Consider the following 65,705-nt stretch of genomic DNA (forward strand, 5'->3'; position numbering starts at 1 on the left):
ATTTTTATACATTATAACATATGTATAACATATAGTTATGCACTAAAATAAGTATTAATTTCCTATATGGAAGAAAATATTTAAAAATAATCCTTGTAGGAGTGAATTCATGTGAAATGTAGGCAGAAGTGATAGTTTAGAATATGCTTTAAAACAGATTTCATTTACTTTATATTCAATCTGATATTACTGGTTCTGTAACTGGAAAAACAGAAATTCTATAAATAACTATTTAAAGTTTCCATATTTCTACATTGATTTCTGATTTCTAAATTGTAATTTCATTTGTGAAAAGTTCACAGTAGTAATTGAATGTTACATTTTAATAGCCACATATTAATATGTCTTATGAGAAGATCTAATATATACAACCTTAAAACCATGGATAAGCTGTGAAGAAAAAAAGTCAACCAAACTTGAGGAGGAAAATAATTTATGAATAAAAAATGCCATGCGAATTTTCTTTTTCAGAATTGGTATAAAAATTCTGAAAGAGAAGCTGCTACTCAACTAGGATAGCATCCACATTTTCTTGTGTAAGCTCTGACTCTAAGGCACAAGGCAAGTCTAAGTGTTCTTGTGACAAGCGAGAACTTTTCAGGGAGACATCAGACCAGTTGTCACAGTATGGCTGAAATCTCTGGGCCAATGCATTACCAAACCTTTGGAATCGGTTATATCTGTAAGATTTACCTTTGTGTGTATACATGTGTTCCAACAATTGGCTCTTTCGAGGGAATTTATGACCACAGATGGTACAGCTCATTTTTCTTTTCCTTGAAAAAGAAAAATTACAGTTTAATTCTACTGGCTCTGCGTCTTTGGAGATCAAAGATACTTGACTGATCTGCAAAGGCTCTGTGGTATCCCGGTTGGTGTGGTCTGGCTGCTGTTCATTCTCCTTAACAATGAAGGAGCTGAGCCTGTGGCATTCAAGGGCCTTGCTGTTTTCATTAAGGGGATGCACTTCACCAAGGTCATTGCTTTCCAGAATGGAAGCAGGGACACCGAATGGCAGGGATCCAGACACATGTGTATGGAGATGTTGCCTTAGGTTACCACGGGAATCAAAACGTTCCCCACAGTAATGGCATAAGTGTATTTTGATACTGTTTTCAGTAGAAGTGGGGCCTGTCACCTCTGATGATGGTGAGGGGTGGCTCTGGGAGATCACAGATTCTGGGTCACATCTCTCCTGCTTGATGGAAACTGGGGGCTTCTGGTGCTCCTCCAGCGCCTGGGTGACAGGATGGGCCCTCTGCTGGTCTGCAGTGCCATCATCCAGACCAATAGCAAGAGACAGCTGTAACTGGGGGTGATCACCCTGGACAGCAGCTCTGTTTCCACTGTTACTAGAAGGAGCTTCTTTGACCTCCAGTCCTTGTTTCACAACTGTTTTTTGGGTTGTTGAGATCTGAATGCCATATAAATTTGAGGACTGCACAGTCTCCGGTGAGAACACTTGATTCATTTCAGTTGCAATGTGAGAAAGGTAGTCGGCGTGAAGAAATCGAATCCCTTCCTCCAAACGACTATGATCCACAATCTGCTTTGGCCCTTTCCCCGTGTACATAATATGCAACAAATAGCTGAATATGTCAGGTTGGATGTCAGTTGGCTGTATTTTTATGCATTCACTGTTAAAAACAAAAACAGACCCACAAGAAATGAAACACAACCTAGTTGGCCTTTCAGCTAACAGCATAGTCTGAGACTAAAGCAATTTCTTCCTAAGAAGTTCAAACTTAGCAATCTGCCTTATAAAACATGGCAACACAGGCTTAAACTTTCATTTTATACCAACTTTATGGCCCACCAAAAAGTCTTCCTGTATTCAATCTACTGCCTAAAGTTAGGAAACACAGACACATTCTGATTAGTTCAACGTTAATCGAATGACTCCTAAGTGATATGCACTATACTAGATGCCAGGGGTAGAAAATTGATGAATAAAATAGGTACCCTGCTCTTAAGGAATTTAACAGTCTGTCGAGTAAACAATCAAAAGAACTAAAAACAGGGACTCAAAACAGATACCTGTATGCCAATGTTCACTGCAACATTACTACAGTAGCCAAAAGGTAGAAAGAAGCTGAGTGTCCACCAAAAGATGAGTGGATAAACACAAGATGGCTTACACATACAATGGAATATTATTCAACCATAAAAGAAGGAAGTTCTGATACCTGCTACAACGTAGAGAACCCCGAAAATATCATGCTAAGTAAAATAAGACAGACACAAAAGGATGAGTATTGTATAAAATATCTAGAATAGGCAAAGTCATAGAGATAGAAAGTAAATTAGCAGTTTCCAGGGGTTGAGAGTGTGAGATGGGGCATTATTGCTTAACGGGTACAAAGTTTCTGTTTGGGGTGATAAAAAAGTTTTGGAAATAGATAGTAATAATGGTTGTACAACATTGTGAATGTGATTATCACCACTGCATTGTATAATTAAAAATAGTTAAAATGGCAAATTTTACATGTTTATAGCCACAACAAAAATATCTTAAAACTGTTGAAAGAATCTATTGAAATCGGCCAGGTGCGGTGGCTCACGCCTGTAATTCCAGCACTTTGGGAGGCCAAGGCAGGTGGATCATCTGAGTTCAAGACAAGCCTGACCAACATGGTGAAACCCCGTCTCTACTAAAATTACAAAAAACTAGCCGGGTATGGTGGCACACGCCTGTGGTCCTAGCTACTAGGGAGGCTGAAGCAGGAAAATTGCTTGAACCTGGGAGGCAGAGGTTGCAGTGAGCTGAGATCACACCACCGCACTTCAGCCTGGGCAACAGAACGAGACTCTGTCTCAAAAAAAAAAAAAAAAAAAAAGAATCCATTGAAATTGATAATATTTAAAATCTAAATGCTAATCCTATTTTGGCTTCCCAAATATATTCATATATGTGTTCTTTAAACCACAAATGAGAGGCCAGGCATGGTGGTTTATGCCTGTAATCCCAGCACTTTGGGAGGCTGAGGCAGGTGGATCACTTGAGCTCAGGAGTTCAAGATCAACCTGGGCAACACAGCAAAATCCTGTCTCTACAAAAATACAAAACAAACAAACAAAAAATTAGCCAGTCGTGGTGGCATGCACCTATAGTCCAAGCTACTCGGGAGGCTGACATGGAAGGAACACTTGAGTCCAGGAAGCAGAGGTTGCAGTGACCTAGGATCGTGCCACTGCACTCCAGCCTGGGCAACAGAGCCAGACTCTGTCTCAAATAATTAAAAATAAAAATAAATAAATAAATCACAATGAATACAGGTATAATTTTGAAAAGCTTAAAAATAATCCCAAATTTCAATTTTTACGTATGAATCTAGAATTCAAGTAATAGATGGAAATAAGTATGTAAGAAATCAGACATATCCCTGCAAAATTAGAATAGAGACAACCTGAAGGAAATGTTGCTATCAAGGAACAATGAAATCAGTGAATGGACTTACCTTCCCTGAAGCAGAAGTTTATGTCAGTGCATCAGATTGCTCTGGGTGGCAGTATGCTGGCAATCCATTGCTTTAGTCTTGATACCTTAGGACTTCCCTCTTCCTCTACTGGGTTCCACTCTTAGCTCTAACCCACCCACTAACATGGTTTGTGGCAGGGCTTTTAAAAATATCAGTTCAGGGTTCTAATAACATGATTTTTAGTTGCTCAATACAGAGATACCACATAGCAGGCCTACCTTTGTATCACCTGGGTTCAGTTTAGCAAGCACATAACAGGTGCACTGAGAGCTGAACCAACTCACAGCTCTCAAGAGACTGCTCTGAAGGTGGCGTTTCCAATATAGTGAGAGTAATCTACACTGACACTTAGGTCAGATAAGAAACTCCTTCATTTGCCAGAAAAAGTTGCCCATTACTTGTCCCCACTCCAATCTCCTCTCCACTTTGTGCCGTATGTTTCAACCATTCCAATCTATTCTGTGGTCGGAATGAGCTGGCCTGGTTCATATATCTGTATATGTTTTCATGCCATTTTTTCCCTCTGCCTATGATGCACATTCTTGAGTCCTTCTACAACATCTGAAAAACTCCTTCTGATTCTTCAAGATCCAGGATCTCTGTAAAGCCCATTCCAACCTTCTCAAAATAGGGCCACTGAAACCTTACTCTATCTTGTATACACTTCTGTGACAGACTTAAGGCATTATTATTAATAGTAACAGTAGCTAACAGTGCAAAACTTTATTCTAAGCATTTCAATACTATTAATCCATTTAATCTTCTCAGTACCCATGGGGTGAGTATACTATTCAAACATTTTATAGATAAGGAAATGGAGGCACAGAAGGGTCAATTACAGCACAACTATTTGCTTTATACACATTACTTATCAGACTATGAATTGCTCAAAGACAGAGATTATAACTTACCTGTTATTGGGTGATATGGTTTGACCCATATCACCCAACTCTCATCTTCAATCGTAATTCCCATAATTCCCGTAATTCCCATGTGTGGTGGGAGGGACCTGATAGGAGGTAACTGAATCATGGGGGTGGTTCCTCCATGCTATTCTCATGATAGTAAGTTCTCACGAGATCTGATGGTTTTATAAGGGGCTTCCCCCTTCACCTGGCTCTCATTCTTCCTCTTCCTGACACCATGTGAAGAAGGAAGTGTTTGCTTCCTCTCCTGCCATGATTGTAAGTTTCCTGAGGCCTATCAAGCCCTGAGGAATTGTGAGTCAATTAAATCACTTTCCTTTTTAAACTACCTAGTCTCGGGCCAGGTGCAATGGCTCATGCCTGTAATCCCAGCACTTTGGGAGGCTGAAGCAGGTGGATCACCTGAGGTCAGTAGTTCAAGACCAGCCTGGGCAATGTGATGAAACCCTGTCTCTACAAAAAATACAAAAATTAGTTGGGTGTGGTGGTACACACCTGTAATCCCAGCTATTCGGAGGCTCACAAGAATCACCTGAACCTAGGAGTTGGAGCTTGTAGTGAGCCGAAATCATACCATTACACTCCAGCCTGGGGGACAGAGTGAGACTCTGTATCAAAAAAAAAATGAAAAAAAACCCCCCAGTTTGAGGTACGTCCTTACAGCAGCATGAGAACGGATTAATACACTGAGGTATAGCACAGAGCCTTACATATTGAATACTTATTCAATAAATATTTGAATGAATTAACAATTAAGGCCGGGCATGGTGACTCACGTCTATAATCCCAGCACTTTGGGAGGCCGAGGCGGGTGGATCATCTGAGGTCGGGAGTTCTAGACCAGCCTGACCAACATGGAGAAACCCCGTCTCTACTAAAACCACAAAATTATCAGGGCGTGGTGGCGCATGCCTGTAATCCCAGTTAACTCAGGAGGCTGAGGCAGGAGAATCACTTGAACCCAGGAGGCGGAGGTTACAGTGAGCCGAGATTGCACCATTGTACTCCAGCCTGGGCAACAAGAGCGAAACTCTGTCTTCAAAAAAAACAAAAACAAAAACAATTACAATGTATAATTGAGGCTGAACTCCTATTTCAAGTAAGGTTATTTAAAAAAACATAGAGTGTTCCGTCACTTTCAATCTAGGATGGAATAAAACTACTCTACCAAAAGGTTAGAATCTGAATACCACTTTCCTTCCCCCTCCCTACATACCTAATATGTTGGATTAACCCAAATTTGAAAAAGCAAAGTAATTTTGAAAAAATATTTGAAACAAGTGACCCTTAAACTATAATACAGACCATATGGCAGGTAGAATTAGGATACTGAAACTTTGCTATGAAAGTGTTATATGAGCCCGGGTGCAGTGGCTCACGCCTGTAATCCCAGCAATTTGGAAGGCCAATGCGGGCAGATCACCTGATGTTAAGAGTTCGAGTTCAGCCTGGCCAACATAGTGAAACCCCATCTTTACTAAAAAATACAAAAATTAGTCAGGCGTGGCGGCACACACCTATAGTCCCAGCTACTTGGAAGGCTAAGGCAAGAGAACTGCTTGAACCTGGGTGGTGGAGGTTGCAGTGTGCCGAGATCGCACCACTGCACTCCAGCCTGGGCAACAGAGCTAGACTCCATCTCAAAAAAATTAAAAAATAATAAAACAAAAGTGTTACATGAAATAAAAATTAACAGCTTAGTGACTAGAAGCATAGACATAGCTTCAGACATACCTGTATCAAACTTAATGGCTATATAATCCTGCATGGGCAAGTTACTTAACTCAGTCTCAGTTTTCCTTTCCCTAAAATAGGGAGAGCAGTAGAATTTACACTACAGGGCAAATACTTAGTGCTTTGGTATGGGATAAGCCTTCAGTAAATTTTAGCTATTTTTTTTTTTTTTTTTGAGACAGAGTCTTGCTCCGTCACCCAGGCTGGAATGCAGTGGCACGATCTCGGCTCACTGCAACCTCCACCTCCCAGGTACAAGCGATTCTCCTGCCTTAGCCTCCCGAGTAGCTGGGACTACAGCTGTCCACCATGCCTGGCTAATTTTTGTTTTTTAGTAGAGACGGGGGTTTCACCATATTGGCCAGGCTGGTCTCAAACTCCTGACCTTGTGATCCGCCTACCTTGGCCTCCCAAAGTGCTGGGATTACAGATGTGAGCCACGGCAACCGGCCAATTTTAGCTATTCTTAGTTTCATTCTTATTTTCCACTATGGAGCCTACCCACTGAGTTTAATTACTGATGTATAAAAAATTATTATAATTTAGCCAGGCACAGTGGCTCACGCCTGCAATCCCAACACTTTGGGAGGCTGAGGCAGGCAAATCACCTGAGGTCAGGAGTTCGAGATCAGCCTGACCAACATGGTGAAACCCTACCTCTACTAAAAATACAAAAATTAGCCAGGCGTGGTGGCACGCGCCCGTAATCCCAGGTACTCAGAAGGCTGAGGCATGAAAATCGCTTGAACCTGGGCAGTGGAAGTTACAGTGAGCCGACATTGCGCCATTGCACTTCGGCCTGGGTGACAGAGCAAGACTCCATCTCCAAAAAAAAAAAAGAAAAAATTATAACTTTACTTCTTAGGGTGACTCTGTAACAAAGAATTTCCAAAATGATATTATAATAAGGCTTATATAAATCACAATATTAAAAATTCTTATTTACAAAAACACATCCTTACCTTGTTTGGTGAATAAATATCATCTTGAAATAGTTAGAAAAAGCAGCAAGCACCGCTCTGTGGGCTTTGAAGTAAACATCTCCAATTGCAACTGTGCAATCACACAGAAAACCAAATTCTCGCTGCATGTTCAGTTGTTGGAGAAGAACAAGGCTATGGCTGGCAGTGTCCATTGTGGTTCTGAAAAAACGACAAGATAAATATATATAGGTGTGTATTTATATACGCATTACTTTTTATTAACATAAAATTGTCTACAGTTCACACAAACCTACAAAGTAACAAGGAAACCTAAATTTAAATGAAATTATTCAAGTTTTCCATCCTATTACTTTCACTGCAAACACGGCTAACACTAAATTCCTCCATTATGCCAACTGATATAAACTCTGCTGAACCATAAAATATGACCCTTTTTCCTCTGATAAGAAGATAGCTTGGTATGGTGACACACGAAGACAGACCTGTCCTTTTCCATCTATGTGAACACAATGTTTCTAATCTTGTTTCCTCATTAGAAAAATGAAAAGGAGATACTGATTCCTGCCTCAGAGTTAAATGAGATAACTTATGTGAAAATCATGTTGTAATGGAAACTGCTACTTGATGTTAGCTATGTTAATAACATAACAGGGTATCCTGGCTGAGCTAGAGATGTCACTCCTCCTCACGGATCCTCTGGTACTCAGGGGATACTGGCCTCCCACCTCTCATCAAATGTTTGGGGGACTTATCAGTCACAGTAGCTCAGGAACCCTTAAAATAGATGTCAAGCCACATCCCCAATTTAATTGTGGCCCAAGAGCCTCATGAGAAAGAACTTAAGCCGGTGCAGTGGCTCATGCCTGTAATCCCAGCACCTTGGGAAGATGAGGCTTGAGCCCAGGTATTCGAGACCAGCCTGAGCAATATAGTGAAACCTCATCTCCACAAAAAATAAAACAATTAGCTGGGTATGGTGGCATGCACCTGTACTCCCAGCTACTTGGGGGGCTGAGGCAGGAGGATCACTTAAGCCTGGGAGGTCAAGGCTGCAGTGAGCTGTGATCACACCACTGCACTCCAGCCTGGGCAACAGTGAAACTGTCTCAACAAAACAAAACAAAACAAAAAACCAAAAAAAAAAAAAACAAACAAACAAAAAAGAAAGAACTTAAACCCTGATCTCATCTGGATTCAGATGCACATTAGAATGTAGGTTCCCAAAGGAAGTAGAAGGCAAGGTGGAACAACTGTCGGGGGAGCCTATATGAGGAAGAATATGCAGAATTCTGGCCAAGAAGCCGAGTATAAGCAGCAAAGACATTCAGAAGTGCCCTGGTTTCAGGCAGGTGCGAGACTATCTCATCTTCTCTACCCTACTGTGGAGAGAGCCCTGGTAGCTGTAGTATAAAGGGCATCACTGGGTGGCCAGGAGAACATCCTTTGAAAGAGCAGACACTGAAAAAAAGAATGAGGTTTCCACACCAGCCAGTTAGACCAAGGTCTAAGGAGGTCAGTGATGGAATGCGGGGTTAGCCGTCTGGAGACAGGCAGTGGCTTGGGCAGCAGACAGCTAAGTGATCAGTAATATAATAAATATAGCTAACATTTTATAGTGCTTCCTATGTGACAAAAATTAGCCAGGCATGGTGGTGCATGCCTTAGTCCCAGCTACTTGGGTGGCTGAGTCAGGAGGACATCTTGAGCCAGGAAGATTGAGGCTACAGCGAGCCATGATCATGCCACTGCACTTCAGCCTGGGTGGCAGAGCAAGACCCTGTCTCAAAAAAAAAAAAAAAAGCCGGGTACGGTGGCTCAGGCCTGTAATCCCAGCACTTTGGGAGGCCGAGGCGGGCGGATCACGAGGTCAGGAGATCGAGATCATCCTGGCTAACACAGTGAAACCCCATCTCTACTAAAAATGCAAAAAATTAGCTGGGCATGGTGGCGGGTGCCTGTAGTCCCGGCTACTTGGGAGGCTGAGGCAGGAGAATGGCATGAACCCGGGAGGCAGAGCTTGCAGTGAGCCAAGATCGCGCCACTGTACTCTAGCCTGGATGATAGAACATGACTCCGTCTCAAAAAAAAAAAAAAGGTAGAATCTATTAAAACTACATATTTAATGTACTGATGTGGAATAATCCCCAAATTTTATTATTATTATTCTTATTAGAGACGAAGTTTTGATCTTGTTGACCAGGCTGGAGTGCAATGGCTCCATCTCAGCTCACTGCAACCTCCGCCTCCCAGGTTTAAGTGAGTCTCCTGGCCTCCCAAGTAGCCTCCCAAGTAGCTGGCATTACAGGTGCCCGCCACCATGCCCAGCTAATTTTTGTATTTTTAGTAGAGATGTGATTTCACCATGTTGGCCACGCTGGTCTCGAACTCCTGACCTCAGGTGATCTGCCCACCTCGGCCTCCTAAAGTGCTAGCATTACAGGCATGAGCCACTGTGCCGAGCCTAACAAAATAAAAATCTATATTGACAATTTCAGCATGTGAAAAACGTGTCTTAGAATCAATGAAATGATTATTTTTTGAATAATAATCAATTTTTTGAAAAAACTGAAGTATCTTAAATTAGCCTGATAAATTGTCTCAAAAAACAAAAACAAAAACAAAAAAACACCAAACCCTCAGATCATAAACATTTTCACCAGTTCTTCCCATTATGTAGTATAATGAACTACTGAACCACAGGGAAATGAGACATAGCACACTAATAAGCCACCCATACGGGAATCTTATGGTTAATGGTCTATGGGTAATAGTTAAATTCTTCACTTATTCAACAGATTTTTTGAAGAGCAATTTAATAAAGAAAAAATATGTAAAAGTGTGCATTGTACAAGGCATGGAGACAGAAAAAAATGACAGATGTTACACTCAAGATTACAGGCTCACAGGAAAGATAAAACATCAAACCATAATTATAATATGAAATAAATGCATTTAGTAGCATAGAGCAGTTAGAGAACATGCTATCAGAGGGAGACAAACACAGGCAACTCAATGGGAAAGAAGGCCAGGTAGAAAAAAAAATAAAATGAATAAAATTACTGGGAAGAATATGAATATTTAGATAACAGAAGGATTCAGTCTGGCATAGAAAAAAAAACCAAAGTAACAGAAATAATGAGATGTGGTCAGCTCACAAAGGATACTGAATATAAGACTAAAAAGTAGTATAGTGTTTGAAATCAACTATCTAAGACGTGTGAGTAAGAACAGCATGATCAGTTACCTTACTCTGTGGGAGGGAGAACAGAGTGTGGTAGTTAAAGCTTGAACTAAAATCAGACAGCTTAAAATTTTAGCTCTGCCATTTACCAGCTGCATGGTCTTGGCAAGATACTTAACTCTCTGGGCCTCCATTTCACTTATAAAATATGGATAATGACAGTATCTAACTTAAAGGTTATTTGAATTTAATGATATAATGCACTTAGAAATAGTGGGCCCATAGTAAGTGCTTAATAAATACGAGGCATTATCATCATCACCATCATTAGGCATGAATCAAGACTGCTCTAATAGCAACATATAAAAAATATTAGCAAGGGAAAAGGCATGGAGAAAGAAAAGACTGGCTAGAAGCCTACTATGATATCAAAGTAATCGTGGTGGGAATGGAGGAAGGAATACAAAAGATACATTAGACACAAAACTGACATGACTTGGCAACAGATTGGATGTGGTCACCACAGAGATCAAATCAAAGGTGAGTCTCAGAATTCCAGCTTGGGTAAATAGAAGAATTCATCCATTCCTTCAGATCACATTTTCAGAGTAACTGCCACGTGCTAGGTGTTGATATAAAGGCAGAGTCCCAGAACATTAGAGAAGTAGTACAGAAACTGGCTTGATAAGAGGCTCCCACCTCAAAAAAAAAAAAAAAAAAAAAAAAAAGGCCAGGTGCGGTGGCTCACACCTGTAATCCCAGCACTTTGGGAGGCCAAGGCGGGCGGATCACCTGAGGTCAGGAGTTCGAGACCACCCATGGTCAACATGGTGAAACCCCATCTCTACTAAAAATACAAAAAATTAGCCAGACGTGATGGCGGGTGCCTGTAATCCCAGCTACTCGGGAGGCTGAGTCAGGAGAACCGCTTGAGCCCGAGAAGCAGAGGTTGCAGTGAGCCAAGATCATGCCATTGCACTCCAGCCTGGGCAACAAGAGCGAGTTCCGCCTCAAAAAAAAAAAAAAAAAGAAGAAGAAGAAGAATAGAGGTTTCACCTCAGACACCCTGAGCTCCAAATGTCTACCAGATATCTAAGTAGAAATGTTTAGTGATCAGCAGAGACAAGAAGCAGGACTGGGCTCTAGAGAGAGCAGAGCCAGAGAGGGAGAAGAGGCCTCTAAAATGACAAGGCTGAAGTAACCAAGTATGAAAATAATAAAGTAGACTAAAAAGTAGAATGAAATAAGAGGGAAAAAAGCTAACAATGAATCTTTGGAAAACAGAAAAGACACAATAAGACAGAGAAGGAGAAATAAGAAAACATCGTCATTGAGGAAAAGCAATGACCTTGCAGAAAGGAGGTGGCAATGGTGCAAAATAACTGAAGAGAAACATGGGGGTGAGGCCCATTACAAACATGTCGAGTGTAATGACCAAAAGATTCCTGGTGACCTCTGACAATAGCACAGGAAAGCAGCAAGGGCCAAATATTTGACTGCAGGGGATATTAGAAACCAGAGGCTAGGCCAAGCGCAGTGGCCCACGCCTGTAATCCCAGCACTTTAGGAGGACAAGGTGAGTGGACCACTTGAGGCCAGGAGTTTGAGACCAGCCTGGACAACATGGTGAGACCCCGCTTCTACTCAAAATACAAAAATTAGCCGGGTGTGGGGGCACATGCCTGTAATCCCAGCTACTTGGGACGTTGAGGCCGAAGAATCACTTGAACCCAGGAGGCAGAGGTTGCAGTGAGCTGAGATCCATTGCACTCCAGCCTAGGCAACACAGCGAGATTCTGTCTCAAAAAAATAAAAATAAAAATAAAGAAACCAGAGGGCATAAAGCCTAGACACAGACATGACAGGACAAGACATTAAGGGAGCTTCAGATCAGAAGAAGACCCAAATGCACCTCTTCCCTTTACATATGAAAGAAACCTGGAGTAATAAACTCTGAAACTTACATAGAGCACTGAAGTTTACACAGAACTTTCATATACAATAATTTATCTACTTCAGATTAGATAATTTCTATTAATCTATCCTCAAATTAAATGACTTATCTCTTCTATCTGCTCTGTTAAATCTATTCAAGATTTTTGTTTCAAATACTGTATTTTCAGATATAAAATTTTCATTTCGTTCTTTTTTAAAGTTTCTAGTTCTCTGCTGAGATTTCCTATTTGTTCACATATACAACATTATTTTGCTTTACATCCTTGAGCATAGTTATAATAGCTGCTTTAAATCTTCTCTGCTAAATCCAACCTTTGGCTCATTGTGGGGTCAGTCTCCACTGATTAGGGTGATGGTTTCTGGATTATAGCCTAGATATTGTGATTAATACAAATGACTCTAGATTCTGTAATATTCTTCCAAAGAGTGTTTATGTTTTTGTTTTTGTAGACAATTACCTCAGCTAGACTTAAACTCCAAGTTCTGCCTCCCCTGTGGTGGACAGCAGCTAAAATCTCTGCTCCTCTAGCCTTAAGTGTGCTGTTTGGAGGCTGCTCCACACATGTACAGTTCAGGGCTTTGCAAGAAATTCAAGCAGAGTTTATAAACAGTGTTTGGGGTTCTGCCACTCCAACATTCTTTCTAGGATTTTCTCCTGCACTTTCCAGCTGCGTGATCACTGTGAGCTCTGTCCCCATTTCTTCTAGAGAGATTACAGGTTGTTATTACAGTTGTAGCCACCTCTTCATATCACCAGCTGGGACCTATGCCAGTCTAAAAGCCATAAAAACAGAAGCTTATTCACTGCTGTTCTCCTCTTCCAATTGCAGACCTCAATCTAGTTTCTGTAATTCTCAAATGTCATCTAGTCATTTTTAAAACTTTCATCAGCTGGGCGCAGTGGCTCACGCCTGTAATCCCAGCACTTTGGGAGGCAGAGGTGGGCAGATCACCTGAGGTCGGGAGTTCGAGACCAGCCTGATCAACATGGAGAAACCCCATCTCTACTAAAAATACAAAATTAGCCGGGTGTGGTGGCACATGCCTGTAATACCAGCTACTCCAGAGGCTGAGGCAGCTGAGCTGCTTGAACCCGGGAGGCAGAGGTTGCGGTAAGCCGAGATCGTGCCACTGCACTCCAGCCTGGGCAACAAGAGCAAAACTCCATCTCAAAAGGGAAAAAAAAAAATTTATCAAGTTTATATTTATCTGCAGGAAATTGTCCTGATAGGAACTATTCAACCATTGCCGCCTCCTCCAACATTTTGTGTTTTTTTTTAAATGAAAGCAATTTATTAGAAAATAAATAAAAGAATGGCTACTCCATAGGCAGAGCAGCCCTACTCAACCATTACTGTTTATCAGCAGTTCTAAAAACCTGTGGTCTCATGATCCACTTACACTTTTTAAAAAAAGTATTACAGGCTGGGCGCGGTGGCTCACACCTGTAATCCCAGCACTTTGGGAGGCCAAGGTGGGCGGATCACAAGGTCAGGAGTTCAAGACCTGCCTGGCAACTTGGTGAAACCCCATCTCTACTAAAAATAAAAATAAAAATAAAAATAAAAAAATAGCTGGGCATGGTGGCATGTGCCTGTAATCCCAGCTACTTGGGAGGCTGAGGCAGGAAAACTGCTTGAACCGGGACCTGGGAGGAGGAAGATGTAGTGAGCCGAGATCACACCACTGCATTCCAGCCTGGGCTACAGAGCGAGACTCTGTCTCAAAAAAAAAGTATTACAGATTATGAAGAGCTGCTGTTTATATAGATTTATCAATATTTACGATATTCAAAATTAAAAGACTTTAAAATATTTATTTAAAATAGCAATAAACCCATTACATACTAACATATTTTTTCCTTAAAAAACTTTCAAAAACAAGTGAGAGGAGTGGTATTAATTTACATTTTGCAATCCTCTTTAATACCTGGCTTTAACAGATGCAGCTGGACTCTCTTATCTGATTCTGCATTCAATCTGTTGTCATATGTTGTTTTGGTTCGAGTATATTGAGAATCTGTTCTTACATAAGGGAGATCCTTATTGACCCATGAAACCTTCAGTGGCTCCTTGGACCACACTTTGAGAACCACTGCCCTACACTATCTTTTTTTCTTGTTTTTTTTTTTTTCTTTTAAATCTTGTGAGGTAGTAGAGCAGGTACTATCAGTTCTATTTTATGGCTGGGAACCACAGGCTCAGAGAAGGCAGGAAACATACCTGAAGTCAAACAACTAGCAATTAAATGGCGCTGGTAATACCTCAAGACTGACTTTAAACCCGGGGCCCTTTCTTTAAAACCCCATCTAGAACTTTCAGCATTTATACTGTTGTCAGATTTTGCAAATATGTTGAATCAAATAAGGGAGTAAACTTTTCAAGTGTATAAAATGAAACAAAATCTATTAAAAAAAAAAACACCAAGTACACATGAGATGCGTTCAAACTTGTTTTGCATAATAGACCTTTGATGTTGTAATATATCAGATTACTTCAAATCAATAGCCCCATTCCAGTGCAAAGTTATTAGAACATTTTCTAATACAACCTACTTTGCAAACTATTAGCTAGACTTTTTGTATAGCCTTTGCTCATCATTCTTTGACTGTCTATTTTATTTTCTCTAGTATGTGAAAAAGCTAAAGTTTCCCATGAATACAGAAAGAGCTTAGAAGTTACATTTGAGACTTTCTGATGAGAATTTTAAGATGTGAGAGAAATTATGGAAAAATAATGTATCATTTTATTATACTTATAAATACTAGAATCAAAATGTAAGAGTGCTACATTTTTAGAAGTTTTATCTGTTATCAAAGTGATACATTATCATAATATGTTTAGCATTGATTTTTTTTTTTTTTTTTTTTTGAGACGGAGTCTCACGCTGTTGCCCAGGCTGGAGTGCAGTGGCGCGATCTCGGCTCACTGCAAGCTCCGCCTCCCGGGTTCCCGCCATTCTCCTGCCTCAGCCTCCTGAGTAGCTGGGACTACAGGCGCCCGCCACCGCGCCCGGCTAATTTTTTGTATTTTTAGTAGAGACGGGGTTTCACTGTGGTCTCGATCTCCTGACCTTGTGATCCGCCCGCCTCGGCCTCCCAAAGTGCTGGGATTACAGGCTTGAGCCACCGCGCCCGGCCAGCATTGATATTTAAGAGATTACAAAAACCTTCTTTACCTTTTAGATTGTAGTAACTCTGGATTACTTCAAATTAAGATGGAACAACTTTATACTAGTATCTATGTTTGTTTAAAGCTGGCTTGATATTCAATATATATCTTTGATTCTTATGTATTTAGAAAAATCTACTGTACTAGACTGGACTCTCAGATCTATGGTAGCCAGACTGATATCCTGGACTACACAGCTCTTCATTCTCTCAGGCTGTAAGAATCTTTAATAAAAAAGGAACAAAAAGAGCAAGATGACTGTTTCTGTAGGAAAACAGTCTTAGATATTTTCTCTGTCAATGCTTACCACTGATACTTTATGATGAATTATCATTCAGACAAGGAGACAGGAAAGTTGGCAGAGGAGTATGTACAGCTTTTTTGAGCTACTTACTCACGGCTATAAATACAAAGGCAAAAGCAAAATATTTCAAGTGCCATATGATAAAAGACTTTATATAGCGACTAACTTTTTTAATGGAACTTTCACATGACTGTAGAGGTGTGACATTTTATTACCTAGAGAATGAAAAAATGTTTGTAGAAATCATTTTATCCTGAAACAGAGGTTCTTATTGCTGACTATACTGTAAAACCTTCTATGAAGAGCTGTATTGATGTCTGAGTCCCAACCCAGGCTTAGCCCAAACAGAACTGAATTCCTAGGGGTGAGGCACAGATTGTTTTTTTTTCTTTTTTAAGACAGAGTGTCGCTCTGTCACCCAGGCTGCAGTGCAGTGGCGTGACCTCAGCTCAATGTAACTTCCGCCTCCTGGATTCAAGTGCTTCTCTCTGCCTCAGCCTCTGGAGTAGCTGGGACTACAGGCGCCCACCACCACATCTGGCTAATTTTTATATTTTTGTGGAGACGGGGTTTTGCCACGTTGGCCAGGCTGGTCTCGAACTCCTTACCTCAGGTGATCCACCTGCCTTGGTCTCCCAAAGTGCTGGGATTACAGGCGTGGGCCACTGTTCTCGGCCAGATTCTTTTTTTAAAAAGCTTCCCAGGTGATTCTAACGTGACACCTCAGTTAAGAACCACTGCCGGCCGGGCGCGGTGGCTCACGCTTGTAATCCCAGCACTTTGGGAGGCCGAGGTGGGCGGATCACGAGGTCAGGAGATCGAGACCACAGTGAAACCCTGTCTCTACTAAAAATACAAAAAATTAGCCGGGCGTGGTGGTGGGCGCCTGTAGTCCCAGCTACTCAGGAGGCTGAGGCAAGAGAATGGCATGAACCCGGGAGGCGGAGCTTGCAGTGAGCCGAGGTCCAGATCCCGCCACTGCACTCCAGCCTGGGCTACAGAGCAAGACTCTGTCTCAAAAAAAAAAAAAAAAAAAAAAAAAAAAAAAAAAAAAAGAACCACTGCCTCAAAGGAACAGGGGACCAAGGAAACCCAAGAAATTATTTCACACTCTACAATTACAGTGATATTTAAGAGACTATAAAAAAAAAACCTTCTTTACTTTCTAGATTGTAGTAACTCTGGATTAGTTCCAACTAAGTAAGATAGAGCAACTTTATACTAGTCTCTATAAATAAACAATTCCTTAAGAGCATTCAAAGTGTGGAAATTATGTTGACTACATTAAATGAACAAATAACAACTGTAATTCTAATTGTAACCTTAAAATATTGGCCAGATTGGCCGGGCGCGGTGGCTCATGTCTGTAATCCCAGCACTTTGGGAGGCCGAGGCGGGCAGATAACGAGGTCAGGACCATCCTGGCTAACGCAGTGAAATCCCAATTCTACTAAAAATATTTTAAAAAGTAGCCGGGCATGGTGGCGGGCACCTGTAGTCCCAGCTACTTGGGAGGCTGAGGCAGGAGAATGGCATGAACCCAGGAGGCGGAGCTTGCAGTGAGCCGAGATCACACCACTGCACTCCAGCCTGGGCGACAGAGCGAGACTCTGCCTCAAAAAAAAAAAAAAAAAAACTGGCCAGATTAAGAAACAAAAGTGCTCCATGGCCGGGCACAGTGGCTCACTCCCAGCACTTTGGTAGGCTGAGGCAGGTGGATTATCTGAGGTCGGGAGTTCAAGACCAGCCTGACCAACATGAAGAAACCCCGTCTCTACTAAAAATACAAAATTAGTCAGGCGTGGTGGCACATGCCTGTTATCCCACTGCTCGGGAGGCTGAGGCGGGAGAATCGCTTGAACCCAGGAGGCGGAGGTTGCGGTGAGCCGAGATCACACCACTGCACTCCACTCTGGGCAACAAAAGTGAAACTGTCTCAAAAAAAAAAAAAAGAAAGAAAAAAAAGAAACAAAAGTGCTCCTAAACTGGCAACCGGGCATGGGTGGGGAGGCAGAGGAACACACTATTTTCAGCCTTCTTTTCAAATAGTACTTAGGAAAAAGAAATATTTACTCTCTTACTCCATTACACCTAGATTGGATTTCATAACATCTAAAAGTGATATAGAAATTCCAAATCTGAAAATACTGTTTGAGGTAAAATCTGCTATAATTCCAGACATCTGCTTATTAAGATATACTGAGAATGTTAGCAAAGAGGGTATGAAGTGGAGGTGGTAGATGATACAGGAAGAGTAGTTATGCTCTAGAAACCTTTAATGGAACTGGGAAACATTAGTTTGGGGCCTCCTGCCTGTTGGCAGACATAGGCAACCTCCAAGCACTTCTAACTCCCATCTAACCAACATGACATTGTAGGATGCCTGATAAAGCCAAGCACACAAGAAAACTAACAACAGTGAGCACAAATTGTTAACAGACCTTTAAAAAAAAATCAGAACCCGGAGAAAGAAAGGAAAAGATTCTTCTTAGTCCATTAAAGACAGACCAAATTTCTAAAAGAAAAAATAAGGTACTCGAAGGACAGGAGAAAGCTGGAAAATTACAATGCTAGTACAGACCTAGACAGTACAGACAAGAGTAACTAAAACTTCTGGATACAGGTAAACCAATATTTCTTTCGCAATGGAACGGTACTCCCATGAACCCATTACTCAAGTGGGCTAATAAAACCCTTTGCTTAAAGTGCCTGGAGATTTCAGGAAAAACAAAACATCCATGCATGACTGATTTGTAAACAGAGAAGAAATGAATTAGAAAAATATCAAAAATAACTGAAAACTCTTAAGTACTTTTTCTCCCAATAAAGTACACACACACACACAAAAGAGAAAAAATTCCTGTTAGCAAAGGGAAAGTAGAAGTGTAAATAAAAGCCTGTAATCCCAGCACTTTAGGAGGCCGAGGAGGGCAGATCACCTGAGGTCAGAGTTCAAGACCAGCCTGACCAATATGGTGAAACCCTGTCTCTACTAAACATACAAAAATTAGTTGGGCGTGGCGGCAGACACCTGTAATCCCAGCTACTTGGGAGGCTGAGGCAGAAGAGCTGCCAATAAGGGGGAAAAACTCAAATGTCCATGGATAATCAAATGGATAAAGAAAATATGGGCCAGGCACAGTGGCTCACACCTGTAATCCCAGCACTTTGGAAGGCCAAGGTGGGCGGATCACTTGAGGTCAGGAGTTCAAGACCAGCCTGGCCAACATGGCTAAACCCCGTCTCTACTAAAAATACAAAAATTAGCCAGGTGTGGTGGCAGGCGCCTGTAATCCCAGCTACTTGGGAGGCTGAGGCCAGAGAATCGCTTGAACGCAGGAAGCGGAGGCAGCAGTGAGCCGAAATTACGCTGCTGCACTCCAGCCTGGGTGACAGAGGTAGACTCTGTCTAAAATAAATAAATAAATAAACTAGAAGTATAAATAAATTTAATAAATAATCCTGAAACTGGTGTTTGCTTCAAACACTTTCTTCTTCCTCCTCTATCCCTAAGCAGGTTCAAATAGCAGTATCTTTCCTTTCTTAAGGAGAATACTGCTATTCTGGTTATTTTCAAAACCTATTATTATAATAAATACTATATGCAAGGCCTTGTGCTAAGTGCTGTATATACATTATCTCTTAAAATCCTCACTGTGATGACTAATGTATTATTTTCATTTCCATTTTACAAATGAGGAAAAATCCTATGCTTAGGACACACAATCAACAAATGGTATACAGCGGAGATAAAAAGCCAGGTCTGTCTCCATAGCCTGTGCTAATAAACTGGAGCAGTATTTTCTCAGCTTTCTCTCCTTAAAAGACTGAAGTTCACATGCTATTTGGAATAAATATGCAGAAAAGGGGCACAGGAAGTGGTGTAGAAAGAAGCACTTTATAACTTATCAAGATAAGAGCACCTGCACTGCTTGTTTAAAACAAGGAAAAACCCTGCAATAACATAAAACCCCCAACTCTTTTCTGGCCCTGTTATTGCTAAAACGGACAAGTTGGTCAGGCACCACCTACGGACCATAGTAAATAAATCACTTTGGTTCAGTGGTGGGGAGGGCATTATGCAACACTTCCCAGCACAGCCCTGGCCAGGATATTTTACGGCCAAGGCACTTGGGCCCCTCCTCCCCAGCTAGACAGCCTGGCTCCTTCACATTCCCCTCAGGAGATAGGGTGGAAGCTCACAGCTCCATTTTGTAAGGCATAGAGGGCAGCTGAAAGTCCTGCTTGGCCTCTCTGGGCAACCACAGGCGCCAATAAATCAGCCACAGGCGATTCTCTCATTCCCTTCCTGGCTGAAGCAGGAGCAAGACATAATGCAAAAGAGCACTGATTGGACTTGAGAGATAAGCGATCTAGGCTTAAATTCTACTGCAAATGACTATATCACTACAGCCCAGGTAATGGCCTGTTTCCTCAGGCTTGTAACATGAAGACAGTACCATCTCCTCTTTGGTAAAGATACAAAGTTCATTTATGAAAGCAGCTAGTATGATACTTCGCCCACTGCAAGTATTCAGTAAACAGCGGCCAACTTGAGCAGAATCCATCTCTAATACATGCAAATAAGACATTCAAGGTAGGACTGGACAAAAAAGGTGTAGCAGGTTATGTGGGTTCCTCTCTGCTTTCTTCCTGACCATACCTTGATATTTCATTGATTGCCAGCTCTCAGAACTAATCTATTCCATGTCCTATCCCATCAGTGTTCTGTTCCCTGTTAAGGAGCTGATGTCCGATAACGGATTCATGATTTGCCCTTAACTAAAATATATGAAGATTGTTAAAGAAGACTTTGATGCCTTAACATAAGGAAGCAACCAATGCTGCAAATAATGGTTATTCTTGAAGAGAACAGCAATGAAATTTTCAGGGGTGGCTGAGGGGTGAAGGCTTTTAGTTCCAAAAATACACCATAGCTGGCCTACCTCACTAGAAATACTATCAAACCCACACAGTGGCCATGCCTGATTTCTCCATAATCTGAATCAAGCCAAGTATAATGACCTCCGCCGGATACATTCTCTACAGGTGAGTGGGGTAAACTGGCACTGCGGTCCTGGCATAGTGGAGAGTGCAATCACCAAGGTGTCTGGAGCCTTGGAGTCTTAGCTATCAAGAGGTGTAGCTAGCTCCAGTTACATCACGCTCTTTAGGCCTGGTGTCTTCTCTGTGATGATCAACAGATTTTCTGTAAGGCACCGCTCAGCTCTAAAACGTGAGATTCCAAAGTGTACTCTACACACTTGATAGTCTTGTGAGAGGATCAATAGCTCTGCCAGACGAACTTGAGTTTCAAGAGAAAGAATGCCAAATTTAATCCCTTGGGGGAGACCCGGGCGCTGACTGTTGAAAACATGCTAGGTGCTGTCAAGTTCCAGGTACTACGCTGTGCTATGCGCTGCCTCCGCAACTGATAACACCTGATTACTCCAAATAATGAGTGCCAGAGAAGGCGGTGATGGGTCAAGCTTCAAAAAGAAAAACTGGATTTGCTTAGAACAAGATAAACATTTGAAGACAGAAAATAAATTATGAGGGCGCGGGGGAAGTCTTCTTGCCCTAGAAACTAGGTAATCACAAGCTGGGAGTGGAAACACTAGCCGCAGCGTCCTCGCAGCATATGGAAAGTCGCCCGCTCCTAAGAGCGGTGGGCGCCAAGCGGGGGAGGCCGCAGGCCTATTGGGGTTTCCTGCTAAGGGTCGCACCCGGACCCGCAGCACGGACGGCTCCGCACCTTCAAGGCACCCCGTGTGCCACCCTGAATCAGGCCCCGGCGGCCGCTCCTAGCAGCAGCAAAGGGTGGTTCTGGGTATTGTTGGCCCAGCGCTCACTCGCGGATGTATTTTCCTCCTGTGCCCTGCCTGACATCTCAATGGGACCAAAAACACCCCTCTCCCCAGCTACTTGCATCTGTCCCGCGACCGGTGCAGCTGCAGGCCGCCGCCCTGGGCGGCTCGCGGCGGGAGGGACTGAGACCGGGGCAGCCCACAAGGGCTGGGCCGCGTCGCTTACCCAGATGCCGCCGCGGCGGCAAGCCGACTCCTCCGTGCAGGAGGGGCGGGCTCCCAAGCCGCGCACAGCAAGCGGTGGAGCCGGCTCACGCACCCCGCGGCTGGCTCTCGCGCGGCTTCCCGCGCCGGCAGCCCGCGATGGCCCCACGTGACCGCGTGTCTGGTAGCAGGGGAACGAGGGGCGCCAAGGCCAGGGTGTGCGTGCGTGCGTGCGTGCGTACGTGCGCGCCCTCCCGCCCGCAGCCGGGCGGGGGTCGGCCCGCGCTCTGAGCGCTGCCGCTACAGTTCGCAGTCGTGACTCTGTAGGCGGAAGCACAGGGACGAGCCTGAGCGTCACAGGCTCCCCACAAACAACCGCGTGACCCGGGGACTTTCCCCAGGGTGTGCAAAAGCACAGGCACCCCCTCAGTTCTGGGGTGAAGGTGGGGGTGGGGAAGGATGCGCCCGCGTGTTCGCTGGGGAAGGGATGAGGGCGCGGGGCCAGGGAGGCCGAGCCGCGGGAGCCTGGGTGGAGAGGCGGACTGGGCGAGGTGGGGCATGGCGAGGGAAGTGACTCAGGGCCAGAGGCGGACAGGCCCACGGAAGGTGGGGTGGGGGGAGCGCGGGGACTAGGCGACCCTGAACCGACCGGACAGAGCGAGGTTTCCGAAGCACTCGAGGCGGACCGCGAGGGACGGCCCAGCTGCTGGGCCCAACGGGGCAGGGGTCTGACATCTGGACAGAGTGGGAAAACAGCCGCGCATACTGCCCTGGGGAGTCGGGAGGAGCCCAGTCACATCCAGCTGTGCAAACAGGAGGAGGAGGAGGTCCCAAGCCTACCCTTGAGAGAGGGGCGAGAGGGGTGGTCAAGCCGCCGCTGCCGCGACAGCCCCCGCGGTGCGGGTTGCGCCAGCCTCCTCGGAGCCCGACGCAGAAACTTGTTGCAACAAACAGGCGACCGCGGGTGCCCCTAGCAGCCAGCGGCAGAGTGGGTGGGCGGGCGAGAGGGAGGGGAAGGCTGGCGGACGCCGCAGCGAACTGGTGGGCAGACCCGGAGTCGCCGCGTAAGCGGGGCCGGCTCAGTGCGGTGCGGCAGGCGCGGCTGTGCGGCAGCGGAAGTCCTTTGTTGCAGCACAGTCCCTGGCAGAGCCAGAGCCTCTCCGCGCAGCCCAACCCGAGCGCCGAGCGCCGCCGCCACTGCAGCTCGCGGCCCCTTCGCCTCCGCCCGCCTTTGCCGTGGCTGATTTGCCTTAAACTCCCTAAAATCTCCGCAGCTCTGGTTCCTGCTGCGGCCGGTAAGTATTTGCCAGTTGTGGGGCTATTTGCGCAACTTTCGCCCGGGCCGGAGGGCGACGGGCCGCGGGCCTGGCGGAGTGCGGGGCCGGAGCGGCGCCGACCCGTGCGGGGAGCCGGAGCGCGGCGGACGCGTTGCAAGGACCCGGTGACGGGCGGCTGCCAGGCCGCCTGCTTGTTGCCGGCGCGTCAGGTCCCGGGCGTGCGGCCTCCCTGAGTCGGAGGCAAAGCCCTTACGGAGACTAGTTCCCAAATTAGTTACCTTCTTTTCTTTCTTTCTCTGCCTTTATTTTTTTCGAGGGGGGGAGGGGAGGTGTAGACGGGAGGCGGGAGAACCCGGTTGATTGACGTGCCTGGAGCCCGCTTCTCTCAACTTACAGCTGCGGCTCCGCGGCGGGTGGGAGGGGAAGTGTCCCGGAGCCCGAGGCTGCAGACTTGGGCGCGCTCCGAGGGAGGAGGCGTAAGAGCCGCAAATTCTTGCTACGCTGTTTCCCACCCCCTCTCGCCGGCACACACGCTTTTTGTTCAGTAAAAAGTGGAAGGTCTGAGTTTGGGAATTTTAAGTGGAAAAGATCTGTTTCCTGGGAAGGAAGTGCTTTCGCTTGCAGCGGTGGGCGCTTACTTAGAAGTTCGGTAAATATGTTGGATGCAGATCGGGAGTCGTTTACTACTAAAGTATGTAGGCAAGGTCTGAGCTCAGCCACCCCACCCAGTCTCCCTTTCTACCTAAGCAACGCGTGTACATGATCTGAAGGGTTGACATGACATTTTCTAAATTGGGCGCATCAGGAAGAGGTTGATGAAAATCCTTGACGTTTTCCGGGGATAGGACATTTGTATGTGTGTGATAATGTTCTTAAATCGAGTTTCAGTGTGGCGGTGCACGCAGATTCTTCATTGGTGTTAGTGTTTCCATACGGTATGTATCACTACAAGAACAGTGTTCCCTTTGACACTCGAACCCAAGGAATGGTCCGAGGCTTTTTGAGGCAACCTAGGATCAATGTCTTGAGTTGAAGTTGGAGGCACTCTGAAGCAGATTTGGTGAAGGATGCAGTTCTTGTAATTTACAGAGCAATCACAGTCTTCTTTGAAACGGAGAAATTAGATTCCATGAAATTTTATCAGTGCAGATAGATATGATGTGGAGAAACGGGGAAAATTGAGTACAAAAAGATGAGGCTTGAATGATGGCTGGCCATCATTTGCTCAGAACCTCAAAACTTTGCTTTTGAATCACTTGCTGGATATCTAATAAAGTCTCAATAATAACTGGATGACTTTGGGAGCTAGAAAGCGGCTTACTCCTCTTAAAGAAACAGGAAACTGGGCCGGACGCAGTGGCGCACGCCTGTAATCCCAAATGCCGAGGCGGGTGGATCACCCGAGGTCAGGAGTTCAAGACCAGCCTGGCCAACATGGCGAAACCCCATTTCTCCTAAAAGTACAAAAATTAGCCTGGCGTGGTGGCGGGCACCTGTAATCCCAGCTACTGAGAAGGCGGACGCAGGAGAATCGCTTGAACCCGGGAGGCGGAGGTTGCAGTGAGCCGAGATCGCGCCACTGCACTCCAATCTGGGCAACAAGAGTGAGACTCCGTCTCCAAAAAACAAACAACAACAACAAAAACCAGGAAACTGAAGCCTGGTGGAGGTGAAATGCTTTTACAAAGGTTAGTAGACACAACGTCTACAGTAGAGCCTTCAGTTAACCTCTTACATTCATTTTATGAGCAGTCTTTCTCCATTAATACCACATTTTCATGGTATTGAATAACTCGGGTAGAGCAGTCTTTCCTGAAGCCTTTCTATTCTTCCCACTCCTAATATGATGGCCTACTTTTTCGAGTTTTTTGTGGGGAAGGGACTGGTGTATCATTGTCAGAGAAAAGAGAAACCATATTTAACCAGGGCCTTAGCAGGGCATGAGCGCAGTCACAGCCACTTGCTCTTGACCTTGTGCTTTGATCTCACTTTAACACTTCTAAATTTTTGTACTGCTTCCTCATTCTCCTCTTTTGCCAGGCTCTGGGGAAGATATAGTTCATGGACCTTTTTAAGAGTATCTCGTTTTATTTGTAGCATCATTTCCCTTTCTAATGTGCAGGAGAAAAGAAGTACCTGCTTTCAGACTTGCCCTCTAGCCAGGAAAAGCACTAAGCCTTTGCTCTTCACCTTCTGGTGCAAAGGAGAGGAAACTGTTGATACAGAAATACAGAAAAATTCCCGTAGATTTTTGTTAATAAGCTGCAATCTGTTGTCTTCCCAAAAAATTGAGATATATTTGAGAAACATCTTCTTGAGAGGTCACTTTGGTCTCTACAGAATGTTTTCTCCTGACATTTTCTTCCGTGCTAGTATCTCATGCTAAAACGGAAATTGTTTTTTCTCATATTCTTATATGAACCAAATTAAGGGTTATTCATGTCTTTTTTCTCAAAATGTAAGTAATTTTTTATTATAAAATCCATGCTCTTTGTAAAAATTCAGCCTGTACTGAAGTATATAAAATACAAAAATGAAAGTCATTTTGACTCCCACTCCCCAGAGAGAATCACTGTGTACAGTCAATTCCTTGTTTAAAACCTGGTTACAGCTGTGCTGCTGTGTGTGCCTCACTCTGCCTGGGGATGGCCTGTGGTGATTCATGGACTCATGTTCTCTATTCACGTTACTCAGGTTGGTAAGAATTGCCAAGTAAAGGAAAGGGGAGTGTTTTGCACTGGGCTGATTTAAAATTATTTGATTAAGTAACTGGGCTGCTATTTTAGGTTTGTCCTTATTAAATACTTACCGTATCATGGTGGACTATTTTTCATACTTTGTTTATGTTAATGTTGTTGCCCAGCCTCTGATGGATTGATTTACAGCAGGCAAACACATCAAAACAAAAGCAAACCCTCAGCTTTATAGTTTCATAATTTATAATTAGGAAGGAGTGGGTATACTTGCCATGAAGACCACCGCCAGTATATCCCTATGCTGATATACGATGGGGTTCCTCTTGATCAGCACCAAAGATTGCATGCTGAACATATGGAAAGGAAATTAGAAGAAAGGGGTCAATGACTGCTGTTTTCAGATGTGGCATGGAAGAGACTGATATTGGGGAGGAAGCGGCGGGGACTCACTCCTTAGATGTGTATTTAAGAATGAACTGTGAAGAAGTTGATGATGATCTAAAAACAGAGCCCCAAAATAGTACATAGAAAGTTAATTACAACATTGGTTATTTGAGGCTGTTGGGGACATGGGTGGTTTTTATACTATTCTGTCTTTGAATTTAAAATTGTTTTCAAAATAAAATTTGAAGATTAAAGAATTATTAACCAGATTTTCTTTTGTCTATATGAGATGCATGCAGTCCTTTTTAGAGATAACTGAAGAGCTCCATCCCCACTTTGAAGTATTAGAAGAGGCATGCTCTGGTGGACAGTGGGGAGTTAGCAGATGGAAGGGGATTTAGGGAAGGGACAGGACCTTCCTGCAAGATGGGGCAGTGAGAGAATGATGAGAGCTTTTAGATTCGTGAAAAAGGTGACTCAGGGAGGCTTAGAATGTTCCAAAGGGGCACTTCAGCTAATAGTCATATTTAGAAGAGTGTTGTCTGGTTTACACAAACTGAAACTTAGGGCTTTGAATCAAGAGTCTCAGCTTCTACTTAGAAGATAAGCAGTTTCGGGGAAGTCAACCACTGAACCTGTTTCATTTACAAAATGAAGATAATAAAAATACCTATCTCAGGATGGTTATGAGATCAGTTGTATTAATATATGGGAAAATGCTTTGTAAATTTTCAACTACTATGTAAAAGTTGCCATGATTGAAATAAACAAAAAATTGATAAGCAAAATAAAACTTCCGTGTTTAAACATGTATTCATTCAAAAACTCATCAAATATCAACTAAATGTCAGACATTTAGTAATGAATGAGATACTGCCCTGGTGTCAAGGAGCTTACAGTAAAGCAGGGGAGCCAAATAATTGCAATACCTGCCTTAAGTGTGTAATAGAGCATCACAGTTTGGATGATGCATTATTGGTACCATATAGTTGTATGTATAGGCTGTTTTGGCAGCACGGAAGAGAGGCATCTGCCTCACCCTAAGATCAGAAAAAACTTCCCAAAGAGGCCAGGCATAATGACTCTCCCCTGTAATCCCAGCACCTTGGGAGGCCTAGGCAGGCGGATTGTTTGATCTCAGGAGTTGGAGACCAGCGTGGCCAACATGGCGAAACACTGTCTCTACAAACAATACAAAAGTTAGCTGGGCGTGGTGCCGCATGCCTGTAGTCCCAGCTATTCGAGAGACTGAGGTGGGAGGAACGCTTGAGCCTGGGAGGCGGAGTTTGCAGTGAGCCGAAATTGCCCCATTGCACTCCAGCCTGGATGACAGAGCCAGACCCTGTCTCAAAAAAAAAGAAAAGAAAAAATACTTCCCAAACAGGGTGAGCTAGACATTGAAAAGGTTTGAAGCAAAGGAACAGCATGTGTGAAATGGCAAGACTTTTGAGGTGTTAGGTTATTTGGGATGAGGGGGAATCTTAAGGCTTAAAAATGGAGTTAAGTTTCTTAGAATGAACATACATTTTATGATACTTTTTATTGGTTTCATTTTGTTGAAGTTTAATTATATGATTGTGATGTTTTCAGGATTTTGGTTTGAATTAAAACTGGTGCCACAAAATTGGAAACAATACAATTTTTTTAAAAATGTGTAGGATCTGGCTGGGTGTGGTGGCTCACGCCTGTAATCCCAGCACTTTGGGAGGCTGAGACAGGCAGATCACAAGGTCAGGAGATGGAGACCAACCTGGCCAGCATGGTGAAACCCCCGTCTCTACTAAAAATACAGAAAAAAATTAGCCAGGTGTGGTCATAGTGGTGGGTGCCTGTAGTCCCAGCTGCTCGGGAGGCTGAGGCAGGAGAATGGTGTGAACCCGGGAGGCGGAGCTTGCAGTGAACTGAGATTGCACCACTGCACTCCAGCCTAGGTGACAGAGTGAGACTTTGTCTCAAGAAAAAAAAATGTATAGAATCTGCTCAAAGAAGGAAACTGGGTAATCCCTCCCATCATCATAGAGCTGCCTCACCAGTTATTCGTTTAGTAACATTTACTGAATGCTTAATATTCCAGAGAAATGAAAAAGCCAAAGTCCTTGTCTCAGAGTTGTTCACAATCTCATGGGGGAGACCAACACATAATTATAACCAATTCTTATTTAGCATTTTACTCCCTGAGAGATACTACTTAACAATAACTCCTAAGAGGTAGAAAGGATTACCATCCCTTCATAGATGACAGAAGTGAAGCACAAATTGACTAAGCAGCCTACTCAAGGTCACACAATAAGTGGCAGAGCCAGAATTTGAACCCAGGCAGTCTGGTTAGTTTGTGCTTTAATGCCTACTTTATGTAGCTGTTCTGATTATTAAAATACAGTGTAAAAAGTGCAAAATAGAGAAATAATACACAATGAGATCAAAACCTAAAATAGTGGGAGAGGAAGGTGTTACAAAGGCTTTCTGCAGGAGGTGATAAACTGATTTTTAAATGATACGTGGGAGGTTCAGACCTAAAGAACCTATTGGTATGAGTAAAACTGGAGGGGAGGTAAGAAATTCATGAAGTATGCTGGGTGTGTGTGGAGGAGGGTGAAGGTGGTGACAAGCAGTTTTATGTTGCTTGAACATGAAGTTTGGAAGCAGGCACTAGCTAAACATGTAAGACTAGATGGGTGGGCATGGGGGGCTTTGTATGCCTCAATAATGATTTTATACTTTAGCCTGAGGATATGTGAGGGGAACCATGGTAGAATAGTGTGATATGATTTTTCTTCTTCATGAATCATCTTCAAAACGGCATTGCTCTTGGAAGGAAAAAAATTACCTGAGAGTGAAGGATTTGAGGGACTGGTTGAGGAGCCTATTTTAATAACTCAGGAGTGATAATAGAGGCCTTACGAGAACAGGAAAGGTAGGGATGGAGTAGATGGGCAGATTTGTGAAATATTTAATGGGAAAATTGGCAACACTTAATGGTTGATTATGAGGGAGAGGTTCTAGGCAGCTCCCAGGGAGTCTAGGTGATTGGTACATAGTGGTGGCAGCTGAGACAGAATATGGGGGAGGGGCATTTTTAAGTGGGTTCCAGACAAAATCAGATTCCACAGAATTAGTACTTTCAAATAGAAGTCCTACAAAACGGACCCTAAGAATACTAATGCTATGGGCAATAAGAGATTTCCTGGTGAAGCACATTTGGCTGAAAGAGCCTACTGTTTACACAGTGCCCTCTGGTGGTCAGAAGATGCTGTGCTGCCTCTTTAGCATGAATGGATTAAAATGTACTTTTCCTCCTCTACTTCTGGAGGGAGAGGGGAATATTCCAGAAGCCACTGTGTTCCTTCTGCTTTCTGTGTGGATAAGTTCATTTCTTAGAACTATAATGCAACTGAACTACAGGAACATCTCACTTATTTGTAAGTTATATGGTTGGCAACCTCAGCTATCCAGTGCTTTGGCCTGATGCAAAAGAGGAAGGAAATTTGATCACCTGTCAACAAAATTCAGGAATTAAAACTTTACATCTTATGAGCATTTCCTTAGGTCTTCAGAAGATGCTGTGCTCCCTCTTGAGGATGAATGGATATGTAGATTCAATTTTCAATGAGTTTTTGTCTAATTTCACAGCCAAGAAGAGATTGAAATGGTGGGCCACAGAAGATCAGCACACCTTTAGGAAGTGACAGTTGTTGGCTTGCAAGTAAAGAGACAGAAAAATACTAACCAGCCAACAAAGCACAATCTCCAAAAGCATAATAGTCTGATCTGAGGCCATTTTGTGTAGATGCAAACAACCCTTGCAAATTTGAACAACTACTGTATTTCAGCAAAACATAATTGTTTCAAAGGAGAAAACAGCCAGCCAGGTGATGCTATATGTGTAGGCTGCAGTTAGAGTAGTATGAAGAGCCCTAGACCAGGATTGAGGAGACCAAGGTCTTATCCTGACAGCCACTAAAACTAAATGTGACTTTGAACATACCACTTAATCTCTTAGGCCCTCAGTTTGCTTTTTGATCTGTAAAGCAGTGGGTTGAACTTGATCATTTCATAAAATTCTATAAACTATAATTATGACATTAATTTTTAAAAAATTGTACTGTGCTTGGATTGAAAAGGCAAAGGAACATTTGTCATCTCTAATTTATGTAAGAGTCCTGTGAGAAGTATGATTATCCCAATTTTATAGATGAGAAAATGGGCTTAAAGAAGTAAAGAAGTTCCCGCATAGCTAAACCTAGTGGTAGAGTTTGTATTCAAACAAACAGTATATGCCCTCTGGGTTCTTTTTTATTTCCTTCACTTGACAAGCACGTATTAAGTGTCAACTATGTGGGAAGAGTGTGCTAGGCACAAGGAACACAAAGGCCATTAAGCCTTGTCCCTGTCTTTGAGGCTTCAGTACAGTAGGCATTGCTATGTCACACTGCTCCTTGGATCTCTTGTCAGTGCTAATGATACAAGTAATACTACTGCACTGTTAGGCTTAATATACAGCTCCATTATGTCTTTAAGATGTGGGTATAAAACTAAGCCACCATTTATATTATTGTTTCTATGGGAATATGTGTTTCAAGTTCCAAATAAATTAAAAATAAAGTTTTAGGATATAACCCAGTTATTATTGCAGAACTTCCCGTACTAAATACTGAATTTGGAGTCTAATGCACAGCCACTAGTGCAGATAGTGAATAAAATTTTCTAAACTTGATCATATTTGTCACTTAAGTGCATTGAAATAAAATCTCTTATTTTTGGGAGCCTCTACAACTGGTTATTCTTGGAAGTTTCAAGGAGAAACCAAGAGAATGTAATAGAGATTGGACCCTATGCCCTGCAAGATGGTATTCTAGGAAAGAATTTTACCAATGTGACGTTATTTTTATAGATGGCAAAATCTTTAAGGTCATGATCTTGGGCTCTAGAGTCATTGCCTGTGTTCTAATCCCACGAAGTCCTCTCTTTGTGATATTACAAAGGTTATATAACACTGTATGCCTCTGTTGTTTAATCTTGAAAATGTGTCTTATAGCAGCATCTACTTTGTGGGGTTTGTTAGGAAGATTAAATGCTAAAATGATTCTTACATATGCATACATATACAAAATGATACCTATATATGCATATATACACATATATGCACATATACACACATACATGTATATATATCCATACGTGTGTATATGCAATATATGTGTGTGAGATATGCACACATATATATTGCATATATCCATATGTATATATGTAATATATGTGTGAGAGATATATACATCTCCTTATACATCTGCCTGGAATAGAGCCTGGCATATAGTAAGAAATAACAAATGTTAGCTATTCACATTATTATTGTATTACAGTTGTCATTTACTGTACTTTGATAACCTTCATCTACCAGTCCAGTAAAGCAAATATACCTTCCCTCCCATTACATTTCCAGCCAAGCTACTGTGTACCCTTGTCAACTATTTACATACACATCTATATAAATACTTGAAATGCCTCACCCTTGCTTTCTGTTTATCCTACTCATTCATCAAGGCTTTACTCAAATCCTGCATCCTTCCTAAAGCCTACTATTTTGGTATAATTAATGCTTTTCTTCTAAACCCTTGCTGAACTTTATTCAGTATAGTTATTTTTATTTTTATATTTGAGATGGAGTCTTGCTCTGTTGCCCAGGCTGGAGTGCAGTGGCTCAATCTCAGCTCACTGCAACCTCTGCCTCCCAGGTTCAAGTGATTCTCCTGCCTCGCACCCCCCAAGTAGCTGAGATTCCAGGCATCCGCTATCATGCCCAGCTGATTTTTGTATTTTTGTAAAGACGGGGTTTCACCATGTTGGCCAGGCTGGTCTTGAACTCCTGACCTCAGGTGGTCCACCCACCTCAGCCTCCCAAAGTGCTGGGATTACAGGTACGAGCCACCTCACCTGGCCTCAATATAGTTTATTAAACTCCTCAAATTGTTTCTTGGTTTCAAATTTAATTCCTCATATACAGTTATCTCTATTGTACACCATCCTTCTCCACCCTCCATTTCAATGTTTTATCCAGTGTTAGGAACATTATGAGTATTCAATACATTCTGATATTCTGATGTTAAAATGTAAGAATCCTTTCATTACATTTTAGACTTTTAAAATACTCTGTAATCCTCAAATCCATATGCGTACATACATTCGACCTATAAGACATAGAAATAGGTAAAAGGAAACATACATATGTAAATCTCCTTGAGATCCAGAGGTAATTGTAAGTCAGTCAGAGATTGGGGTGCTGAATTGGGACTGTGATGCTAGGCTCTCTAGACTTTCACTGAGACTAAGCAAATCTTCTTCAAATGCCTCATTGGTGCTGCAAGTCTATGACACAATTTAAAGGGTGATTATTTGCCTCACAGAAACACTTTTAAATTCCTTTAAGTTACTTCTTTATTCATCGAATATGCTTGTTTATAGACCCTTAAATTATCATTTACCAAGGCTGGAGCAAGAGAAACTTTCAGCAAAACTGTTATTTCCAATTTAACAGATCTAGCAATGAGGAAAAATATTTCTGAAATCTTACTATGTCAGTGAGAAATTTACTGAAATAGCTTACACAGTATAACTTAGGGAACACATTTATCAAATAAGACTAGATTGACAAGCTCCGCCTCCTGGGTTCCTGCCATTCTCCTGCCTCAGCCTCCTGAGTAGCTGGGACTACAGGCACCCGCCACCACGCCTGACTAATTTTTTGTGCCTTTAGTAGAGATGAGGTTTCACTGTGTTAGCCAGGATGGTCTCGATTTCCTGACCTCGTGATCCACCCGCCTCGACCTCCCGAAGTGCTGGGATTACAGGTGTGAGCCACTGTGCCTGGCCTCAAAAATTTTTAATGAAAAAATTATCTTCAAGAGATAAGCTAAAAGTCTCACAGGAATTTAGATCCCTCCTCCCCTGCCCCATACGCCTCTACCTCTTTTTGGTGTATTAATCCTTCTTAAAGCCTTTCTGGGCTGGGCACAGTGGCTTATACCTGTAATCCCAGCACTTTGGGAGACTGAGGTGGGAGGATTGCTTGAGCCCAGGAATTCGAGACCAGCCTGGGCAACATAGCAAGACCTCATCTCTACAAAAAATATACAAAAATTAGCCAGTCATGGTGGCGTATGCCTGTAGTGCTAGCTATTCAGAAGGTGCGAGGTGGGAGGATTGCTTGAGCCCAGTGAGCTGTGATGGCATGCCAACCTGGGTAACAGAGTGAGACCCTGTCTCAAAAAAATAATAATAATAATTAAAATTTAAGAAAAAAGAAAAAAGCCTTTCTGAATGAGGTGTAACAAGGACAAAGTTGCTGGTGCTAATGTGTGAATGATTGCTATCATAAGTTACTCTGCCTAAAATCAGTTTTACTCAGAACTTGGACATTTGCATAGTAATGTTACTTAAACTACAATTCTAGGTCAGCCTAAAAACTGTTGTGTTAGAATTAAAAATTAGACACAGCATTTGTTCAGCTTTCATTTGTTTAGCTTCCAGCTCTATAGGGGGAACATAGGAGTATAAACATGGAGGCAATGGGATTCACACTGTGATGCCTCTGACCCAGAGCACTTGTTCTTTCTACTACAGCATGATGCCTTCTTCTGTAGAGTGGGCACTTTACAGAATACATGTTGAATGGAATCACTGATTTAGGAAAAGTAAAACTTCCTCAAATGATGTTTCCTTGATATTACAGAAAATTTGTGCTACTGCTGATGATCAATACTTTATACAGTTCCTGGTATACCAAAGGTACTCAATAAATGTTTGTTGAATGAATAAATGTGCATTAAAATGCTATAAGTGCTCTTATTTGTTGTAGTGCTTTATGTTAATAAAAGAATATGTATTTTTACTCAATTGAATTGTGACTATAGCTATAGATGTGCCTATCATATTGATCTTCTATGTAGTTGTATTAATTTTGGTTGCTGATGGTAAAACTGCTGTTCATCTAGATAAGAAAGGGTCCTTGGAACTTCTACGCTTTTTATATCATTATTTCAAGCCTGGACTATTTAATACTTGAAAGTTTTTATAGATTAACTACTGGCTTTCTAATGGACTCTTATTTGGAAGGAAATTTTAAGGTTATCAAGTCAAACTTACCCTGATGCTTAAATAAACATTGCCACCATTACAACATCCACTGTTACTTTCATTATTACATGCCAAGCACCATACATTTTACACATTGCCTCTGTGAATCCTCATATATGATATTGTATTTGAGGTATTGTTATTCCTACCTTCACAGTTCAGGAAACTTAGGGTCAATGAGGATAAGCAAGTTCCCAAAAGTGGGAAAGCTAGATAAGAAGCCAGGTCTGTCTGATCCCAGGCCTATGCTCTTTTCACTACTCTACTGTCCTCAGTAGCATCCTGTTCCTGCTTTAATATGGGTACTCATTCTCCGAACAAGTTTGTTTCATTCTTGAACTACTCTTATTAATAGAAAGTTTTGGTTTTTTGGAAATAATACCTATCCCTCTGGCTCTTACTCTATGGTTGATTATTAAATGTCTTTCTGAATCCTACAAAAATGACTATAGACATAGAAATTTCATCCTACTTAAAACGGGCTTGGGTCAACATTTTCGTGTATTTTTTTCATCTTTTTCCCCCCACCTTTTGAATAAGGTTGTGGCGTGGATTTGTTTTATATAATTCTAACATAATTTTGTATCCTGTGTTTATTTATTTGGCTCTCCATCTTGAACATTTTCCCACTTCGGTAGTTTCCATTCAGAAATATAATTTTTAATTCACTGCCATGTGACAGTGAATTCTGGGGCATAGATTTACCTTAACAACTCCTTTTTTTACTAGGCATTCAAATTAGAAGTAACACATTAATAAGTATATTTGTGCATACATTGCTTTTTGTATCTAGATATATGCTGAACATGATTCCTCACAGCTTTTTACAGATACCTGAGTTACAGAGGTTTGAAATATTGTACCTACTTGAAACTTGATCTGGCTTCCAGAAAAGGTGCAGTGGTTGCAATTTTAAGAAGGTAGCAGGTCTCATCATAAGCCATCTTCATTTCACCAGTCCCATATCTCTGGCTATGGAACTTTATGTCTTAGAGGTGGCAGGATGGGCATATAGGTAGTAAAAGGGGTGTGTGACCTATATATGATCTGTGAGGAATGGATAAAAAGCAAGTAGAAGTACGTAAACTTAGATACCCTTAAATTACTACTACAGAGCTTGAAGAGTGAACATTTCTCTGAACAGCTTGTTACGTGCTCTTTTTAAGTTCAGTCAAATTGCATAGGAACTTATTTTTAAGTAGAAGATAGATTCTGAAGCTTTATGTATATGGATTAAAAATTGAGGCTAAAATTTGATCTTATTTTAACTTTATAGTTTGATAGGATTTCGAGTGCTTTTAATATTTCCTCTCCTTTCTTCCTTATCCAAAGCTCCCTACACTAAAAATACTTAAATGCCCACTCATATTAAGTCTAATGTTAAGTGAAGAAAACTAGTTGCAGAGAGGTATATATAGTATGATAACATTTAGGTTAAAAAATACAACAAAAGCAAAACTATTTGCCTGGCATCTCATAGGTACTGTATATGCTAACTATGTACATGTGCATCTCAACAGATCTGAAGGTATATAATCCAGAGTGTTTGAAAGGGTTACCTCTGAAAAGAGGTATGTGACCTGAGGTATGTTTTTAGTCTATATGCTTCTATGTTTGAATTTTTTGCTACTTTTTTTTTTTTTTTTTTTTTTTGAGATGGAGTCTGGTTCTTGTCGCCCAGGCTGGAGTGCAGTGGCATAATCTCTGCTCCCTGCAACTTCCACCTCCTGGGTTCAAGCGATTCTCCCACCTCATCCTCTCAAGTAGCTGAGATTACAGGTGCCCACTATCATGCCTGGCTAACTTTTTTTATTTTTAGTAGAGACAGGTTTTCACCATGTTGACCTGGCTGGTCTCGAACTCCTGACCTCAGGTGATCTGCCCACCTCAGCCTCCCAAAGTGCTGGGATTACAGGCATGAGCCACCGCACCCAGCCTTACTTTTTTCTTTTAACAATTAAAAAAAATATAGAAGAGGCCAGGTGCAGTGGCTCACACCCACAATCCCAGCACTTTGGAAGCCCGAGGCAGGAGGATCGCTTGAACTCAGGAGTTCAAGACCAGCCTGGACAACATAGCAAGACCTTGTCTTTACTAAAAAAATTAAAAAAAAAAAAAAAACCTGGATGTGGCGGCATGCGCCTGTAGTCCCAGCTACTCTGGATGCGGGAGGATTGCTTGAGCATGGGAGATTGAGGCTGCAGTTAGCTATGATCATGCCACTGCACTCCAGCCTAGGTAACAGGGTGAGACCCTGCTTTAAAAAAAAAAGGAAGAAAACTTTACACTCTCAGGATAAATAAAATACCTTCTCAAATAAACCCACGCTTCCTTATACCATGAAAAGCATGTTGAGCAACACGAGACACATTCTAACTCTATAGACCTATTGCTTCTCTGATAATTCAAGAAAAGACAAAGGCACTAATCCAACTTATTTGTTTGGTGCCATTTCTGTATAATCTAATAAGGTTTTTCTGTTTTGTTTTGTTTTTGAGATGGAGTCTCGCTCTGTTGCCCAGGATGGAGTGCAGTGGCATGATCTTGGCTCACTGCAAGCTCCACCTCCTGGGTTTACACCATTCTCCCACCTCAGCCTTCCAAGTAGCTGGGAATACAGGTGCCTGCCACCATGCCTGGCTAATTTTTTTTGTATTTTTAGTAGAGACGGGGTTTCACGGTGTTAGCCAGGATGGTCTCGATCTCCTGACCTCGTGATCCACCTGCCTCGGCCTCCCAAAGTGCTGGGATTACAGGTGTGAGCCACCGTGCCTGGCCCTAATAAGGTTTTTTTAATTTTTATTTTTGGGACAGAGTCTTGCTCTGTCACCCAAGCTGGAGTACAGTGGCGTGCAATCATGGCTTACGGCAACCTCAAAATCCTGGGCTCAAGACATCCTCCTGCATCAGTCTCCCCAGTAGTTGGGACTACAGGCGCATCATCATGCCGGGCAAATTTTTTTTTTTAAGGCGAGGTCTTGCTATGTTGCCCAGGCTTAATAGGGTTTTAAAAATAGATTATTTTAGCAACACATGGCCAATCTTGTATCATCTATTGCTGCCCACACCCACCCCATTTATTTTTAAGCATATATCAGATATATAATTTCATCTGTAAATACTAAAGTATGTATATCCAAAAGATAAAGATTCTTTTTAACACAATCAAAATACCTTTCTCACACTTAAAAAATGAGCAATAGTTCCTTAGTATTAATCATCTAGTAAGTTTTTAATACTTTACAATCTAATTGTTAACTTTCAGTTTAAGTTGCTGTTTTATTTACTTTAATTACTCATATCCTTAAAGAGTTTTTTTTCTTTTCTTCTTTTTTTTTTTTTTTTTTGAGACAGAGTCTTGCTCTGTCATCCAGACTGGAGTGCAGTGGTGCGACACAGCTCACTACAGCCTCTACCTGTCAGGCTTAAGTGATCCTCCCACTTTAGCCTCCCAAGTAACTGGGACTACAGGTGATGCCACCAAACCTGGTTAATTTTTTAAACTTTTTTGTAGAGATGAGGTCTCACACTATTGCCCAGGCTGGTCTCAAACTCCTGAGCTCAAGCAGTCCTCCTGCCTCAGCCTCCCAAAGTGTTGGGATTACAGGCGTGAGCCACAAACTTGGCCTCCTTCAAGTATTTTTAAATTAATGTCTTTTTTTTCTGTTCAAATTTAGTGTACATGTTCCCCCCAAGAGTTGTAATGAAACTAAAACTGTCTTTTGCTTTTGATGCCTTTGTTCAATTTGAAAAACCTGAATAAATGGCTGGATGTCTTCATCTTCAGATTTAAATAATGATTCAAGTATATATTGTTGAGTTTTACTATATAAAGAATGGAAAGCTCTTAATTTCTTGATTGTAATAGCAAAGTCATGCAAGTCACAAATCATGATAACAATTACTTTTTTCAAGTGCTTTTCTATATCTTGTCTGACTTTAATATTTTTGTTTTACATAGGTGTCTAATTAATAGAAGATGGCAAAGCCCAGCCACAGCAGCTACGTCCTTCAGCAGCTAAACAACCAAAGAGAATGGGGTTTTCTCTGTGACTGTTGTATTGCAATTGATGACATTTACTTTCAAGCACACAAGGCAGTTCTAGCTGCCTGTAGCTCCTATTTTAGAATGTTTTTCATGAACCATCAACATAGTACTGCACAACTGAATCTCAGCAACATGAAAATTAGTGCAGAATGTTTTGATCTCATTTTGCAATTTATGTATTTAGGAAAAATTATGACAGCTCCCTCCAGTTTTGAGCAGTTTAAAGTGGCAATGAACTACCTACAGCTGTACAATGTTCCTGATTGTTTAGAAGACATCCAAGATGCAGATTGTTCTAGTTCAAAATGTTCCTCTTCTGCTTCCAGCAAACAGAACAGCAAAATGATATTTGGGGTAAGAATGTATGAAGATACTGTGGCTCGAAATGGCAATGAAGCCAACAGGTGGTGTGCAGAGCCAAGTTCAACAGTAAATACACCACATAATAGAGAGCCTGATGAAGAGTCTTTACAATTAGGTAATTTTCCTGAGCCACTATTTGATGTATGTAAAAAAAGTTCCGTGTCCAAATTATCTACTCCAAAAGAACGTGTGTCAAGACGCTTTGGGCGGAGTTTTACCTGTGATAGCTGTGGATTTGGTTTTAGCTGTGAAAAATTATTAGATGAGCATGTGCTGACCTGTACTAACAGACATTTATACCAAAACACAAGATCTTACCATAGAATAGTAGATATTAGAGATGGAAAAGACAGTAACATCAAAGCTGAATTCAGTGAAAAAGATTCTTCTAAAACATTTTCTGTACAGACGGACAAATACAGAGGAGACACAAGCCAGGCTGCTGATGATTCAACTTCAACCACTGGAAGCAGAAAAAGTAGTGCAGTGGAGTCTGAAATAGCCAGCGAAGAGAAAAGCAGAGCTGCTGAGAGGAAAAGGATTATTATTAAGATGGAGCCAGAAGATATTCCTACAGATGAACTGAAAGACTTTAACATTATTAAAGTTACTGATAAAGACTGTAATGAATCCACTGACAATGATGAATTAGAAGATGAACCTGAAGAGCCATTTTATAGATACTATGTTGAAGAAGATGTCAGCATTAAAAAAAGTGGCAGGAAAACTCTAAAACCTCGAATGTCAGTAAGTGCTGATGAAAGAGGTGGTTTAGAGAATATGAGGCCCCCTAACAACAGCAGTCCAGTACAAGAGGATACTGAAAATGCATCCTGTGAGCTGTGTGGACTTACAATAACCGAGGAGGACCTGTCATCTCATTACTTAGCCAAACACATTGAAAATATCTGTGCATGTGGTAAATGTGGACAAATACTTGTAAAGGGTAGGCAGCTTCAGGAACATGCTCAGCGATGTGGTGAGCCCCAAGATCTGACCATGAATGGGTTAGGAAATACTGAGGAGAAAATGGACTTGGAAGAGAATCCTGATGAGCAGTCCGAAATAAGAGATATGTTTGTTGAAATGCTAGATGATTTTAGGGACAGTCATTACCAGATAAACAGTATCCAAAAAAAGCAGTTATTTAAACATTCTGCCTGCCCTTTTCGATGTCCTAATTGTGGCCAGCGTTTTGAAACTGAAAATCTAGTGGTTGAACATATGTCTAGCTGCTTAGATCAAGATATGTTTAAGAGTGCCATCATGGAAGAAAATGAAAGAGATCACAGACGAAAGCATTTTTGTAATCTGTGTGGAAAAGGATTTTATCAGCGGTGTCACTTAAGAGAACACTATACTGTTCATACTAAGGAAAAACAGTTTGTTTGTCAAACATGTGGAAAGCAGTTTTTAAGAGAGCGTCAGTTGCGACTGCACAATGATATGCACAAAGGCATGGCCAGGTATGTCTGTTCCATTTGTGATCAAGGAAACTTCAGAAAACATGACCATGTACGGCATATGATTTCTCATTTATCTGCTGGTGAGACTATATGCCAGGTCTGCTTTCAGATATTCCCAAATAATGAACAGTTGGAGCAGCACATGGATGTTCATCTGTATACATGTGGAATATGTGGAGCAAAATTTAATTTGAGGAAAGATATGAGATCACATTATAATGCCAAGCATTTGAAAAGAACCTAAGTGATTTTCTACTGTACTAATGTTTAGGTGATAGCAGGTAAAACACCAAAGCAAAGGATATGAGCTATTTAGGAATTGATTATATAAGATGATTTGTTAGAAACAAATTTCAAGGCCCTTTTAACTTTAATATTTTTGTTAGGATTTTAAGTATCTACATTTAGGTATTAAATGTTTATCATTTTTGTTGTTTCTTAATAGAATTATTTGTTTTTAGTTTTTCTTAGCTATGATTAAAATTACTTTTTAAATGTAGACTACAAGTGGTTGTTACCCATTCAATGACTATTAAACTTTAGTTTTTCATCAATAAGGTGATGACTTCACTATTTCTATGTGGGTTTTTTTTTTTTTTTTAAGGTTATGTGAAATTTTAAACCCAGAATCATTGGCCATTTCTGTTTAAATTTTTAAAATTCTTTAAGTAATTACTTGAAACTATCCCATTCACTTCTAGTGAGTTAACTACTCTTTATTCCCCCTTATTAATGAAATTCACATTCTTAAATTGACAAGCTTATTAGGCAAGTTAGGTGCACTGAATCTAACCTTTAAGGTTGACATGGGCTCAAACTTGGCCTAAAAAGATTGATGGACCTGAGGAAATTTTTATAAATGAATATTTCCTATAATTGATAAAATATTATCATTTAATTATCACATTTAAAACTTATATTAAGTGTAAATTCCAATGGCTTTACCTCACTTGAAAAATTAGTGAGGATAAGTCATTTTGTTTTGTGATATTAAATTTAACTATGATAGTTAAAAAGACATATCTTGTATTCATTAAAATATTTTAATTTAAAATATTCTGATTTCTAAAGTGTGTTAGTTTATCAATTATTTTTGTTTATAAATAGACTTTAATAGCTCTCTAAGAATATGACATCTAAAGGAAAAAATGATTTTTTACAATTACATACTTTTGGAATTTTGAGATTTGAGAAAGCTTCCATGTATATTGATAAATCTAATAAAATAAAGAGATCAATTATAAACCTGGTTGTTCTATAAAAGTAGAGTGCACAAAAAAATGTCTTGTGTTTTATACTGTCTTAAGATTTGGAGGAAATGTGGCAAATTGCAGTTTATCGCCATTTATTATCTTTTTTTCTGTAAAAGACTATAAAACGAGGATTCTAAAATAATCACAGTTTATCAATGGAAACAGTTTATCGTTTTTTCAGTTAAAGTAGTAGTATTGTTAGTTGTTGCTGACACAGGGTCTACATAATTACATGTGAATTAAAACATTGGCAAAACTGACCCACAATAAACACATCTATTGAATAGAATGCCTTTTAATGTGAGTTACTTGCAATGTAGTACCCTTTTCATAATGAAAGGGATTTTAATTAACTCCTAATTTTAAAAATATAAATTTGTGATTCTGAACACTAATTTGACAGCATTGCTCTTTTTGTTCACATCATATTTAAAGTATGCAAATCATATTTTGTATACAATTTACATAAAAGAACAAGTTGCCAAAAGAACTGAGAGACATACTGGCGAGTACAGATTTAGTTGAAAGCATTAGAGCACAATGTGAGCTCAGAGATTTGTGGGGATATGTTGAAGTGTTAAGTAAGGATAGGAACAGCACAGGAACCAAGTGCAGAATTCAAATAATGGGAAATAGGCAGGGGACGGGTAGAATACACACAAAAATTGAAACTTTAACAGCAAAAGCAGGAAAAGTGATTCATCTTACTCTTACTTAGATACAATAGTTTATCAAGTAATTAAATTTGAAATCCAACTTAAAATGAAATGTGGTATGTATATTACTGATAGGAACCAGATAAAAGTTCTCTAACCCAGAGACCATCAGAGAGTAGTATAAAGAGATCAGATAAACCAAGTTTCCAAACTACAGTGTATAGTATCATAATGGACATAATTTTCTTTGAGATCACTTTTTTTGTGACTTCAACATTTTTCTTGCAGTGGCTTTCCCCATCATTAAAGAATAGGGCTTTTTCTAAATACTACCAGTCTTTGAAGAATATTCCATTAGGAAGGGGGCTTAATTTAGTGTTCTGACATGTACTAACAGCTGACAATTAGCAAGCAAATATATAAACTTTACTCTCTAATTTTACATGACTGAGATGTTTATAGTTTTAGAAAGCCATACCTCAATTTATTTTTTATTTTGTTTTTATTTTTTTTGAGACGGAGTCTCACTCTGTTGCTCATACTTCTTGGCTCACTGCAACCTTCACCTCCCAGAATCAAGCAGTTCTGTGCCTCAGCCTCTGAGTAGCTGGGATTACAGGCGCACGCCACCACGCCCGGCTAATTTTTGTATTTTTAGTGGAGACGGGGTTTCACTGTCTTGGCCAGGTTGGTCTTGAACTCCTGACCTTGTGATCCACCCACTTCAGCCTCCCAAAGTGCTGGGATTACAGGTGTGAGCCACCTTAATGTTTTTTTTCTGAGTTTCATGTTTCACAGAACATACTTTTTTTGTTTTGGAACTAGCTACAGGGAAGCACAGGCTTCTCTAAAGTAGAATGTACAGTTCTCCTTATCAAGGCAAAAAGTTAACTTAAAGACTACTTGCTTTTTAAAATTAGGGAGAATGAAAAATATCCAGCACTTTTCTCCAGCCCAGTTCTCCAACCCAGTTCCTTCATATCTCCTTCCTCTCCTGGGGCAGAGCTGCAGAGCTGTCATTCCTTGCTGTTGCTTCTTGCCCTCCCTGGGTGTGAAGATAATGAAAGAAGTTTGTAGAAGCTGCCAGACCTTCTGCCTTTGTAACTTAGGTGTTTAGGTTCCAAATATAAAAATGAAAGGAGAATCTACAGAGATAGATAGTGGAATCAAATTCTCTTTCTGTCTCATGAATACTGTGAGACTCTTTTGCTTTGGCCCTTTTATTCTACACAGCAAGAAAACCCAGAGGAATGGTTCGCAAGTTTGCCATCAATTATAGTACAATACAACTTGCATGTTCTACGATTACTTAGTAAACAGGACTAAGAATCTCAGAAATTAATAAAGCACAACCAAGGCAGCAGTGGGTTAGGACTCAGAAATGTGTCTTCATCTCCCTCATGTTTTTAAGGTAAAAATATTCAGAGAGGCCAGGTGTGGTGGTTTGCATCTGTAGTTCCGGCTACTTAGGAGGCTGAGGCAGGAGGATCACTTGAGTTCAGGAGTTCCAGACCAGCCTGGGCAACATAATAAGACCCTATCTCTATGAAAAAAAAAATGTTTTTAATTAGCAGGGCATGGTGGCATGCACCTGTAGTCCCCAGCTACTCAGGAGGCTGAGGTGAGAGGATCAGTAGAGCCCAGGAGTTCAAGGCAGCAGTGAGCTATGATCATGCCATTGCACTCCAGCCTGGGTGACAGAGTGAGACTCCATCTCTGAAAAAAATTAGAAATAACGCACATGGGTTAAATGGTATATGGCAAATGTTTAATGTGTAACTAACAGTTTGAGTATGGACAAAAATTCAATTAGAAGAAAGAATTCCAGAGGGGCTCATTATTAAAAAAAAAAAAAAAAGTTTGCTAGAGCAGTCAAGACACTAATTAAAAGGAAAAGTAGAGGCTGGGCACCAGCACTTTGGGAGGCCAAGGTGGGTGGATCACCTGAGGTCAAGAGTTCGAGACCAGCCTGGTCAACATGGCGAAACCCCATCTCTACTAAAAATATAAAAATTAAGTGAGGCGCAGTGGCTCAAGCCTGTAATCCCAGTGCTTTGGGAGGCTAAGGTGGGTGGGTCACGAGGTCAGGAGTTTGAGACCAGCCTGGCCAACACGGTGAAACCCCATGTCTACTAAAAATACAAAAAAATTAGCCGGGCATGCTGGTGCATGCCTGTAATCCCAGTTACTTAGGAGGCTGAGGCAGGAGAATTGCTTGAACCCAGGAGGTGGAGGTTGCAGTGAGCCAAGATCACACCACCGCACTCCAGCCTGAGTGACAGCGAGACTCCGTCTCAAAAAAAAAAAAAAATTGGCTGGGCATGGTGGCGTGCACCTGTAATCCCAGCTACTTGGGAGGCCAAGGTAGGAGAAACTCTTGAACTTGGGAAGTGGAGGTTGCAGTGAGATGAGATCACGCCACTGCACTCCAGCCTGGGCAACAGAGCAAGACTCCATCTCAAAAAAAAAAATTAATACACATGAAAAATCATGTTTTACTATAGCTAAAAAATATATGAACAGGATATAAGAATTGAATAAAAATCAAACATTTGAAAATTATAGGTGAAATGAGTAGGGATTAAAAATAATATGATTATAATTATAGAATGCCTAATGGAACAATTTTATGAACATGCCAAGGATATGCCTAAATAATTGAGATTTTTGTAAGTGATGAGAGAGGAAAAAATAATTTAGATACTATCTTTTATATTCTAAAAAAGTAGGAAGAGAAGCTGGTGGTTGTTGACAACTTTTTCCCTGGTTAAACAATACTTATTCCTCTAAGTCAGTAGTTAAGGAACTTCGTATTTAATAAATTTCTGGAAAATCTCACCCAAAACCAGTTTAACCGTTGTAGTATTTAAATTAAACATAAAACTTGTGTCACCGTTGTTAACAAAAAGCCAAATCACTACCAAAAGAAAAAAATCTGAGTGTATGTGCACACATGGTTGAAAATAAAGAAATCTGGTATACCTAATTTTAACTGGGTTTTTATCATGAATTAAAAGTGAAAACTTTTTTTTTTTTTTGACATTCATCTATTTTGATCAGTTCCTCAACTTTCCTTACTACTCCCATCTCCTTTGTAACATATGCTTCTCAGTGACAAATGGCCTGTGCTCTCCAGACATCCTAGCATCAACAACTTCTAGGATTGCAGGGTACCAAAAAGCTCTGGGGGAACATATGCTTGTAGAATCCCTCCTACATCCTTGATAACCTGAGGTGCACTAAACTGGGGATGATAGCATGAATGCCAGGAAACTAAAGCAAGTAGGGTTATATTTGGTGTTAAGAACTTGAAATTGCATCCCATATTTGGGAACCCATGATCCATCCATCTTAGGGCTGTCAATAACCTCAGCATCCATTTATTTAGCACTCTCTATACTCCGTGAAGTGCTCTACATACATAATTTTAATTAATCCCTACAGCCTTATGAGGTAAGTATCATGCTAATTTTCCACATGGGGGACTGAGGTTCAGAGAGATTATTTTTCCTAAATCACACAGAAACTATATATATTAGAGCTGGAGTTTGAACCTAGGTTTCTGACTTCTACATTCCTGTACTCCACCTACCAAGAAGTATAAAGAAGGGCCTTTCAGCCTAGGAACACATGTGATAAAGCTCCTATGAGACTGTGCTCCTTGTTCATCTGTCAACTGCTGTGCCTGGTAAGGTGGCTAGTAATAGTGGGTACCCAAGTAACATGCTGAATAATGTGAAAACATGAGTGGAAAACAAAACTTTATTTAAATGGTTGATTAAGAATGATGTTTTAGAAATAAATAAAAAATGCTGTTATTTTTTGATTTTCCTTCATTTAAAACAGTTAGTGGTACTCTCAGCCATTTTGAGGGGCCCATAGTAGGTGCTCAATTAAAAATTAATTTGAATTCAACTTCCACATTTCTGTGTCTGTGACCTTTTCCTCCCTTATTTTCCCTATTCCTGTCCTTTATGTTTTAATCTCCCACCAATCTCCATTTCCTTTTATTGGTTATGAGACTGTTGAGTTGAAGGACTCAAATCATTTGAAAATAAATATTCCCAAGAAAAAGCAGGATAACAGAATAACCAGTTTCCTCTTTTTGCCTTAACAGATGATGTGGATAAGAAATTCATCATTTTAGCCAGGCACGGTGGCTAACACCCATAATCCCAGCACTTTGAGAGGCTGAGTTGGGAGGATTGCTTAAGCCCAGGAGTTTGAGACCAACCCTGGCAACACAGCGAAACCCATCTCTACAAAACTTTAAAAATTAGCTGGGCATGGTGGTGCATGCCTGTAGTCCCAGTTACTTGGGAGTCTGTGGTGAGAGAATTGCTTGAGCCTGGGAGGTCGAGGCCACAGTGAGCCGTGGTTGTGTCACTGCAGTCCAGCCTGGGCAACAGAGCGAGACCCTGTCTTAAAAGATAAATAAATTCATCATATCTTTGACTAATAAGCAGAATAACCCCCTCCCCCAGTTACCATATGTGATTGATTTGATTAAGATTTATAGAGCAATCTAAGTTTGCCTAAAAACAAAAGTTAGTTAATCTAGCCACTTATAATTCAATTTCCCAAAATACCTATGGATTTCTAGGGTAAACTTATAGAGACAGTTTTACTCATAAAACAAATGAAAGATAATTTCAGGAAATGACACATAGCTGCATAACCACCCTAACCTAGCAGCAAATTTTAAAAAAGGTTATTTAATGGTTTAAGTGAAACAATCTCCCTCAATTTAATATTATTTTAACTTTATGCATCTATTACCTGATTTCTACACTACTATGTTAAACCTACTGCTTTAATGATCTGGCTACCATCTGCCAAATGTCACTTTTCAAGTAAGAACAGAAGAATGACATGGTGAAGATTCTGTGGACAATGTCTATATAATCATTTAAGCGTTAAATATAAACTAAACGACAATAGCAGCTTGTAAATTAATGCCAATTCTGGCCGGAAGCAGTGTCTCAGGTGGCTCACACCTGTAATCCCAGCACTTTGAGAGGGCGAGGCAGGTGAATCACCTGAGTTCAGGAGTTCGAGACCAGCCTGGCTAACCTGATGAAACCCCTCTACTAAAAACACAAAAAATTAGCCGGGAGTGGTGGTGCATGCCTGTAGTCTCACCTACTCTGGAGCCTGAGGCAGGAGAATCGCTTGAACCTGGGAGATGGAGGTTGCACTGAGCTGATATCGTGCCACTGTACTCCAGCCTGGGAGACAGACAGACTCCATCTCAAACAAACAAACAAAAATTTAATGTTAATTTTGAACGAACAATACCACTCACATTTATATGCACACAATTGGTTGAATTTAGCATTAAGAAGTTCAAATCCTACTTAAATTGTTTCCTTATTCAGGAGAACCAAATCACTGTAGTCAATTAGTAGTGTCAAAATTGCTCATTCTTTCCATCAAAATCCACCACAGATCACTAAGGGACAGAAAGCCATTATAATTTCTCATTATCCATCTCAATTGTTGACCAAAAAAGATAGTATTAAGATTACAATTAAATACTTGGCTCTGAACTGAACGTATCAATGTACTAATCATTATTGTATTAAGTGAAAACACAGGAATGTCTAGGGCCAAAGGATGACCAAAATTTAAAAGATTATTTCATATCAGAGTCAGGGATATTAATAATTTTATGTGAGAAAATTTGCAATTTGTTTTCTCCTTTTTGAGGAAGGAACAGTTATACAGCTTACAAAGCCCCCACTTACTTAAAAAGTTAACGTGTTTTTATTCTCCTTAAACCAACTTCTCATATCAAACACAATCAGGAGAGCTCATTTTTAGATAATAGAAACATTAATTCTAAGCATCCAGATTATGAACCATCTTTTTTTTTTTTTTTCAAAAGCTTATGTTCCCTGATGTGAGCAAAACATCTTAAGAGAGAATTTATTTTATTAAAAAAAATTTTTTTTTTTATTAAGGATCTTATTATGAGGGCAAAGCACTGTTGCCAAAAATACGATTTTACTCAGAATCACTAGGGCAGGTTAGGAGGCTTATAAGCCTAGGAATTTGCAGAAAAACCCCTCCTCTTCTTTTGTGTGTGTATTTGTATGTGTGTGTATGCTTCATTTTCATTTGCAGAGTGGCTGAAGACAGTAAAAAGAATATGAACTTTAAAAAAAATTGTTAGATTTATGTTTCAATCAGAGATTTGTCATTAACAAGTTAAAGTACATTGTAAAATTATTTTATTTGAAGGAAAACACTTCTTAACTGCTTCCTTCCTCCCTACTTTCCTCTACTTGTCTGACCCCTATCTTTTTTTATGTTATATATTTATATGTCCTACTGATAGATTAATAAGAACATCTTATATTTGAACGGTACAAGTTACATTCAGGAAGTAATTAATTTAAATTCTAGCGGCTATGCTTGTGTTTCCATGCTCTGTTCTGTTAACAGTGTGTTGGCCTAGTGCCAAAGCCAAGAAATTCTGATCTAAGAATTATGTTGTATCTTGTAGAGCAGTCAACTTGTAATATTATTTTTCTTGAGTTTTGTCTTTTTCTGTGTGGCAGTGGTGAAATAGGGCCTTCTAAACCTGTGGAGAAGTGAAAGATCTGAATTTGGAGAGGACATGGGGAAGAATCAATCTTCAACAGATAATCTTTAAGTGCAGACCCAGGAATATCAGATCTGAAGTGGCACCATCTTTTCTGTCTTCCTGACAAACTTCATCAGCCCAAAAAGTTCCAGTTGCAAAGATCCAAGAAAACTCAGTAAAGATCACTTTGGAATCACTTTGTTGTAACAAAATTGATTCATGGTGACTCTCTAATATTTGTGTAAATCTGCTAAAGAAAAGTAACTAGAAAATTCATACAACATCAGTGGTTACAGCTATACTAAAATAAAACTTTATATGCTAATTATCTTCAAGGGTCTTTCTAAAATAAAAGGGGTTGTTAGGCTACTGCAAATATAAAGAGACATAATCACAAATCTATTTATATAGATACATATAATTCTAAACTTAAAATCACTAGAATTGTAGCTTAAATATTACGAAATGTACTTAGGCAACTTAAAAAGTTACACCAAAAATCTGTAGTTTAGAGTGTAAGAAGTAATGGGTACAGAGAAAAAAATTTAAGACCAATATTTTAACAGGATAATTTGGTTATTACTCACTGTAGTAAAACACTTGCCCTTCTTCCTTTTCCACTGTAAATGCCAGTCACAATCTTGATCATTTATATTAATGAAACTCCTTTTTAAATCTGTTAACTTGAAGGAGAATAGAAGTGGTATTACTTCAATAGTAGTAGATTTCCACAAATCAGACACATTATTTTTTTCTGAACTTGGCAATATAACCTAATAAGGCAGAATTAGTTTCTGTTAAAATACTTATTCTCAATATTTATGTATAAACTATGCTTCTCAGCTTTCAAATTTCAAGATAAAATTTAAGTATTCAATGAAACGATGTTAACAGGTTTTTAAAAATCTTTAATGGAGAAGTTAAATATTTGGTGAGATTTTAGCCTGGCTATAAATGCTTTGTTTTATACATATATATGCACATATACACATTACTTAACCATATGCATTTTATTTCCTTATTCTGAATATACTTGTAGTTTTACTTCTTTCTGTTTATGTACCCAATTCCTTATAATTTTTCTTTTTTACTTTCTTCTGCTGAACACTTACTTTTTAAAAATTTATTTATTTTTTATTATACTTTAAGTTCTAGGGTGCATGTGCACAACGTGCAGGTTTGTTATGTATGTATACATGTGCCATGTTGGTGTGCTGCACCCATTAACTCGTCATTTACATTAGGTACATCTCCTAATGCTATCCCTCCCCACTCCCCCCACCAATTCCTTATGATTATTTTGTTTCTTCTGCAATATCAAGATGTTATATATTTTGAGAAATGCTTATTTTTATGACTATTTATTCCAATGTTTTAACAAGAAGCACAGAGATTTGCAGTATTCTTAATAGTATGTACAGAAGTTACATAATTTTAAAAACCCTCACTATAAAGTAGGATAACTTGAATATTCATTCTAATAATTATACTAAGTGAAAATCTAAGAGTTAATTGCAACGTGATAGTGGGTAGAAAGAAGAGAAAAACCCACTGAAGTGTTCAAATACATGTGAATTCAACTGCTTTAAGAGAAATAAAACAAATAAGCCTAGGGAAGTGTTAGAGTCTAAAAAACCCTAGAGTTAATCTCTTTTGGGAACATGAGGAGGTATACAGAACTGCAGACTTCTAAACATAAGTAGGAAAAAGAAAAATAAAAGAATATTACCAATAATTAACGGTGCCAGATCAAAGGAGTAATAAATCAACAAATAATTTTTGATTGACTGGTGGAATTAGATTTATTAAATAAAAATGGCTTAAATTTTGACTGTACTAACTATAAATGTAATGAATTATAATAATTATAAATGGTATAAATGCATTCTACAATGTGATTATTTTCTGTATTTTAGTATACAGTATAAAATGGAATTATTGGGTTAAAGTACTTTTGTTACATTTTTTAATCCATTGTTTTTACCTAATAAAATTTCCTCCTCTATATTCCAAAGTTAAATTGTCTGTATATTACTTTTATTTATACTGTATTTTTTTCAATCTGGCCATTGAAAAAAATTACTAGTTTTGAAAATTATTAACTCCTTCCATCCTCTAATACCACAATAATAAGTATCTGATATAGCTAAGATGATGTTCTCAGGTAGCTTAAGATGTGCACAAAGAGAATTAACTAAAATTCTTATTGCCAGATCCTGATTTCTTTCAATATAGAAGAATGATCTGTTACTCAGCCTGGAAAGTAGTGGCAAGATTATAGCTTGCTGTAACCTCAGACTCCTGGGTTCAAGGGATCCTCCCACTTTAGCCATCCTAGTAGCTAGGACTATAGATTCCCACCACGATGACTGCTAATTTTTAAAATTTTTTGTCAAGATGGGGTCTCCCTGTGTTGCCCAAGTTGGTCTTGAACTCCTGGGTTCAAGTCATCCTCCTGCCTTGGTCTCCCAAGTGCTGGGATTACAGGTATGAGCCACTGCATCTGGCCTGGGTTTCCTTCTTAATACACAAAGAAATAATTATTTATAAATATCCACTGATAAAGTGTTCAGCTCTTTCGGAGGCTTAATTCATTTTTCAAATAACAAACACAATTTACTGTTCAGAGAAATAACTTATTTGCCAGTATAATTCATTTTTTTTTCAGTTTAAGAATTAAATAAGTATTAACAATAATTGCATATTGAATCTGATTCTCCAAGTCTCTTCTTCCAGATTATTTCAGTCTCTTCCACAAGGGTCTATAAGGTTAGCACTAAAAGCTGAAGTAGGTACAATTTGTCTGCTATTGTCATAGATTAACTTCTCTTCTGGAAAAAGCCTTCCAGGTTCAGGTCTCTTACCCTTCCATACCAGGCATAGAAGTGTCTTACCCCAGCCTACTGTGTATCTACAGCTTAACTGTAACTCCAAGACTGAATTTTTTAAGACTTTAAAGAAACAAATGGCAAGTTTTTTCCTGTAGTGATAGGTGAAGAAATATTTTGGGACACAGCACTTTGTAAGAATTATAAAATGGCAGTATTTATAGAGATCTTTAAGATAATCATTAGTTGAACTTCAGTTTGCTCAAGGGCCCTCAAATGAGAGGCTGTTATTCCATCTTTTCTTCAGGCCAACATTATCTCCTCAAGAAAATCTACAACCCTTGTGAAGGTTGTGCCTGTGTAGAGATTGAGAGGATTTTAGGAAAATTGACAAGTTTGGCGTTTTTTTCCCTAGTAATTCTGCAAAAATTTATTATTGCTCAGTCTCCTTAGGGCAGGTCTAATACTCAGGCCCATAGTTTTAGGCCATATCTTATTCACCTTTGTATCTCTAGTACAAATATTTTCAGATATGACTTTATTTCAACTTTTGGTCTCTGCAGTGTCATTTAGTACAGAAATATAAGAGGTAGGTAGAGTATCTTCCTACTATAAAGAAAAAAATAAGTTATTATTTTCAGTTTTTTTGTTAAATAATGTGTCTCAGGTCACTTTTAATAAATACTAAGCTAGTGATTACTACTGCTTTCCAGGCACTCTTCTGGGTGCTAGGAATTAATTACAGAGGATTTGACATATGTTAAAGCTCTTGTTTTTCCCACCATTTAGTCTTGTGGTACCTTAGTCTTTGGATTTAAAAAATACTTTAAAACACCCTAGTATTTATAATCTGCCAAAGAGAGAGTTCACTTGTTGAAAATCAGTAATAATTTCTATGTAAGACTAATAAACTTTGTTTCAACTGTTGATATGGTTTGGCTGTGTCCCCACCCAAATCTCACCTTGAATTGTAGCTCCCATAATTCCCATGTGTTGTGGGAGGGACCTGGTGAAAGATAATTGAATCATGGGGGTGGTTTCTCCCATATTATTCTTGTGGTAGTAAGAGCTGATGGTTTTTATAGGGGAAACCCCTTTCACTTGGTTCTCATTCTCTCTTGCCTGCTGCCATGTAACTGGTGGTAGTGAGTAAGATCTGATTTTTTCTTTTTTTTCGGCATCCAAAATCTTTTTAATAAGAGAGTAGGATCCAAGGTTGGTTTTTGTAGCCTCGGCTGGCCTGTTGGCCTCTGGTGCACTAGAACTTTCACCCCTTGGAGCAGACGTAGGGTTTGGTGTGGCTGTGTGGGGTTCCCGGGCCTTGCTGAAATACTGGTACACCTTTCAGCCCTTGCAAGGACTGGAAAGCAGGACAGTACCACAGCCCTTGGGGGTGTCCAGGGGCAAGATCTGATGGTTTTATAAGGGGAAACCCTTTTGCTTGGTTCTCATTCTCTCTTGCCTGCTGCCATGTAAGATGTGACTTTTTTGCCTTCTGCCATGATTGTGAGGCCTCCCCAGCCATATGGAACTGTGAGTCCACTAAACCTCTTTTTCCTTTATAAATTACCCAGTCTTGGGTGTCTTTATCAGCAGTGTGAAAATGGACTAATATAGCTGTTAATAGTGAAGTTCTCAAAATCAATTGTAAAAGTACAGTAAGGAAACTTAGAAAAATTACTGATAATTCTACCTTCTAGATAACTAATTTTGATGCATTTTAAATCTATATAAGAATATCCTATATATAAGAAGATACAAGTTTCATATATTTTGTTCACTTAATTATACCAAGAAAATTTTCCCATGTCTTTAAAAATCTTGCACACCATGTTTATGGCTGCATAAGAATTCATCATATGCATGCACTATAATTTAGGTAATCTCTTATTTTTGGATATTTAAACCATTTCCTTTCTATTATCATTAATATAAATAATACTACCTGCATTTTCTATTATTTCCTTAGAATAAATCCCATGATGAGTAATGCTAAATAAAAGGCATGATCATATTTAATGTAAAGAAAAAATATTGGCCAGGTACGGTGGCTCACTACTATAATCCCAGCACTTTGGGAGGCTGAGGCTGGTGGATGGTTTGAGCTCAGGAGTTCGAGGCCAGCCTGACCAACATGGCAAAACCCCATCTCTACAAAAATACAAAAATCAGCTGGGCATGGTGGTGCATGCCTGTAGTCCCAACTACTCCAGAGGCTGAGGTAGGAGGATCGCTTGTGCAAGCTATGAGCCTGCCACTGCATTCCAGCCTGGGTGACAGAGAAAGTCCCTGTCTCTTATTTATTTTATTTTATTTTATTTTTTTTGAGACAGAGTCTCGCTTAGTCGCCCAGGCTGGAGTGCAATGGCGCGATCTCGGCTCACTGCAAGCTCCGCCTCCTGGGTTCCCGCCATTCTCCTGCCTCAGCCTCCCGAGTAGCTGGGACTACAGGCGCCCACCGCCTCGCCCGGCTAATTTTTTGCATTTTTAGTAGAGACGGGGTTTCACCGTGTTAGCCAGGATGGTCTCGATCTCCTGACCTCGTGATCCGCCCGCCTCGGCCTCCCAAAGTGCTGGGATTACAGGCGTGAGCCACCGCGCCCGGCCCCTGTCTCTTAAAACAAACAAATAAAAAAAAAAAAAAAAACCCAAAATACAAATACAGTGTATTTTTTGGGAAAATCTTAGGATGCCACTTAAACTATGGAACATATGAAACACAAATTAGAGCAGAAAAAAGTCTACACGGCTAATGAAAATGCGGGTATAATTGCTACTGTGGTTTCAGAAAGCTGTGTTAAAGATGAATGTGGTGGTCAGATTGCAAGATGTGTTTTTAATAACTGGGCACAGAGGTAGCACAGTTACTGTGCAAAAGAAACTATTCCTCTGAAGCTCTAATTTTAGTGTTTCTATGTGAGAACCCTGGCCTGCTTGCTCTTTTGCAATCTTGGTTTGCTTGAAGTAAGTGTGTGAGGGCTGACTGAATGCAAGAGATCTAAAGAATTTGTGTTTCTCACATTCTTTTTTCAGTTGTAGCTGAGACTGTATCTCTAAGTCATATATCATCAGTTGTACAAAGAATATGCATTGCTTCCAGCCCACTAATTCCCTCTTTTCTAAAAAAGAAAAGAGAAAAGAAAAACTCAGGCCTGTAATGCCAGCATGTTGGGAGGCCAAGATGGGCAGACAATTTAAAGTCAGGGGTTCAAGACTAGCCTGGCAAACATGGTGAAACCCTGTCTCTACCGAAAATACAAAAATTAGACAGGTGTGCTGGTGCATATAAGTAACCCAGCTATCTGGGAGGGTGAGGCATGAGAATCTCTTGGACCCAGGAGGCAGAGGTTGCAGTGAGCCACTGCACTCCAGCCTGGGAGACAGAACAAGACTCTGTCTCAAAAAACAAATACCCCCCCACCCCGAAACTACACAAAAGACAAGACTTTCCAAGAATAAAATCAAGAGATCTGTACTCACAATTCATGACAGTTTCAATTAGAAAAGTCTGGGTTTTATCCTTGTTTTCCTAATATTTTCTTTTCTTTTTTTTTCTTTTTTTTCTGAGACAGTCTTGCTCTGTTGCCCAGGCTGGAGTGCAGTGGTGTGATCTCAGCTCACTGGAACCTCCACCTCCTGGGTTCAAGCAATTCTCTGCCTCAGCCTCCCAAGTAGCTGGGATTACAGGTGCCCGCCACCACGCCTGGCTAATTTTTGTATTTTTAGTAGAGACAGGGTTTCACCATATTGGCCAGGTTGGTCTTGAACTCCTGACCTCGTGATCTACCCACCTCGGCCTCCCAAAGTGCTGGGATTACAGGCATGAGCCACCGTGCCCGGCCTTCCTAGTATTTTCTTTAAAAGGTCTCCTTTTTCGAAATTTTTTCAAATTCATGGAAAAGAGGATAGGAATTATGGTTAAAACTAGTACTAACTGATGACACTAACCGATTAATAGCAAATTATGTTCTTAAAAACTGGAAATGATATACACCACTACATAAAATAATCTTAAATGTTCATTGACTGACTTTATAGAATTCTGTCAACGTTACTTTTTGGTCACAGATAACTTCTGGGTTGACAAAAGCTTTTCTTGAGCGCCATTTCATACAGCTTTTACATGGCTGCACATCACTAGCCTGCTTTAAAGGATGGTGCTCCCAGCCCAAAGCCTCAGGAAAAAGACCATGGCCCAGAAAGCTCTGAGATGTATCCTATCCACCTGAAGAGCCTATTGCTTGCCTGTATCCCTCCCTTCCAGTGACACTAATCTTCTGTACAGAAATCCTAGTTCCCCAGCAAACACTGCTCTCATCTTCGCCCATAGGCAATCTATGTAAAGAATGACTTTCCTACTCTTTGCTGGCGAACTTCAGCTCCCGGCTCAGGCATGCCACCTCTTCCAGGTAGCCCTCAGCAACGCACTTTTCCCTCAGCCTGGTTGTGCTCCCTGTGTTCCCTGTGGCGCTTTGCTTTCAGTGCTTCTCCTAAATTATGTTTACCGCTTTATTAGACTCTCTACCTCTGAAAACCAGGCCATGTCATTTGGTTTTTACTGCCATGTAGTAGGTACCCGTTCAAGCTTGTTGGAAGGACATCCCCAGCCTCCCCACACATATTATGTAAAGTGATCGCTGTCTTTGCATCCACCTGGAGACCATTTATTTTATTTTATTTTTTTGAGACGAAGTCTCGTTCTGTCGCCCAGGCTGGAGTGCAGTGGCGCGATCTCGACTCACCGCCTCCCACGTATCTGGGACTACAGGGCGCGCGCCACCACGCCCAGCTAATTTTTGTATTTTTAGTAGAAACGGGGTTTCGCCATGTTGGCCAGGCTGGCCTCGGAACTCCTGACCTCGTGATCCACCCGCCGCGGCCTTTCAAAGTGCTGAAACTACAGGCATGAGCCTCCGCGCCCGTCCAGGAGCCTATTTATATGGGAGTCTGCTTCTACAGATTATCACCCGGTACCAGGGTATTTTCCAGATCTGTCCTCACATTCGTGTTAAACAGGAGGAAGTGAATCGCGCTCCTTTTCATCTATCTTCTCGGAGGGTTTATGCCTTCAATAGTAACCTCAGCACAGCCAAAGAAAATCATTCCATTCCATTGAGCGGAGTCAGAAACATGACTAGGTCGCGATCACAACCGCGTGTGTGCCAGGGTGACCGAGACTGACTGACTTTATGGTGTTTCAACGTGTGGGTTTTGACTGATTATATTACAGGTTTTTCAGTCAAGAACTCAAAGCAGTGGATAAAGCACTTGCGACCTAAAATAAGCAATGGAATGAACAGGAAGGCGAAACCAGAGTTTAAAGCGGCAGGACAAACAGGAAAAAGAAAGAGTGAGACTACAGGCACGTGCCACCACGCCCAGCTAATTTTTGTATTTTCAATAGAGACGGGTTTCACCTTGTTAGCCAGGATGGTCTCGATCTCTTAACCTTGTGATCCGCCCGCCTCGGCCTCCCAAAGGCTGGCATTACAGCCGTGAGCCACCGCGCCCGGCCCCAGCCAGGCAGTTTTAATCGAGTGCTCACAACCACTGAGACTCAGCGAAGCACGCACTGTAAAATCCCAGGAGGCCGACCGCTGGTTCAAACTTTGTCTTTTATCCCCGTCCAAGAGATCCGCCCTCACCCCCCACCCCAGCCACGCCAACTCCCTATTCCCTCCCCTTGGACGGCGCGGGGGAAAACAAGCTGCTCGAGCCGTAGTTCTTCGGTGCAACCAACTCAGAATGAGTTCCTCCGTCCCTGCGTGCTCAGCGAGTCGGCACCCTAGCACTGAACTGCATTTAAAGCCTCAGGAATTGAGCTAACCCTCCCGGGGGCTTTCCTCACCCGGCTCCCCTTCCACGCCTCCTCCCCGTGCCACGCCTCAGTCCGCGCTGCTCATTGGTCGCGTGTCCCGCCAATCCGATGCCCATGGGCTAGGGCAAACACCGCGAAAAAGCGCGTACACCTGGCTCTGGGAGCGCGCGCCCAACGCCCGCCAGCAGCAGGAGGCGCGCGAGGCGCCGCGGCCCGGCGGCCTAGAGTCAGGGAGGAACCTTATTTACATAACGGCCGCCCCTCTCTCTCCTGGCGGGGGCCGGAGTCCCGCCCCTCGTCCAACTTGAAATCTGTTGGGCCACGGGCCAGTCACTCCGACCCAGGCAAGCCTGTGGTGGAGCTGGAAGAGTTTGTGAGGGCGGTCCCGGGAGCGGATTGGGTCTGGGAGCTCCCAGAGGCGGCTATAAGAACCGGGAACTGGGCGCGGAGTGTTGAGAGTTGCTGGTAGTGCCCGTGGTGTCTGGTGGGAGGTGACCGTTAGTTGACTCCGCGGAGTTCATCTCCCTGGTTTCCCCATCCTAACGCCGCTCGCCTTTCAGTCAGGATGTCTGCCCGTGGCCCGGCTATCGGCATCGACCTGGGCACCACCTACTCGTGCGTGGGGGTCTTCCAACATGGCAAGGTGGAGATCATCGCCAACGACCAGGGCAACCGCACCACCCCTAGCTACGTGGCCTTCACGGACACCGAGCGCCTCATCGGCGACGCCGCCAAGAACCAGGTGGCCATGAACCCCACCAACACCATCTTCGACGCCAAGAGGCTTATTGGACGGAAGTTCGAGGATGCCACAGTGCAGTCGGACATGAAACACTGGCCATTCCGGGTGGTGAGTGAGGGAGGCAAGCCCAAAGTGCAAGTGGAGTACAAGGGGGAGACCAAGACCTTCTTCCCGGAGGAGATATCCTCCATGGTCCTCACGAAGATGAAGGAGATCGCAGAAGCCTACCTGGGGGGCAAGGTGCACAGCGCCGTCATAACGGTCCCCGCCTATTTCAACGACTCCCAGCGCCAGGCCACCAAGGACGCTGGCACCATCACGGGGCTCAATGTGCTGCGCATCATCAACGAGCCCACAGCGGCGGCCATCGCCTACGGCCTGGACAAGAAGGGCTGTGCGGGCGGCGAGAAGAACGTGCTCATCTTTGACCTGGGCGGTGGCACCTTCGACGTGTCCATCCTGACCATCGAGGACGGCATCTTCGAGGTGAAGTCCACGGCCGGCGACACTCACCTGGGCGGTGAGGACTTCGACAACCGCATGGTGAGCCACCTGGCGGAGGAGTTCAAGCGCAAGCACAAGAAGGACATTGGGCCTAACAAGCGCGCCGTGAGGCGGCTGCGCACCGCCTGCGAGCGCGCCAAGCGCACCCTGAGCTCGTCCACGCAGGCGAGCATCGAGATCGACTCGCTGTATGAGGGCGTGGACTTCTATACGTCCATCACCCGCGCCCGCTTCGAGGAGCTCAATGCCGACCTCTTTCGCGGGACCCTGGAGCCGGTGGAGAAGGCGCTGCGCGACGCCAAGCTGGACAAGGGCCAGATCCAGGAGATCGTGCTGGTGGGCGGCTCCACTCGTATCCCCAAGATCCAGAAGCTGCTGCAGGATTTCTTCAACGGCAAGGAGCTGAACAAGAGCATCAACCCCGACGAGGCAGTGGCCTATGGCGCCGCGGTGCAGGCGGCCATCCTCATCGGCGACAAATCGGAGAATGTGCAGGACCTGCTGCTACTTGACGTGACCCCGTTGTCGCTGGGCATCGAGACAGCTGGCGGTGTCATGACCCCACTCATCAAGAGGAACACCACGATCCCCACCAAGCAGACGCAGACCTTCACCACCTACTCGGACAATCAGAGCAGCGTGCTGGTGCAGGTATACGAGGGCGAACGGGCCATGACCAAGGACAATAACCTGCTGGGCAAGTTCGACCTGACCGGGATTCCCCCTGCGCCTCGCGGGGTCCCCCAGATCGAGGTCACCTTCGACATTGACGCCAATGGCATCCTTAACGTTACCGCCGCCGACAAGAGCACCGGTAAGGAAAACAAAATCACCATCACCAACGACAAAGGTCGTCTGAGCAAGGACGACATTGACCGAATGGTGCAGGAGGCGGAGCGGTACAAATCGGAAGATGAGGCGAATCGTGACCGAGTCGCAGCCAAAAACGCCCTGGAGTCCTATACCTACAACATCAAGCAGACGGTGGAAGATGAGAAACTGAGGGGCAAGATTAGCGAGCAGGACAAAAACAAGATCCTCGACAAGTGTCAGGAGGTGATCAACTGGCTCGACCGAAACCAGATGGCAGAGAAAGATGAGTATGAACACAAGCAGAAAGAGCTCGAAAGAGTTTGCAACCCCATCATCAGCAAACTTTACCAAGGTGGTCCTGGCGGCGGCAGCGGCGGCGGCGGTTCAGGAGCCTCCGGGGGACCGACTATCGAAGAAGTGGACTAAGCTTGAACTCAAGTCAGCGTAAACCTCTTTGCCTTTCTCTCTCTCTCTCTCTTTTTTTTTTTTTTTTTTTTGTTTCTTTGAAATGTCCTTGTGCCAAGTAGGAGATCTATTGTTGGAAGTCTTTGGTATATGCAAATGAAAGGAGAGGTGCAACAACTTAGTTTAATTATAAAAGGTTAGTTCCAAAGTTTGTTTTTTAAAAACATTATTTGAGGTTTCTCTTTAATGCATTTTGCGTGTTTGCTGACTTGAGCATTTTTGATTAGTTTATGCATGGAGATTCGTTTGAGATGAGAAACCTGAAGTTTGCACACCTGTTCTATAGAAGCTTGGAAACAATAAAATATATAGGAGCTTAAATTGTTTATTTTTATGTACTACTTTAAACTGAACACTGCAGTACTGTTAAGGACAGGTATACTTTTTGCAAACAAATGCATAAATGCAAATGTAAAGTAAAGCTGAAATTGATCTCAAAGTTACTGTCTTGGAGTTTTCAATTTTCCTTCCTTTATATTTTACCCATATTAGTCTTTTAAGATATTAGTATGATGTGAAATTTATCTGACCAATCTTGTTTAATTCCCAGATGAGGGTGCTGCCTTGAATTCCAACAACTTAAGGGGAGAAGAATCTGGGTAAACTTCACCCACCCTTAAATACAGAAACCTGACTGGGGGTCTTCCTAGTGTACCCAAACTCCTACAACTTAAGTGTCCAAATGAAAATTCACCTGAATATTCCAGGAAAATATGAGCTATATTCTGGGGTTAAGTGTAAAATGAGCCTTTAACAAAAACTGGGCAGAAGTTGTCTTATAATTGCCAAAGAAAGTATGGAAACAAGTTAATTTTGTGACATACAGGAGCCTGAAACAAGAGACAGCAGGCAAGCTTTCAAGTGATTTAATAGTGAGTTTAAATTTAGTCAAACTTGTTTAATTTTCTAGTAAAACAGCTCAACTTCTAAGCTTATGGCAAATTCTAATAACATGTTTCCTGCAGTTAGAATTACTTGGGTAGGGAAACACAGATTATTATTTTTTTTTCTGGTTTAGGGATCGTAATGCTTTTGCAATATTTGCCTTAAATCACTACAATAGATTTCTTTTTTAAAAGGCAAACTGTACTAGATAGTCTTGTATTTTGTTAATATACAACTTGTCCATTTTCCTCCATAACCAATTTGAGATTGTTATAGATAGGAATATTGCAACCTTTTGGTGATCCACTATCCTGGACTTAATCTTTAAAATTCACATCCTTCAGAGAAAGGAATTCATTTTTATTTTTTAGTGAAATGACATGACTACTCTTTTCTTACTTTCTTTAAGGAGAACTTGGGAGAAATTCAGTAAAACTAATAGGAAAATGCATAGTTAACCTAATGTTTTTACTGCACATAGACATTTTGATATCTTTCCAAATGATATAGGTTTGCTTCATGTTGCTCATAAGACAAGTTATGAAAGCTTTATCTTCAATTTAGTAGTGGACCCATCTATGTCATTCAGAGAGATTAATTTTATGAATAATGGAATAAGTAATAATTTTAAAACTAGGTAAGAAGTTAGCCTAAGAATACTGGCCTTTGGTAATGACCCTTTCATACAAGACTTGACTCTTAAGTACAGATAAGGTTTTTTTTGTTTTTGTTTTTTCCTTTTTAGCAAGCTTCATTTGGGTAGAGGGGAGGAATATAAATAGCCAACAGTGAAATTGCTTCAAAATAAACTTAAAAACCTTTTTTTTTTTTTTTTTTTTTAAAGGAAACTGCTTTTTATACTGTGAAAAGCTAAAGGTAACTCCAATTTATCAGTGCTGGTGTCACATTGGTGGAAATTTTTCAGCAACAAGCATTTAATGGTGTTTCATGGACTATAGGCATAAATATGTGACAAACTACTATGGTACTACAAAATCAAGTTTATTGTAGCTTTAGAGTGACGTTTACTGTGAGTTTTACCAAGTACCCATTCTGTTACCCTTTTATTAGTCTTTTATTTGTTGAAAGTGTTCATTCCTTGTTCTAACTTCAAAATATAATGGAGTCCTTCTGTAAATGTAGTTTGGTATGACTCATTTTAGACTTCACTTAAGAGATTAGTTTCTAAAGTATCAGAAAATGACCATTGGTAGTTTTTGATCCTGCGGCCTGGCCTCCGGTAACTTGCTATAATACTAACATCAATCTGGCAGATACTTCATTTTCTATTTTGAAAAGTAATTTGTAAAACTCCTAGCATTCTTGAGAGTGTTTCTTATTTAATTCTCTCTTTTCAAATTTACCTAGATTTGCATATTACTAAGATAAAGCCACCTAAGTAGCCATTCACTTTCCAGGGGTCAGTTGAAACTGGTAACCTGATAACTCCTGGGAACTCCTTTGCAGATGTTAGATCAGCCATAGTCAAATAACAGTGGAAAAGTACTTGATGTTAGGATGGGGCTAAATTACAGTTTAAGGAATAACTAGTATCATTTGAACTAAGTAGTGGGTTATGTTGGGGACTAGAGGTCATGACTAAAGCAAATTCAATATATATAGAGAGAGAGCGAGCGAGTGAGAGTGTGTGTTAAGGGACGGAAGAAGTACATTTCTCTGACAGGCACTTATCTAAAATTCTTTTTTTTTTCTTTGAGACGGAGTTTTGCTCTTGTTGCCCAGGCTAGAGTGCAATGACTCGATCTCGGCTCACTGCAACCTTCGCCTCCTGGGTTCAAGCAATTCTCCTGCCTCAGCCTACCAAGTAGCTGGGATTACAGGCATGCACCACCACGCCTGGCTAATTTTGTATCTTTAGTAGAGATGGAGTTTCTCCATGTTTGTCAGGCTGGTCTTGAACTCCCAACCTCAGGTGATCTGCCCGCCTTGGCCTCCCCAAGTGCTGGGATTACAGGCATGAGCCACTGCACCTGGCAAAAGCCCAGTATTTATTCTTTTTTTTTTGAGACAGAGTCTTGCTCTGTTGCCTAGGCTGGAGTGCAATGGTGCGATGACTCACTGCAACCTCTGCCTCCCGGGTTCAAGTGATTCTCCCACCTCAGCCTCCCGAATAGCTGGGACTATGTAGTAGAGACAGGGTTTCACCATGTTGACCAGGCTGGTCTGGAGCTCCTGACCTGAAGTGATCTGCTCGCCTTGGCTTCCCAAAGTACTGGGATTACAGGCCTGACTCACCATGCCTGGCCCCAGTGTTTATTCTCGATATAGCCATTTTTTTTTTTTTTTTTTTTTTTTTTAGTCAGAGTCTTTTTCTGTCACCCAGACTGGAGTGCAGTGGAACAATCTCGGCTTACTGCAACCTCCGCCTCCTGGGTTCAAGCAATTCGAAGCAGTTCAAACTTAGCCTCTGGAGTTGCTGGGATTACAGGCACCCGCCACCACGCCTGGCTAATTTTTGTATTTTTAGTAGAGACGGGGTTTCACCATGTTGGCCAGGCTGGTCTTGAACTCCTGATGTCAGGTCATCTGCCCGCCTCAGCCTCCCAAAGTGCTGGGATTACAGGCCTGAGCCACCGCACCCAGCCTTGATATAGCTTGATATAGCTTTTGAAATGGAAATATTTTAGGGTATATGCATTTCTGAAATTTAATAGGGTGATGCTTAATGTTGAAATGTCTTTCCCTTAGAACATACCAAGATGTCATAGGCCCTTTCTTCCCCTGTCTTTCAATGTAGATTAGGTTGTCTTTTAATTGAAGGCTTAGTAAATAAACACTCAAAAATGGAGCTGCTCGCCCGGCATGGTGGCTCACGCCTATAATCCCAGCACTTTGGGAGGCCAAAGTGGGCAGATCACTTGAAGTCAGGAGTTCGAGACCAGGCTGGCCAACATGGTGAAACCTTGTCTCTACTAAAAATACAAAAATCAGCCAGGCATGGTGGCGTGCCCCTGTAGTCCCAGCTACTCGAGAGGCTGAGGCGGGAGAATCGCTTGAGCCTGGGAGGCGGAGGTTGCAGTGAGCGGAGATCAGACTACCGTACTCCAGCCTGGGCGACAGAGTGAGACCCTGTCTCAAAACAAAACAAACGAACAAACAAAAAAACAGGAGCTGCCATCTCTAGATGTATAGTGTCAGAAAAAAAAAATTTTTTTTAAAGGAGTTGCTGATTCAAAATTTTCCATTGCTGTTTTCTTCTGTGGAAAGTTAATTTTTTAAGGTAGAATTATAAAACCCTGTCCATTGGCTGGGCTTGGTGGCTCACGTCTGTAATCCCAGCACTTTGGGAGGCCGAGGCAGGCGAATCACGAGGTCAGGAGATCGAGACCATCCTGGCTAACATGATGAAACCCCGTCTCTACTAAAAGATACAAAAAATTAGCTGGGCATGGTGGACGTGCCTGTAGTCCCAGCTACTCAGGAGACTGAGGCAGGAGAATGGCGTGAACCCGGGAGGCAGAGCTTGCAGTGAGCTGAGATCGTGCCACCTCTCTTCAACCTGGGCGACAGAACAAGACTGTCTCAAAAAAAATAATAATAATAATTCTGTCCATTATCTTTTTTATAGAATTAGCATGCATTATATTCAGTTAATGTCTTGGACCTAAAATCTGGGACCAGCAATTTAGTTATATATTATATGCTCTTAGATAGTTATATGACCTTAAGGTTCTCTTAATTAGGCAAAAGAAAATTCCCTCACAGGACACTTGGAGTTATCAAATATTTAGAAAGTACTTTCATCCCTACTTTAAATATCATCAATTGTGTTTTTTTTTTATTTAAAGGGAAAATCGTATTTCCAGTTTTAGTTGTGAGTTTCTAATGTCATTTAAAAAGAAACCTAATTGGTGAAAAATGTACCTTAGGAAATAGGTGGGTCACTTTTTAAAATAAGTACTGTAATGATTTAGAGATGTAAAAACAATCTTTTCTTCCTGCTTTTGTTTGGGGTAAAGTGATAGAGAAGTATAAGATTGTCCCTTCGGAGTTACTGAAACTTTCCTTTAAATATTATGTCCCTCTATCATATGCGAAATAAATTCTCCTTTAATTTTTAAGTAGATATTGTTTTGGACTCTCAACTTTTATTTTTACCTAAGTTTTGTACATTAGACATCCTAAGTTTATTCTGTGATAAGATATATAGATCTTAAGTTTTCTATAAGCACTTCTCCACATATTATTGGGATGAACTGAAGAGGTTTACTGACCACTAGTTTGTTCTTCCCGATAATGATTGTGTAGTGATTGGATGCCATCCAGATTCCTTGGTCTTTCTTCATCTTTTCTGGAGCTTTACCTCATTATTTCCCTGTCCTGTCCACCCCAACTTATGTTCACTACTTGGTGAAAAGCTCTCGGCATATATGGGATATTCTCCTTTTCAAGCGTGTCATCATGTAGTAAGAAAGCCTTGTCTGCAGCCAGTATATAGGTGGGTTTCCATATATCTGGACCAAATGAACAGCTGCCAGAATGGACTCAAGTGAGCAGAACATGAGTCTAGATGATTACTATTTAATTGCTGTAGCCAGAAATTGTGTATTACCAAGCAGTGAGACTGGGAGGGTGGGAACAGAAGAAGCAGTGGGATGCCTACTGACATAATTTAAAAGTTTATGGGAGTATATACCCACTACTTATGAGCCTCTCATGCCAATTACACTGTGGTGATACAAAAGAATATACTAGGCATTCCCAATCATGTTGCATCATCTAGCATTGCTCACTCAGAGCTGGAAGGAAAAAAAAAAAATCAACCAGAATCAGCATTATCAACTCAGTTGCAAGAAGAAATTACAAGACATATGATTTGAAAAGTGTAAATGTAAAAACATCAATTGAATACCCATTGACACTAAGGAAGGTTCTTTGTTTTTGAGCAACACTAATTTTGAGTACTTAAGACTGGTGCTTTACACACACCACTCCTTAAAAATCCACATAACCCCTGATTTGGTGTTTTCAGAAGCAGGATCAGAGTAGTCTTGTCCTAGGTTCCACAGCTCGTTAAGCAGCACAACTGTTCTTATTTCCGTACCCAGGTTCTCTTCCACGA

General features: G+C 41.3%; 3 protein-coding genes and 1 long non-coding RNA gene across 12 annotated transcripts; 2 read left to right on the plus strand and 2 right to left on the minus strand.

Annotated features, from left to right (window-relative positions):
* Positions 1 to 416: 416 nt before the first annotated feature.
* Positions 417 to 22,653, minus strand: ZBTB25 (zinc finger and BTB domain containing 25). 4 transcript variants are annotated; one of them, XM_015453890.4, is made up of 3 exons: positions 22,546 to 22,653; positions 7,102 to 7,281; positions 417 to 1,637 (listed from the first exon to the last, which is right to left on the minus strand). In XM_015453890.4, the coding sequence occupies exons 2-3, from the start codon at positions 7,272 to 7,274 to the stop codon at positions 503 to 505; spliced, it is 1,308 nt and encodes a 435-aa protein (XP_015309376.2). In that variant the 5' UTR covers positions 7,275 to 7,281; positions 22,546 to 22,653; the 3' UTR covers positions 417 to 502. The 4 variants fall into 4 exon arrangements, with proteins under 4 accessions (XP_015309376.2, XP_005561526.2, XP_005561527.2 ...); XM_005561469.5 differs by lacking the exon at positions 22,546 to 22,653 and adding an exon at positions 21,728 to 21,888; XM_005561470.5 differs by lacking the exon at positions 22,546 to 22,653 and adding an exon at positions 21,624 to 21,888.
* Positions 22,654 to 22,830: 177 nt separating this feature from the next.
* On the plus strand, positions 22,831 to 50,581 carry ZBTB1 (zinc finger and BTB domain containing 1). 6 transcript variants are annotated; one of them, XM_073997521.1, is made up of 4 exons: positions 22,831 to 23,000; positions 33,789 to 33,844; positions 38,154 to 40,069; positions 48,542 to 50,581. In XM_073997521.1, the coding sequence occupies exons 3-4, from the start codon at positions 38,172 to 38,174 to the stop codon at positions 48,576 to 48,578; spliced, it is 1,935 nt and encodes a 644-aa protein (XP_073853622.1). In that variant the 5' UTR covers positions 22,831 to 23,000; positions 33,789 to 33,844; positions 38,154 to 38,171; the 3' UTR covers positions 48,579 to 50,581. The 6 variants fall into 6 exon arrangements, with proteins under 6 accessions (XP_073853622.1, XP_005561532.3, XP_045252498.2 ...); XM_005561475.5 differs by lacking the exon at positions 33,789 to 33,844; XM_045396563.2 differs by lacking the exon at positions 48,542 to 50,581 and having other exon boundaries at positions 38,154 to 41,611.
* Positions 45,003 to 49,254, minus strand: LOC141407292 (uncharacterized). Its single transcript, XR_012415857.1, has 3 exons — positions 49,155 to 49,254; positions 47,121 to 47,228; positions 45,003 to 46,400 (listed from the first exon to the last, which is right to left on the minus strand). It is a non-coding gene; the product is annotated as an uncharacterized lncRNA (long non-coding RNA).
* Positions 50,582 to 57,667: 7,086 nt separating the features above from the next.
* Positions 57,668 to 60,176, plus strand: HSPA2 (heat shock protein family A (Hsp70) member 2). Its single transcript, XM_005561476.4, has one exon. The coding sequence runs from the start codon at positions 57,779 to 57,781 to the stop codon at positions 59,696 to 59,698; it is 1,920 nt and encodes a 639-aa protein (XP_005561533.1). The 5' UTR covers positions 57,668 to 57,778; the 3' UTR covers positions 59,699 to 60,176.
* The last annotated feature ends 5,529 nt before the right edge of the window (positions 60,177 to 65,705 follow it).

Source organism: Macaca fascicularis, chromosome 7 (assembly GCF_037993035.2).
Source record: "Macaca fascicularis isolate 582-1 chromosome 7, T2T-MFA8v1.1".
Classification (NCBI taxonomy): Eukaryota; Metazoa; Chordata; class Mammalia; order Primates; family Cercopithecidae; genus Macaca; species Macaca fascicularis.

Bases quoted from the DNA above. Each gene is read 5' to 3' on its own strand.
- ZBTB25 (XM_015453890.4), bottom strand. From the start codon at position 7,274: ATGGACACTGCCAGCCATAGCCTTGTTCTTCTCCAACAACTGAACATG. The intron at 1,638-7,101 runs GTAAGGATGTGT...TGTTTTTAACAG, and splicing joins ATATTTATTCACCAAACAAG to TGAATGCATAAAAATACAGC.
- ZBTB1 (XM_045396563.2), top strand. From the start codon at position 38,172: ATGGCAAAGCCCAGCCACAGCAGCTACGTCCTTCAGCAGCTAAACAAC.
- HSPA2 (XM_005561476.4), top strand. From the start codon at position 57,779: ATGTCTGCCCGTGGCCCGGCTATCGGCATCGACCTGGGCACCACCTAC.